Raw genomic sequence first — 65,850 nt, forward strand, 5'->3', positions numbered from 1 at the left:
TTTGGATGAGGCTTCCCTAGAAGTCCTCCAGATGAGCTGCCCCTTTCCCTTTCCTCAGGATACATTGCCCAGCACTACAACATGGCACTGTAAAGTAGGGGCCCATCACGTCGACCTCTGGTCCTGTTGCCTTAATATGGGGCACCATCATCTTAAGGTGGTTCAAATCACCTCAGCCTGGGGCACCCTCCAGTCCCTATGGGCTGCCAGCACACCAACCAGGAATGCCATCATCCCAACCTGAGGCACCACCCCCACAATCTGGGGCACCATCAACTTGATATAGGGCACTGTTACTCCAAAATGGAAAACTATCCCCTCAGCATGGAGCCTCGTTGCCTTAACCTTGGGCAGCATAACCTCAACCTGTGATTCTGTCCCCTCACCCTGAAACCCCATGATCAAAATCTAGGGGCAATCACCTCAACTAGGGGCACTATTTCTTCAGCTTGGGGTCCCTCTGCATCTCAGTCCATGGAGACCATGAATTAAATTAGGAACACTATCACCTTGGGGCCCCATTGCTCCCACCCAGCATACCATTGTCTCAACCCAGAGCCCCATTGCCTCAGCTTGAGGCAAAATCACTGGAGCACACACCTCCATCACCTCAGCCTGGACCAACATTGCTGTGACCTGGGGACCATCACCCCAACTTGGGACACAATCACCTCATCTTGGGGCCTCATGGCCTTAGTAAGAGTCCCAGCTCTCTGCTCCATTCCCACAGAGCGAGAAAGGGCAGGAGGGGACTGATGTCTGTATCAGAGATAGCTGGCCAGCAGGACTAAGAAAGTGATTCTTGCCCTGTTCTTGGCGCTGGTAAGGCCACTGCCTGAGATCTATGTCCAGTTCTGGGTGTCTCAATTCAGGTAGGACACTGAAGCACTGGAGCAAGTTCAGAGAAGGGAAATCTGGTGAAAGGTCTGAAGCACAGGTCTTAAGAGGAAGAGCTGAGGGAGCTGGGGGTGTTTAGCCAGATCAGGAGGCTCAGGGGAGACCTTATTGCTCTGAAAGGTAGCCCGGTGGGGATCGGCCTTTTATTCCAGGCAACCAGCGACAGGATTAAAGGGCACAGTCTGAAACTGCGCCAGGGGATGCTTAGGTTGGACATTAGCAGGAATTTCTTCTCGGAAAGGGTGATCAGTGGAACAGGTTGCCCGGGGAGGTGGTGGAGCCGCGGTCCCTAGAGGTGTTTGAGGAAAGACTGGACGTGGCACTTAGGTACCGTGGTCTGGTTGACAGTGTGGTGTTCGATCAGAGGTTGGAGGCGATTATTTCGGGGATCTCTTCCAACCTCCATGTTCCGGCGATTCCGGGGAGAGCCCGTGCCCGAGGGGCTCCTCCCACGGGAGGTCCCGGCGCCCGCCCTTCCCGCCCCGCTGAGGCGCCGCCTCTCCCCGCCCAGCGGCGCGCGGGGCTGACCGGGGCTGCGCAGGAGCGGGGCGGCAGCGAGGGAGCGGCCTCAGCGCTGCGCAGCTCCCGCCTCCCCGGCTCTCTCCTGGCTCTCTCCTCGCTCTCTCTCTCCCGTGCCTGTGAGTATCCGCCCGGCTGCCTGCGCGGTTACCACAACAAAGCCGGGAGAAGAGGGAGCCAAGGGGGATAAGGCAGTGGCCGCTGTTTCTTCCCGGGGATGCCGGCCGGGTAGTGGGGCCTGCGGTGCCTCCTTGCCACGGAAGGTGCCTGCAGGGCGGTTGGGGGCGGTTGGGGACGACGGGCACGTTCCTTCCCCCGTCTGCGGTAATTTTTTCCCGAAACAAGGTGGGAGACATGTTCTGTTCGTGTGTACGTACGCATTATTTTTAACCATTATATAATTTAAAAAAAAAATTGTTTTAATTAGCTCTTTTCCTGCTCGCGCCCCTGCCTGAGCGGCGCTCACGTAGGTGTCCCCCGAGCGCGTCGTGCGCGCTGCCTTTGGAGTGCCGGGGCTGGCGTTGAGCTGCCAGAGTTTGGTCATGCCCCTCTGAGACGTGTGTTCCGCCCCACATCAGTGCCGTGCCTGCCCGCTTTGCTCCTCGGGGAGATTGGAAAAGAGATGGGAGATTCCGTTCTGAGACACCGGCCTTTGTTGTCGCCGTAGCAGTCGGCTTTGGAAGAGAGTTGCAGAATCGTGTGTGCTGTCAAAGTTACCGGACTTTGAGAGACGCAGCTGGGCAGTGATGCCCAAATAGAGTTCAGAGCGGTGTTTTGGTTGGGCTTAATTAGTGGGAATTAAGTCAGATGTAATGATTATTGCAAACAGCTTCCCTCTAGCATGTTAATCATAGCATGGGTCACGTTTCCACACTTTCTTCAGGACACACGTGTAACTCCCTCTGCCCAGCACAGGGCTGTGTTCTGCAGTAATGGCTCCCAAAGTGGTGCTGTGGTTTTGAAAAATAACTAGCCAAATCTCTTGACCCCTCTGGATTAGGTTGGAAATCACAAATAAGGTAGTTCTGAAACCTGGGCTGCTGCAGCAGAGCAGAGTACTGAATTAATTTGAAAGACAATCGGTGAAATGCTATAACAAAATGCAATATGTGTTGTCTTTGTCAGTGTTTTTTTTTCTGGCATTTTCACAGTATTTTAAAATGTAGCATGGTTTATGGGACAACTTAAAGTCATATAATCTTTGTGCCTGACTGAAGTTTTTCCTTTGCAAACAGTTTTTTGAAAACTGGTTTAATTATAGTATGCAAATACTTGAACTTTTACATTTTACTATACAATAGAAATAAAAAAAAAATTTAGTGTTTGCATTTGGATGTGTACATGTTTTAAAATTGTGTGGTTAAAATTTCTACGTAGTATTCATAAAAACACCAGGACAGCAATGTGGGATGGCATGAATGTAATAAAAACAGCAGTGCTAAATTTCTTTTGTATCCCTGCTTGTCTGTATTGAGGTGCTCAATATAGTGCATAGAATGCATTGTACACATTTTTGCTTCTTTGAAAAGATAGTTAATCTCTCTTTTTTGGGTTGAAAGTTCTGGAATTGTCAGTGGAGCGAGAACAAAGTTTCACAAAGTTAAGTTCCTCTGGATTTATTTGAAGACTAAAATGAAGTTATCGTTGCTAAAAAATAAGTAAGCTTAAGAATGGGTTTGTGAAATAACTGGCATTTAAAAATATAGTTGTCAGAGCTTTGGACTCTGCTTCTGGAATGCTTCAAGCTCTTCCAACACTTCCTCCTGCTTTGTTTGTTTTTCTTGTAATGCATATGTTGTTCTTTTGGTTTTCTAAACCTAGATAATACTTCAATGGTTTGGAGTAGAAACCAGAGAAAAGGACAGGTAGTTTGGGCACATTCTATTCCTTTTCTTGTAACTTAAAGCTGTTATGACCTACTGGGATTTTTGTTCTGGTTTTGTGCTTGCCTGTGTTTAGAAGGGCATTCAGAGGGCCCTGTGTTTCTTCATAAGACTTACATGGGCTCAGTGGGCCATCAGGAGTGCTAAGCCCATTGAGAGTTTGAATGCAATTGACCAATTCCTTGAAAGGCTCAACCCAGGAACACATAAAAGTGCAAATTTTGTAGGATGGGTGGTATATTTTGTAGGTTGTCTGTGGTATAGGTTGCAGGATCATCTCCAAGCTTTCTAAAGTCTGCCCTTTCAGATGACATAATATTACACCTGAAGCTTAGATGTATGTTTTGAACTGCTGTGCCAGAGTCTCCCACTTCAGTTGTGGATGGCCTGGTTGAATACATGTTGCCTCCAAATTTAAATCTTCATATTGGACAGAAATAATCTTCATAGACATGTACCAGTATAGAAGGAGTGAGAAAACAAAGTTGGACTTCTACTTTGCTCTTCACCATCGATGCCGGGCAGTAGAGTCTGTTCTTTTCTGGGCTTTTCATACCTGTTCTATATTATCGGAAGATTGTGGCAATGGGTCACTTTTGGGAAAGATCAATACCAGTGACCAGTTTTCCCCTAGCAGCTTGCTGCCTTTTAGCCTTTCAGGTGGCTGGAGTTTGGACTCTTCTAGGTAGTGAGAAATTGTGTGGCAGCAGCCCCATGAGACTTCAGTGTGGATGGTGTCACTTATGCTTGTAGGAGTGGAAGGCCTTCCAGAAGCTGGTGCTACTTTTATCAACCAACATGTGATTCCTTGTCTTTATTTTTGATTGTAATTGTTAGCTTCTTTTCTTCCTGGGTTTAGAGGATTTGAGAGTAATTTTCTTGGGATTCTCAGCAATGAGTGAATAGCCATGGTCTGTTGGCTGACCTGATGGCTGTCATCACTCTCCTCATTTAACCTCAGTGTTCTCTGACCCAGCCTTTCTGCATAAGAGGTCACAAGGTGACCTTTGCTGAAGAGCCTGAAGAACAAATATTTAATGTGTTTCTGTGAGTCAAGTCCTGGAACTGCAGATACACACTTCTCAGCATAATGTACTAATGTACATTCACAGCAGCTTTTCACAGTAGAGGAATGGCTTATTTTTGGCTCAAGAGGAAATATATCTTCTTTTCTCCCCTCTTTTCTTCCCCCCACGATTTTTGCCTGTTCTCTCTCCTCTCTGCCTTGTACATTAACTTGAAAGCCTTTGCCCAGCAGCTGTCTGTGCCTCCTTGGTGGTCATGTGCTTTCATTTGCTCTAACCATGATGGCAGTTGACTGTGTTCCAGGATTTTCTAGTGCCCATTGGCTGAACTGAATTCTTACTTGAAATAGCTGCAAGACTCAGGACTTTCTGTTGCAACTCTTTTTAAAAGACTCAAGAGTGCTTTGAAGCATCTCCAGGGAGCCTACCTGTTTGAGAACTGCTGTTCTGAGGGCTAGTTAGAAGTTAATAGACTGTATCTTAGAGCATACAGGGGAAAATCCTTCCATTGTGTCCAGGGAGAACGAAGGATGCAGAACAGCTGTAGCAGCAGGTATTGTGCTCTGAGCTTGGAAAATCAGAATATCTGCTAAAGATATTTAGCATATATTTAGGTTGTTTTATTCATTGGGAGTTAAGAGAAGTAGTTTCCTAAGAGCTATATTTCTTCCTTTGCATACTTTTTTGTTCTTAGTAACAAATATGAAAGCTTTAAGAGGAAAATAGGGCTGAATATGTGTGGTTTGTCACACAGGTTTTAAGACTAGTGTTTTTTCATGTTTCCCCTCTTTTGAACAAACCACCAAAAATAAAACTTTTCTTATCCTGACATTTTTATCGCTCTCTTCTAGTTGTTTTCAAATTTGTCTTTTTTGTTTGTTGGCTGGGCATTTTTTAAGCTTCAGTGAAAAATGAGAAAGGAAGGAAGAAGGCGCCAGTTGCTGTTCCTTTAGCATTTTCAACCTCCCCCAAGTTCCATACAAAGGCAGTTTGGCAGTCAGCAGGTTTAGAGGGGCAGGATCCCCAGAGGGGAAATAATGAGAATGTAGAATCAGAAGATTTTGGAGTGCCATAAAGAACACATACCATTGGTAGTAGAAGTCTTTTATTTAAAACACTTTCAACCTAAAACACTTTCAACCCTAAAACAAAGGTGTCCTGTTGGAGCTGAATACAAGAGTCTGATGCTTTACGTGTTTTTTAATACATCCTCAGATGATGCCTATTTTTTTTTTTTTTTGTTGGAAACATAGTATTGACTCATCTTGAGTGTATTATAGCTGTGCTGTATTATGACGTTTGTGGTGTTGTACAGGATGCACACAGTAACATCAGATATTTCAGATATAGCCCCTAGGATGTGTAAAGATCTTGTTTTCCCCATCTATTAAATACCAGAATCTTATGATGTTGTGGGAACATTTAGGCCCTTCAGACGGTGCATAACATGCAAACTCAGTGTGGTGTTCTGCATGCTAGGATACCAGATGGGGACAAAACAGCTTTCCTTGGAGCATGGTAGTCTGCATGCTAGGAACTTTTATGTTACAAGATAAGGAAAAAGCCCCAGTTGTCCTTTCTATATAAATCACCCTCTTCCTTGATTATGAAATTAGAACGCTTAAAAGAGAAGAAAGTTGGTCACTGCTTGTACCTGAATGCTATTTTTCTTTTCTTCTATGAATTATTTCAGTACTCTTAGATGCACAATTTTCAGATGGTGTGCATTTTAAAAAGTGAAAGATTTAGTGGATAACTTCAAGTTTTAACCAAGTTTAAAACACCTCAAATCTTTCACTGGGTATTTTATGTACTTCATAAGTGTTAGTTTCTGACATTCAAAAATGTTTTCAAAAGGAAGGATATGCTGAAGCACAAACCCACATCTAAGTCTGTATCCTCATTACATGACTTTTTATGTACCATCCTACTTTTGTAGAAGTTACTTCAATTTGCTGTCATGCCTAATGGCCTGCTCGTAGCCGTTGCCTGCAAAAATATTTCAGGTGGTGCTGTAGTTGGCAGGTTTGCAGCTGGCAGGGGAAAAACACTCAATATGCTTAGTGTGATTAGGGTCTTGATCTGTTTTTTGACATGGAGGAGGATGTCGAAGTGCTGCTTGTTCTTTGGGTAGTGCAGCAGCAGGCAGTGGTTGATCTGTGCAGGAGTTGTGTGGTCTATGTTCTTGCAGTGTCCAGCTGGGGAGAGTGTGGATTTTGTCTCAGTAGGTAGTCAGACTCTTGGTGTGTCAACCCTCTGATGAGAAAGTATGGGTCTCTAAAGCCCTGACAGTCAGACTGCATGTTCACCTTGACTGCTTGACCACTGCTTTCTGATCTTAAATGGGTCAGGGATTGAAGGGATTAAAAAGTGGTATAAACTAGTTCTTCCTAAACTAGGAAGAGCTGCAGTAAGGAAGAGAAAGACAAAACGGGTGTGCTTGGCTGTGGTAATGAGTGATTGCTACAGTTGCAAGAAAAATGGGGTGAGAGGTAGAGAATTACTTGGGGAGAAAAAAATACTACAGTAAAAAGAGATCTCTAAAATAATTAATGGCCAGCCTGCTCTTTGGAGTTGATCATGCTTGTGTTAAAGGGTTTCATGGCAGAAAGCCACAAAAAAGTCATGTGTTTTTTGGTAAGTAAATACAGTGGTCACTAAAATTAGCAGTTAATGGTGAGTATTTGGCTGTAATGACAGGTTTTTTGGGATTTCAGAGTATTTATCATTTGTTGACTCTGTGTTTTAAAAACAGGTAACATAGCAGAACTCTGTATTTCTTGCAGAAGTAAAATTACACTCTGTGTTGTATATAAGTGGGTGTGAAATTGTAAAGAGACAATTTACTGATTTAGGCATGCTTTATCAGCAAAAATTACTTCTGTATTGCATCGTCTTGGCAAATTCCAGCTCTGTTGCAGATGCTCTCAATTCAGGAGTGGAATAGGATTCAAGAATACCATCTCTTTTTTTATTTCCTCTTGTTTGTTTTTAATGTGAATGACAGAATTCATTAATCTTTAGTTTGTGAATGATTGTGTGTCAGTGAGACATGGCATGTTGGTTTCCCATTAAGATGAAGGTTAAAGTTGTTAGGGACTTGTACCAGAAGACTGAAATATGCATTTGGCGGTGGAATGACTGCTGCTCCTTGGGCAGGGCCAGACTGCTAAATGATCTCTGCTGTACTGGTGGTCGCCATCTGAGAAGCAGTTATGTCCCAGTCTTCCTAGGAAATGGCCCAATGGCAGGTGAGCTATTCATGAATCCTGTAGAGTGGGAAGATATGTGCTCTCTGGCTGGCATTAAGAGTGGAAAGAAATGCACAAGCTTGTTGCGATCTTTTATCACCTTTTGTCAGCTCTACACTGCCCTTATGTCTTGAGTTAAATCCCATCCTCACTTCAGCGACTGTTCAGAAGAGTCATCTGAGAAGCCATGGTGTGACTACACATTATAGCCGACGAGCTGCAGTTAGTTCAGTCACCTTTGCAGGCGCAGCATTACATAAACTAAAAATACATGGATGTGATTACACTCAAAACGTTACATTTTAAGCTATACTAAAGATTCCAGCTATGTTAAGCTATCCTAGTTTGTCTGCATCCACCTGCAAACCTTTCTGCCTTAGCCCCTTATGCTCTTGTATACAACAGGGCTAGCAGTATTTCAAATCTGTGTTTGAGACAAGTGAAGCGCACCACATGCCTGCTTTTACAATTAGTCATAATATTTCCAGTTATGAGCTGGAGAGATGCTAGTTCCTTTAAGTAGTAAAAAGCCTCTCATCATGGAGATAAATGGTTTTATTTTTAAGCCCTACTTCCTATATTAATCTTCTTCATAGAATTGGGTTTGTTCAAGTTGTACTTGGTAAATAAATAATTAATGATCTATACTTTACAGGTTTTATTACCTTCTGGTTTAGATTACATGAGGTAAAAATTTAATTTAAATAATGTGTTACTCTTCTGATTGCTTTTTATTTTTGTATTGTGCATGTTTTTATATATCAAAATGTATTATCCTTTTAAGCAGCTGCTCTAGAAAAACTTACAGGAATTCACATGATAGTTGTGCATTGCAGGTTGTGCAAGCTGCCTGAAGCCAGGTATCACAAGAAGTGAGGCAAAGGGTGGAATCAATAGCCCAGATGAAGTGTGCCTGCACCAATGCACACAAGATGGGTAAAAACCAGGGGGGGCAAGAAGCCATGGTGCTGTGGAAAAACCGTGGTGTAGTTAGCATCACAGAAATGTGGTAGGGTGATTATCATGGCTGGAGTGGTGCAATGGATGGTTATAAGCTCCTCAGGAGGGATATGGAAGGAAAGAAAAGTGTCCCTCTGCATGAGGGACTGTTTCAGCTGTGTGGAGCTCAAGGATAGTGATGATAAGGCTGAGTGTGAGTGAGTGAGAACCAGGGACATGGCCAATAAGTCAGCCATCCTGAGGGGTGTCTCTTAGGGACCACCCTGCCAGGATGAAGAGGCAGATGAAGTATTCTGTAAGCAGCAGGGTGGTGGTTCATGATGGCTAGTGCCTGTTCTTGTGCAAGACTTTAACTTGCTGGATATCTGCATTCCCCAAAAGTGTTTTACTACTTTGTAGCCCTTTGAAGAGCTGAGTGCTTCGGAGAGTTATCTTTGTGGTCCTGAAAGTTGATCTCTGCTTCTGTTACTTAATAGTGTTTTCAGCTTTATACAATATCGAACCATAATAAGTCCCTCTGCAGTTCTTTGGCTTTTTGATTCTTAAAACCCTAGGCAGTTCCAGACTTCTTAGGTTTATATTGTGATTTGAGGAGCATATTTTCAATTCCTCTAAACCAGTATTATTTAAAAAGTGGCAAAGTATCTGAGTGACCTTTAAAAATTCTGTATCTTGAAGTCATTTTTAGCTAGAACCTTTCCTGGAAAGTCCTTTTTTCCACCTTTGTTTGCCATGGCAACAAACTATATGTGGTTTAAGGGAGACCATCCATCTTGTAAAATATTCTGGTTCTCCAGCCTTGTATAGTTGTTTCCACTGTCTTCATGTTTTGTTTCCTTTGGTCTAAAGGATGTTCCATATTTATTGATTGTAACTTACTAAATTTATTTATGAAATGATTAATGAAATCTGTTGTAAAGAGTAGGAGAAAAGTGATTCTGGCTAGGTGAGACTGGTAGTCTTTGTTACTGGCTAATTTTCTTTGGTTGTGGGGTGTTTGGATTTTTTAATTTTAACTCTCTCTCTATATATATATACACTACTAATGGACTGAATAGTGACTTCTGGTTTAAGTGCACTGGTTTCATGCCTGGATCACATTTTTTAAAGTCTAGGTTCATCTGGAAGAAATAAATTTCCTCACTGTACTGTGTAGTGTGAGTTGCAGAGGACTGTCATGAAAAGCAGGCTCCTTGTGCAAACTAAAACATGAGCACTGACACGCCCTACATCTGTGTAACCTTGGAGCCATAGATCTTTTGATGTAGATTCAAATTTCTCCTAATTTTAAGTGCTGAAAGCCTGCGGTGTGTATGGGTGTGTCAGCCAAGATGATGACTGCTATATACAAACAAGGCTTAAAACATAAAATTCCAACTAATGATAGCTCATAAGTGCCTCTAGCTTCAAATGGCTCTAGCTTAAAGGGAAAAATAAGACACTTTAATTGCTTGTTTGTAATAGTTAAGATTTTTTAGCCACTAACACTGACAAATTTTCTTGGAAGTAGTAGTTTTGAAATTGTGATGGGTTGGCTTAAATTAAAGCTTTCCTGTCTAAGATATAAGCTGTGTGCAGTAAGGTTGAACTAAGTTTTGCTGAGCTCACTAGGGAATTGTCCCTAGCAACTTCATGTAATTAATTGCAGAATTATAAATTACTAGAGCTAAAGGAGTGAAAAGCAAAGCTATTATACTAAAAGTGTACTTGGATCTGTTTTTACACAAATCTTTGGAAATGTTTTTGATGCTTGCAGGTGATACATGGTATTTCGTTATGGACCGTTTTGAAGACATATCAGATGGTGAAGTGGATCATGCCTTCTTTGACAGTGACTTTGAGGAAGAGAAAAAGAAAGCTGAAGAAAATGGTGAAGATATAGAGAAAGGAAGTACAAAGGTAGCTCTTGCAGACACTGATTTGGTTTCTAATTCAAAGGATGAAAAGTGTTGTGAGGAGGAAAGTGAAGAAAAGCAGATAGATTTGCACAAACAAATAGATTTGCAAAAGGATCAGTCCCTAGAAAATAGCAAAGATTCTGTTGAAGATGCTTCATTTTTGACGCTTTCTCCAGTTGCAGAGAAGGCAGGTACATCTGGAGCAATACCTGCAGCAAACACAGGAACAGAGGAGATTGTTCCTGCTGGAATTCCTAAAATAGTTAAAGAAGGTGAAGAAGATTACTATACAGATGAAGAAGATAGTAGTGATGATGGCAAAAAACAGAAGGTTAGACTGAAGTCAGCTAAGCAACCAAACAACATAAAAAAGGCTAGCAAAAAATACACTATCAGCTCCTCCTCCTCTTCTTCCTCTACCTCCTCCTCATCATCCTCAAGTTCAGATACAGATTGTTCTGACACAGATTCTGATAGCTGTTCTTCAGATTCATCTCATTCTTCCTCAAAAAGGAATGCTTGTAGAAATGCTCTTTTGTCTCCAAAACAAAAATTCAAGTCAGTGATGAAATTAGCAGAAGGAAAACCAAAGTTTGGTGAAGACCTGGAGGAATCTGAAGACACAGTGACCGATGTAACACCTCTGTCAACTCCAGACATCAGTCCTATCCAGTCTTTTGAATTTATAGCATCGAATGATAAGAAACTAAAAGTAAAGAGACAGGAAAATGTGAGCCAAGAATTATACGGTAATTTTGAGAATTTAAATACAACACTAAATGTGCAAAACCTATGGGCCTGGGAAATTCCATCTTATGTCTGTATCTTTTTTCATTAGATTCCGAGTTTGATTGCAGATATAGTCGAAAAGTCTTGCATGATGCCATGGACCTGAATCAACTTCTGAAAGGTGATTTTTAAATTTTCTTTTTACAAAATACATCTGCCAGTTGTTGAGAACAACTGTGTTCTATTAGAAGAGAGTGGAGTTTTCATATGCCATGTGTATTTTTAAAACTGGTTGCTGTTTAAGTGGTATTGATCTAATTCCTTGAATTCTTCTCTATGTAATAGTACTGATTCTGCAGTAGAGAAAAGAAGCATTTGTTGGTTTGCATATACCTAGAGGTAAGATACACAGATAGGGTGAATCTAAAAAAGATTTGATATATTAATGAATTGGGTAATAAAAATGCACATGTATTTTAAGGTATGCTGGACTATGGCAGAATTTGATATCTAAATTAAAACATCAACCTTTCTGTTGAAAGGCTGGATTATCAACCTCCAGAACTGAAAGACAATCCAAAATTTCATTTCATTGTAAATGGTATTTATATTCATAAACTTCTAGTACCTTTTTGATAATTAAACAGAAGTGGTTGAAATTCTTTTCTGAACTGGGTGTCTGCCTTCTAAAATACCATAGGTTGAGTAAAGGTATTTAAAAAAAAAAATAGTAGATAATCTTTACTAAAACTCAAGTGGTTGCTTCTGGCTAATAGACTTTAAAAATCTTAATAATGAAGCCTAAGAAAATGTGCAGTCTCTTTCGCTGCATACATTGCACATCTCCATTATGTAGGGTGAAAATGCCCTGGGTGATGTCATGTGTGTATTTTAAGGTCTACATGATACTTTTGCATTTGTTTTCATGGCCCAGAGTTTTCAGTACTAAAGTCTGTGGAATAAAAAAGGCTTGACTCAAGAAATCTGCTGATCTCAGGTGAGGAAAGCCTCTTGCAGTTTAAGTCTGGTACAGTCTAAGCCAAGTTTGCTGTGTTGAAGTAAGCCTGGCATGACTAAAACTGCATGTGTTGTGTTTCTTCACTTTGCACCTTGTCAGACTGAGCTTCTAGCAAATAAGGATTTAGAATATATTGTATACATGGTATAAACAGCTTTTAAGTAAAAAATGAGGATTTTACTTGTATGGAAATTCTTCCGATGTTAAGAAAAGAACTCTAGCCTTCAAGAAAGGTAGAGCTTTTTCTCATCTCTGACAGTCCTTGTGCTTCAGCCACTCTTTCATACTAGAAACAACCAGTTGTCAAAACATGATGTCAGAAGAGGTGTTGCTATGCAATTGAAATTATGATGTCCTACGTCATTATTTGTTCCCAGTTAGCAAGAAGCTATTTATTGGTGATTACCAGTAGATTCATCTAATCCCTAAAACAAATGGGTATTATTGCTCAGAGTGGGTATTCTTAGAGATGAATCTCTGTTGGGGAGAGGAACTTTTTTCTCAAAACTGAAAGCCGATTCTAAATAACAATAATAAAGATGGGGTAATGAGAAGTAGAATTCATATAGTCTAGCAGCTAATGTTCCTGATTAATGTGTATATTACTCCCAGGTGCCTCTCTAAATCAGCAAGCACAACATAGCTTAATTAGTTTGGGCATTTTGAAGTTCAAATGGGGCAGAATTATTAATGGTGGAAAGTAACTAGTCTGGGAAAATAGGAGCTAATCTTATTCTGAGTTACTGCTTACAGATTTTGTTTTTTGTACTCGTTAGGGCAAAAAAAAGTGCAAATAATTTTCCCCTACCCACCAGTCTCCAGTAAATGTTCATCAGAACTGCATAGGCATACACATTGCTTCAAGTGAGAACACTGCAAGCCCAGACCTGAGTGCATGAAAAGATGGTTAAATAAACATGATTTGTTTTAAAGTATAATACTCTTCCAGTACTTTAAACCGATGAAGCATTTTATTTAAATCTTTTGTCAAATATGCTTGTAATATAGCTGGACCTAATCATTTATAGCAGTCATACAAGTTTAATTTCCCGAGGTCCCCGGACACTTGCATAATTTCCATGTGATCTGTTATTGCGTTGTTTCTATGGAGCACACAGTAATTAAGTTTGTATGATTATTCACATTACCAGTGCATACATTTGGGAAAACTGGAATCTCTTGTATTAAAAAAAGAATTGCAAGAACAAAAAAAAGGAAAGAAAGTTGTTCAAAGAACAAGTTTGGACTATCACAAGAGTCTGGTTATTTATTAGAGTCAGCAAAGTGGTTTGTGTATCTTAAAGCAGAATTAATTTGAAGCATTTAGAAACTGTTGCAGTTAAAAGTAATTGAATGTCCTTTACCTATTTGTGTTCATATTGAAAACTATTCATTTATAAGCATTTTAAAAATTGTATTAGACAAAAATTTATCATGCCTTTACAACTCGTAAAGCTATGCTTGTTGTTGATAAAAGCCAAATTTACCATTATACATTTCTTAATAAGGTAAATCTCACAAATAACATAGTTCTAGTTGGAAATCTCATAGTCTCCCTGCTCTGTGTTGCACTTTGATTGTTTTTAGATGGGTAGTGCTGATAGCAGGTGTGATTATAACATTTCAGGTAGAAATACAATTTTTCAGTTGTTTCATGATGTTATATAGATCTTTGTATGTAATTGTTTTGTGATTTGATGATGTTTCCACTTTGCTATAAACCTTAAAGATATTTCAGAAAATGAATAACTGAAAGCACTTTCTTAACTCATACTAATAAAAAATGTCAGTTATTTCCTCTGCTCTACTCTTGAGTAATCTGAACACAAAAAGAGAATTAAGTATGGCAATGCAAAGAAATAGATTGTAAAAGATTGTTTTTGAAGGTAATTACATAAATCACCATGTTAAAAAGCTGAGAATAAAATAAATTGGAAAATTTTCTGATGTTCTTTTGATTGGCCCTGTAAGTCTGTGCAGATAAAGAGATAGGTTAAGTGTAGGAGTGTGTACTAAGTACTCTTCTATCTCAATCCATTATGCTACAGATTTGCTCTGTCTTTAGACAAATCTTACGATTTCTGTAGTTCAGAACAGAGTTGTCTACTAAAATTACTCTGTATCTCTTTATCTAAATTTGTTTGCTATCAATACAATGGGATAGCACAAGGTATATACAGTGCTAAAAAATTTATTACTTTGTGTTTTCTTCTCTCTAAAATGGGGTTGAAGTCTCACAGAAGTGTCTGTAAGAATTAGTCTGTAAATCCATGGTATTAGCTATTATTAACTTGAGGGGGTGGTGCAGTGGGGTAAGTAAGGGCAATTGGCCAGAGGCTGAAGTTCTATCCTTGAAGCTCTCACTGACCTCTGTGCTGATAAATCTTTTTGCCTCTTCTATGCCTTAGATTTTTAAAATAGTCAGAGCTTCCCCTGTGAAAAGCTCAGTAATACAAATACCATTATTATTAAAGTAAAAGCACTGTGTGTTTGAATAAAATCTATTGTAGAAAATTAAATAGCAGCTTCAACTGAACATGAAGCAATCACTTTAACCCCCTGCCCCCCATATAATTTGTCACTCAGGAAATAGAAAAGTTTTTGATAACTGAAACTTTGTTCTCTTTAGGGATGTGTTATCTATGTGCTCATTCATGCTGAACTAATGTATTTGTAGAAAAGCTGCTATCTAAATTTATCTAAATTTAGAGTAGACTCTACAATATACACGTACCCAAACTGTAGAGTTGAACTAAGCATATATAGCTTTTCTGGGGAATTCCATTTAGTGTGTATGTTCAGAGTTTGAGCTAATTCTCTATATGTATGTGTATTCATATGCTTGGTTTTCACAGGCCTAGAAACTCATGTTGAGGTGGAAGAGCAATTGCTATCTTATTCTTATATTTAGAGTTTGGAAATAGATTGAAGATCTGTGAGATTATGGAGAGATACAGGCTTCCCCAACATCCATGAGAAACTTTGTAATTATGGGGGAAAAAAGTGCAGTGCCTGTAAGAGTTCTTTGTCATGATATCAAGAGATAATTAGCAACCCTATTTAAGCATGTTTAAATAGGGACATTTTTCACCTGTAAAGGCCATTCTCCTTTACTTACAAAAACCACCAAATCTTGAATTTTCCAAAATCTCTTTTAAAGTGCTCTGTGGCCTACAATAATGGATGTTCTAGATAGTATTTGTTTAGAGATACCACAGGGAAATAGTTTCACTCTTAAACTACTATGTATTGATGAAGAACCGTGTTTTATTTAATCCTTTTGTACTTCTCAAATGTGATACACATGTGGTAGTGTAGCAGTATGAAATAAAATATCAGTCAAGTGTAAACATTGAAACAATTTATTTTGAGATTGCAAAAGATACACTAAAACATGCATAATTTTGATTTTAGCCTTAATGCCATTAGGACGACTGTATCATCCTGTCCTAATGCATTTGACTTGCAAATTATAAGTTGTATTTTATGTAAGGTTTGGCCTTTCTCACTCTGCAAGGTTATTTCGATGCTTAGAAATTGAAAGCAATAAACAGCTTGTTTATGGCTTAAAAAAAAAAGTCAGGTATCTCTCCATGGAAACCAGCTTTCATAGAAATCCTGTGAATCCATACACAGTATGCAAGTTGTTCTGCAAATGCTGCTGCTTATATATCATCTACTCCAAATTATATTTAAGGTCTGACTGACAGTGAAAATAACTAGTGGTTTAGTTAAATTATTTATTACCCACTGATAGAGTATGTATATGATAGGTAGATCATATTTCATTGCTCCAAGACTTACAAACTCTTTAGAAACTTAAAATCATAACCTTAAACTGTAGTTACCTCATGTTGTCAGTGGCTAATGCAAAAATAGGTAAACCATTCAAATGCTTAGGCTTTGTGATTAAAAAGTAGTGTGGGTGCATTGATGAATAAATCATTGAAATAAATATAAAACTCAAGCACCTGAATTATGTAACATGAACTGTGCTACCAGTATTTAATAGCATTCAGAATCTTACTTTTTTTTTTGCTTATCGATGGTGAATTGTCCCTGGTTTTGTGGGCATGTGCTGACCTCACTTAGACACCCACTGTCTTTGCCATGAAAACAATGTTGCCAGTGAGTAGTAGCATGAATTCAGTGCATATTGGACATACATTCCCGCTGTGGATTACCTAAATTTCTGTCATAGCAAGTGTATGGAGAATAGGAATATGATACTGTATAAATGATGCTTTGCAGAGGCATCATTTTCATTTTCAGGTGGCTGGAAGCAATTCAGGGGTCAGAAGTGTCTTTCTGAACCATGGAAGGAATGTCACCTCTGCTTCAGGAAGACCTAAAAAAGTTTTTCCCCTCTGTTTTCTAGATATTGTTTCTGTGATTTATTTGAACATAATTTAAGGAGTGGTGATTTCTTCTGCTTGTTTTGTTAGAAACACGCATGCTGTGGTATTAGTGATGCTCTTCTACTAAAATGATGCAGTATGCATTATGTTGTCTTTTTCTACTAAACTTTAAACTCTCATGTGACACAGTTCCTATGGAGATCAGCAGTGAATTTGTGTGGTTTAAAAAAAGACTATCTATGGGTAGGGTCCACTAAGTTATGGTTTGCTTTGCTGTGGTGTTTGCAGATTAAATTCTTCCTGAACATAGATCTTAAGCAAGTAAAACATAACTCAAATTAATTAACAGCTTGAAGAACAACAAACCAGGTACTTGTACTGTGTTACTTGATCCAATGCTTTGGTGTATTGCAGCAGTGTTGTAGCAAAAAGCTGGTTGTGAAGTTTCAAATGGGTTCTTGGGTCATATAGAAGGCTAATAATAATAATGTCGTTTGAGGAACTGGAGAGTTTTAGATTGATATTTTCATTCCATCCCCTTGAAAAAAACACTTGGTGCTGCATGTGTTGTATTGGGTCTGAACTTCTGATGCAAAATTAATGAGTCCTCTGTAATTCAGCCATTTATCAATAGATTACTTATTCAGTTTTGGCAGTTGTCCTCTAAGGCTTCACTGAATAACTTCACAGCAGAACCTTTGTGGTGTTCTTAATTCTTTCACTGTATTAATATATTTCTCTTGAGTTGTGATAAATTCAATATTATGACTGTTAGCAAGCTCTCAACCTCAAAAGTTGCCAGAAAGCTGTTGGCAGTAGTAAAGTCAGTTTCTACATTAAGAATAAATAAAAAATAATGAGGCTAAGAATGAACAACATACTGAAGAAAGTGGGATAGAGTCTCTTTCTGCATGACACAAGTGGGAGAGGCTATTTTGTGGTGAGGTGATAAAAGGTGTGGATGAGGCGCTGTAGAAGTGATACATATTCAAAGGAAAAAAGCTAAGGAAAGGAAGAAGAAACAAGAGATGAATGAAAAAAGTCTGTGATGAGGGGGGATGTGTCAGAAGAAGCTGAAAGATGAGAATAAAGTTAGTAAAATTTTGTCCTTGCATATATAAGTAGTGTCCAGTAGAGCAGTGCATGGATATGGACATAGTTACGTATTCACTTCAATTGCTGGGAGCTTCTGGTAAAATAAGGGGTGTTCAATGACACAGGAGTTGCATACCACTACCCCCAGGAGATCTGAGTGATAAAGTAACACAATGCTTGTTAAGCCCTGTGTGTAGCAATAGCTTCAGGGTTCCTTGAGTCATTGCTTCTAGTAGCATTTGCTGACCAATATTGGGATGAAAGGGAAAGGTCTTTGTTCCATATCATTGCTTGGGTTTTATTTTTCATCACACCCAACAGCAGTTTACCAGAGAAGTGAACAAGTCCGAAAATAGGTGGTAAGTAATTATCTTGAAAGATTTTAAATATTTTTACTGATTATAATTAAAAGTATATACAGTCTCTGCCAAAGTATAGACTGCTGTCTTACGGTGAATTAAAAGTCATTGACCACTGAAGGCATAAAACCTGTATTTCTAATTGAAAAAGTCTTTATTGGGAATGTCATTGCTTTAAGTTGATTTTGACTAGTTGTCACCTTCCACAGAAGCAAAAGCATTGTTGGAAATTTGTGCTGACAGTCATTCAGAAATTTAAATGTCTCTTGTAATAGACTTCATCATCAATAGCATTGATACCACAAAGCTAGGTCAAGACTTGAGTTTAACAGCTGTTCTTTGTCACAACCGGATTTCCACTTTTGCATATGATGTGCAGTCCTCTTTAACCCATGAGATGCTATGGATATAAGACAAAAGGTAAAATTACCTTTCATAGCTCCATAATAATGCAAATATCAATTATGTAACACGATATCTTCTTCAGATAGTTGATCAATTTACTTCTAGCTGTGTTCTGCAGTGCTAGTTTTGCTTGTTCTTTGCAGTAAAGACATTCTAAAATGTTTTCTACTGTGATGTACGCTGCATTTTCTGCTGCAGATGTATGCTGATGTGAATTGTGTGGCTCTAGTTATTTTCTTTGCAATTCTCTTTGTCCCTTGTAGGTTTATCCAGATGAATCTCATTCCTGGTTTGTCTCCTCCAATGGTGTTGATGGCTCTACTAGTTTTACCTTGAGAATAACTTACTAAACTGTAGAGATGTTTTTCAAGATATTTATGTTGCATTAACCTGTTGGTTGGCACAGTTGATCTGTGCTAGTTTGCACTGTGTCTTGGTTTTGAGGTGATTTGCATCTTCTCTTGACGAATGAAAGCAGAATTTGTTAATGTGTGCAACCTCACAGAGCTGCCTAGGGACAGTTCTTGCCTATATTGGCTAGCATGCTGATAGTGCAAGTTTATTAATTCCCAGATGAATGTTGAAATTCATGAAGTGTTTGGATTTTGCATTTTGAATACGGTTCTTGAATTTCTCAAAGACGTAGCAATATTTAGTTGCATCAATTCCGAAATAAAATCAGTTGAGATACTGTAAAAATATTTAATTTCATTTTGAAGTAAGAAAATGCTCTTCATTCTTTGAGTTTTTTTCACTGTTAGGCTGCCAGGCTGCCTCAGCCATCTCTTCCAAACAGATTGCTAATGCAGAAGTGTTTGCTAAGGAAATATTACTGCCTGCCTGAGTTTTTTGGTTTTTTTTTTTTTTTTTATTTTCTTTCTGCTTTGGATGCTTGTTTTGCCTGTGTGGGACTTTTAGGGGTAAGAGTGAGGGATGTCTTCTGAAGGCACTGTGATATTGGAGGAATGTGAGGAATTGCACAAGTGAAGCTTTTTTGTCTGTGTCTCAGCTCAAAAAATCTGTCTAACCTAACCTGGTGCTGTCATTCCTGTACCATAGATAATGCAATGGTTTGATGGGGTAACACCATGAGAGCAAAACTCTTATACAGCAGTTGCCAGAAGACCTGCTGCAGAGCTTTAGAAAGTGAAGGCTTAGAAATAGGTCAACAGCAAAGCTGCAGTGGAACTGGCTCTGGCTAGGAGTGAACTTTTCCAGTTATCTTGCAATTGTGCACGTCGAGTTGCTGTGTATTTTTGACCGTGCATTCTTTGTCTTGAAACCTTATTATCATGGCTTGATTGTTGTATGCTTACTGTTTGAAATTTCCAAGTCCCAGTAATTTTTCTTTTGTTATGTGTGATCACTCATTTGTCTCCATCCATTAAATTTACTTTTCATCATTCCCTTTTCATTTCCTCCACCAATATGATGTAGACTTGCTTTAGGAGTTAAGTATCAACAAAATCACTTCAAGAAGTGCACTTTGTGTCTCTGACTCAGGCTTCCCCAGTGTAAATACTAATTTATGTTTTAATTCTTGGTTCTAATTTATGTTTAGTACTTGGTTCCTGAAGCTGTCTTTTCTAATCTTTTTTGCTTGTTTATTTCATTTTTTGCTATTTTAAAGCTTTCTTACAGTTGGATAAAAAAGAACAAAATCTAACCATCGATCAGTCATCTAAAGGAATAAGGAAAAATTACTCGTTCACGAATGAAGAAGTAAGACAGATTGATCGGGAAAACCAGAGGTTGCTAAAAGAACTGTCCAGACAGTCTGCAAGGCCAAAGAGAAGCAGCACATTGAAGACATCTGTACCACCACATAGATTGTACCACAGTGCCCTCAACAGGCAAAAAGAGCAGCAAAGAATTGAAAGAGAAAACCTGGTAAGTTTTGAGTGTGGATGTGGATCAGTAAATTGAGAGGGACTATCTCTTGTCAGATGAGCTGCTGCTAAATACTTAGAAATTTAATGAGGTAGCACATGTACCTCTCTCTTTAGTAAAGACTGCAGTAAGTCAACAATAAATTTCCATTACTATGGTGTTGGCATAATTGTTCATATGAATGAGTTTCTTGAATTTTTGGGAGAGAGGTAGGAGTAATGATGGGGTTTTTTTTCAGATGGAAGTAGATTTTAGTTTATATGCACTCGCTCTACTTTGATATCATTTAAGAGGAACAACTGTTAAACACTCAAAACACTGGATAGCAGTCTAACTGTTCATTCTGCTGCATGCAACATGACTACTAGTCTCTCAAAAACAGGCTTGAATAAAATAGAACGATCATTATGATAGCATCAAACCCATTATATTTGAAATACAAAGTCAATGTCAGTTTTGGTTTTTGACTCATAGCTATCTCTGTCTTTGAATATTTGTAGCACTCTGCCACAGTGTAATGGCAATTACAACAGCTTACTTTACTGGAAAACAAAAATTCAGACTCACTTGTAGGGATATTGCTAGAGTTCTCAAATAATAGAAGTAAAACTGGTTTGAGTAAGATACTGTGAGTAATTGAATTGTAATACATACATGTAATGACATTTTCTTATCTCCTATGTATTTGTCAATGTGTTTGGAAAAGACATACAGTTATAGTTAAAATAGTTGGAAAATGTATACTGGAAGTAATTTATTAATTTTTACCTTCTCTGTAAGTATAGGTTGCAATTTCCTTTTCTGTACACACAGAAATACAGATTCAACATGGAGAAAGTCTGATTGCCTTATTTGGGAAAACGTATTACATTTTCATTCTTCCAGCTTGATTGTTAAAACTTGGCAAATTAGGAAAGTTTCTGCCCAGCTCCACTAGACTGCAGTTCACATTATACTTTAAAGTCTGAAAGAAATTAGCACAAGATTTTGTTATACATGTGTGATATTTGTCATTGGCTGGGGAGGAAATGTTTTTAGGCTTTGGTGTGTTTAAGTTGGTAGGAGGGTGTTGATAGTGTTTATTTCAAATGTCGAAAACAGGTCTTGCTCTACCACATTCTTGTTAATAAGAATATATTCTTAGGTGATGGGGGAGGAAGTGCTGCGCCACAGTGCCTCAGGATGTAACAGTTATATGCTGTAGTGCATAACGATTGATGATTACAGTAAATGAACGTATAGTATATTTTAAAATACACTTCTGTTTACTCAAAGCCATAAGCCTTTTCTCTTATATATTATTGTAGTGTTTGTTCAAGACTGCCTTGCTTTTGCAACTTTTGGATCAAAAATATAGCAGACCTAGACTCATTTCACATATCACTGCTTAAGTACACGTTAGAGATGAATGGTGGTTGCATGAAGTCCAAGAAATAGTATTGTTCATTTACTTACTCATTTATAGTTTAGTTGTTGTCTCAGCAATGTGGGTGAACATGTTTGATATGAAATTAACATTTAAGATGTTTAATTAGTTAAGATGTTATGCTTGTTTAGATTATAAAAGCATTTGGTTTATTTTTTTTCCCCAAACTCAGGATGATATATTCTGTTCTTTTTGGATCAGTGATTCATCAGTGCAGCTCTTCCATTTTGTTTAACTTTGCTATAATTTTTTAGTTATTTTGTTTATGCTTCTATTCTGTTTGAAGTGTTATGTACACCTAGAGCTTCACAGTTTTAACATGTTGATTTTTGTAGCACTATGTTTTGCAACTATAGGTGTGACATACTGTTCTCTGAGACTGTAAGTGGAAGAGCAGCCCTACCCTGTTCATTGATGACATTTTTTTTTTTCTTTCTATTGATAAAATATGTGCTTTACAAACCTTTTTTCTTTTGGTCAGCAGCTTACCTCACCTTCATAAATTTAGAGAGGTGGAATTGGTGGAATTCTGTGGAACTTTCGTATCAATCTTTTTTCTCTTACTTCTTGGGAATCTTTATACAAGGCCTGAGGGTACTGCATGCAGGATATGGTGTTTGATACACCTTTGTGAAGAGTATTGCCAGTACTTACTGTTATCAGAAAGTTTGATTGCTCTTGCAGGCATTTAGTATCAGAGATGATGCAGGAAAGTAAGTACACTTTTAGGAAATTAGAGAGGAATCTGAGTGGTTTTGTGCTCCCTAGCTTTGTGAAAGGGTGCCAAGAGGTACAGGGAAAATGTGTTATTCTCACAGACTTTGTTAGAAAGAGCAGTGATGGAATAAAAATATTGCTCTAGTGAACAGTAGTTTCAAAGTACTGGTTAGCAATTTATGGGAAAAACACAATTAGCAAAACAGATGACTGATAAAATTAATGCCAGAATTTTGTACTTGCTGCTTTTGACTGTGCTTTCATAAATGAAACCTACTTTTGGTTGCTTTTCAGAGCTAGCAAGTAGTGCTAGAGTGTGTCTCTTGCCAACAGAGGATGCTGTTGATTAAGAAAACATTTTACTCTTGTGTTTGAAAATAATTTCAATCCCTCTTCTTCAGTGGAAAGGAATTTAAGTGTGACCAATGTGTTACTGTGTTCCCATGTCTGCATATAAGTGTCTATCTCTATTGATAGAGTAATCATTTTCACCAATGTAAATAAGAGACTGAACTTCATAGACTGTGCCATTGAAACTTTTAATGGTTTATTGTGTAATGCCTGGCATAAACAGGTAAGTGTTTGGGATCCTTGAAATACTGATTTGCAGTCATCACATCAATCAATTCAATTACTTCATCAGAACTCAGAAGAAATTTATATCTCTGTGTTGTTTTCTAGTGGTTTTTTTCATTTTTATTAATTCATTTTATTAATTCTGACTAGGATTTAGGTGTTAGATGACCTCAGTGAGCTAAGCTGCTATGTTCAGTCAAGTTCCTAGGGAACAGTGACCTTTTGAGTTCACATTGGAATTTCACTGGAAGATCTTAGCAGCTCTGGTAAGGGCAGTTCTCAAACCTTAGCTCAAGATAAGGGTGTTCTTTTTTTGTGGATATTTGGTCTTTCTATGCATTCCTGCACATTCTTCCTATACCTCATGCTGTTATGCTCACTGCACATAAGACTCCATGTTCTTCACTCCCTCACCTCTTATTCCCACAAGTGTACCCTAAGCCTTAACAGATCTAACTCTGATCCCAGTTCCAGTATAGTGACCCTTCCGCACAAGTTTTTTTTAAAAATCACTTACTGTGTTTCTCTTTTCATTTACGTGGTTTCCTGAGTCCTCTGTGCTGCAGGTTCATTATTGCTTCTGGACACTACTTGCTGCAGTCAGTGGCCTCTACCAGCACAAGGATTCTTCAGGGAGACTTTTCATTCTCTTGCAGCCGGAGCTGCCTTTGTCCTGCTGGAAATCCTGAATCTCCTTTAGAAATGCATTTATTGTACTGCCATAAATAAATGTGTATTTATTTGTCTCCACTAGATTTAATGGTGCAGATGTGCTGTCATAATTGGGTAGGGAGTACAGGACAAGGGAGGGACAGTGCTTTTGGCTGACACCATGTATGAAGAATATTCCTTTGATCCTGTGCTGTGCCTGCCCTGCCAAATGTGTTGTGCTGCAACAAGGAAAATAACTTCTTGGCATGGAAAGAAATAGGAGGAGGGCTCCTGGTTCATCAGAGTTGCACCTGAGCACATTGTACTTTCCTCCCTAGAAGTATTCCATACTGCTTTGCCTTCCCTTTGTCCTGTCCCCAAGGACTAGCCCCAGAGTTAGAGAGCATCATCAGGCTTTGGATACTGCACACTTAGGTGGTTGTGGAAAGAATGCCAGATATGTTTAGTCTCACTGATCTCACACTGAAGGAGAAAGCTGTACAGAATGCATTTGTGAAAAACAGTGTAATCTCTCATGTGTGGTCATAGGAACTCAGAAATACTCATTTTGCATTGATCAATGCAGAAACTCAAACACACAGGATTTTATATGGTATTTTCACTTACTGAGTTCAAAGGTGGTGTATGCCAAGCCAAAAGACAAAATGTTTAGTCTCAGTTCCTGAGACTAAAAAATGCAATGGCAAAAGGTTTCCATGGCCTTGTCATAGTGGGAAGCTGTCAGGATGTGGGATTGGCGCACAGATGTGCATGGCTAAAATATTTTAGAGTTTAGTACAAATAGAGTATAATTCTGTAATTATAGTATTTAGGTTATAGGCTCTTTGTTGTCAGATCTTTATGGTCTTCAGATTCCTGACCTGAACTTGAGATTACCATAGCACTGCTATGGTGTGTTAAAGGAAAGTTTTGAACACTTTGCAAACTGCTTTATTTTGTGGCATTTTCTTTTCTGTATTCTTAGCCTACTTTCCTTGTGGTATTGCCAGCCACACATAAACTTGATAGCTGTTTAGTTAAAAAGACTTCGCTGTAAATTGAGGACCTTTAAGAGTTTTCTGACTGTTAGAGTTTGTCAGGTTAGAGCTAGTTAATGCAAATGGCAATTAAAGAAAATGACAAATACTTGTATTGATAAGAGCAGAAAGCTGTCCTTGAATGCAGTTATCTGTTTCCCTTAGACTCTGCAAAGGGACAGTGTGATCACTAACATCAGTGACATTAGAGGTGTAATATAAATAAGTTTGAACAGCTGTCAAGGCACACTAGTCAGCTGATTAGGATTCACAGGAGGTGAAACTGAAGCCTTCATACTTTTAAAAAGCAAAGTAAACCAAGGAAAAATAAAATTTTTAACCTTCTCTCTGAATTTAGTTTAAGAGTGCTACATTTTCAGTGTTTTTTTCCTTCCTTTTTCAACATAGCTGTAGAAGACTGTACTAATTGTGCTTGGGGTTTTTCTTCCTTTTCTGACAGAGAGCTTTAGAATTACCTTCAGTGCTCTCCTGATGTGTCCAAAATTGAACTAGCAGGTTTTCTTTTGGCCCACTGTATAGCAGAAGTTTTTTGTATTGAGTTTCTTTGTTCTCAAATTGTTGGCATTTCTGACAGTTCAGTCATTGACAAATATGTATTTTAGTATCTTTATAGATATTAATCTATGTCCATATGCCTAGATTTATAAAAGATGATTCTATTCCTAGAAGGTAATCATGCCGGAACACCTTCTGTGACTTTTCTTTTTTAAATATTCTACTTCAACTGCAGACTCAGTATTAAAGTAAGAAGATGGGGGAAATATAATCCAGGGAACTCTGTTGCCAAAATGAGAAGTCATCAATGATATGACACTATATATGTTTTGAGCTTGAATCAAGAGCTCTGAGCACCTACCATGTAATTTAGAGCAACTAATAGCATTCCTGCCATTAGCGTCTGTTCCTCATTTTTTTTATTCCTTAAAATTTTATTTGGAACATATATTTGATTCTGAACACCTGAGTTATGTTCTGTAATCTGATTCCTTTGATTGTTGAGATCAATGATGAAATTGCTCTTTACTTCAGTGATGCAGGATTAAAGCTCCAGAGACTTGGTACTTCTGAAGAACAAGGAAAATGCCAGGTTTCTTCAATTCATTTCTCAAAAGGAGAACATAAAGAATTAGTAGATTTATATGTATGACTAAAAAGCATTTTAGGGACCTCAAGACTGTATAGGATTGGTAATAAAACCATAAGAATCAGATTAGTTCCGGGTTACAGATTTAGTAGGTCAGGACTGCCATTTCATTGTGTTGATGCATTTGTTTCTGTATGCAGCAGGCTGTTTTCCAGACAGCAAAATTCACAATTGAAAATAGAATGGAAGTTAACATGCCCTTGGTATAATCCACAGAAGAAGGCAAGGGAACCACAGGAGCTCTTATTCTCTAGAAAAGCTTTCCTTTGGACACTGCTGCACTACAGAATCTGTATCTGTTTTTTCTGTAGCTCTTTTTTTTTTTTTTTTTTTCCCTTCATTAATGGTGATGATACTTTACAAAATCTAGGCGTAAAAGCAAAACCAGACAATTTTATTTAAACTAGAATGAAGTGGGTGTGTATATATATATATATATATGTATGGGGGTGTGTGTATGTATGTATAAAAAAGACGGTATGTTCAGAATCAAGCTTGAAATTATTGCAGTGTTAAGGTATGCAAATTCTATGAAGCTGTTACAATGGAGTGCTCATCTCTCACAGGAAATTCACTTCTACAATTTATCTGATATTTGTGATGGAACTGAATGTATTGAGAGCTTCCATTTTTAATACTGAAGGTAAAATAAGTGATCTCTGCAAGTCTAAACATACACTGTTGTATGAAGAGATGTGGATGAAGTTGTGAGAAAAATGTTGGCTATAACATTTAGAGACAAGTCTACCATTTCATGTTCTGTAACTGGCTTTAGTGAAGAGCTATTTCTAGCTGAAGTCCTTCCTTTGACTTTTGCTTACTTAGGTATTCCTGCTTGACGATGAACTGGCTGGCACTTGATGCAAGCACTTGTGACATGTTGCATCTGAGCCAAAGTCACTTGTCCTTTCTCTCTTGTGCACCCTGTGCAAATTTCCAGTGCCCATACATAAACTACCAAGAGTTTGTAGATTCCTGTTATAGTTAGACAATGACAACTGACATCCTGTGAAAACCATACTATTTCCTAAGTCACTTCTTGTAAATTTTTTTTATTATTGTTAAAAAAAAAAAAATCAGTACATGATTAGGTATGCAGTTTAATGGTGATACAGTTTATTGACCATGCAAGTATACATCTAGACAATGCATCTTCTAAAGAGAGTTACCTTTAGTACTTTGGAGACTTATTGTAAGCACAGTTTGCATTCTCTTGTTGATGGAACATATGTCAGAAGCTGGACCAGCAAAGGCTGTGTCATTGCCTAATGTTTGCAAGCCATCAAATTAATTGAAATTAGAAGAGAAAATAAATAGATCTATGTGAGGCCACCACTAAAGCTGAAATATATTAAAAATGTGAAGTTGTTAATTGGAAGTTGCATGTAGCTGGTTATTCCCAATTTCTCCTCCTATCAGATCCATTTTTTAGGTTATTGAAATGTCTTAAACTAATAAAAATCTGTTTCAAGTAGAAAAATTATGCAGAATAGGGAATTGTATATTTAAAATACTGTGTACGTAGTTATTCCAGTATATCACATGCCTCATGATTTCCAGGGCTAATTTCAACAAGACAAAATGATGTCTGTATCAATAATTTCAAATAGAATCTCTTAAAATTAGATTGTGGATAAAATGAAATCTCATAGATGTTTGTGTTTTCCTTTTCAAATTAGTTTCACAGAATTGGGGTCAGTAATCCTCTCTGGGCCCCGTAAAGGACAATATAAAATGATCTGTTTGCAAACCAAAGATATAAAGAAAACCCCCAAACTTCTCATTCTTCTGGAAATTTAGAAGGGAGGACTAACCAAAGGTAGGATTAGAATAGTGGAATCCATTTCTTCACTACCTTTGATGGTAGTCACCAAATAGATGTATTGTTGCCATAAAGCACAGAGAACTATGAGGTACTAAAGATGTACTCAATGTAGAAGTGATGATGTGCAAGGGATAGTTACAATTTGTGTCGTAACACTGAGAAAAGAACTGAATAGCAGAGTAGCCTATGCTGGTCACCAGTGGAGGATCCTTTTGTGCACTGCTAAAAGCTTTGAGGCTTTTTGGAGCTCAAATAAAAATCAATTTGTGACTGTTTGTTTTACAGCATCCTGTTCATTCTATGTCTTTTTTGATGACATTTTTCTTCAATATTAAGGCTTTCCTGAAAAGACTGGAAGCAGTGAAACCAACAGCTGGTATGAGACGTTCTGAACAACTGAGGGACTATCACCGCCACATGAGCTACCTGAGTTCTTTACCTTCTGTAAGAAGGGGTAAATCTCCTTTGAGCCAGCTTAGTCCTCCAAGTAAGTACTTTGAAGTTGCAGATCATTGCATTTCTTTGCATGTGTTTATATTTCTGTAATTCAGAATTGTGAAGCACTTACTGTTAAGAATACCAAATATATTCTTTGTCATCTTTAGATTGATCATTTATCAAATGGAAGTCATCAAAATTATTTTTCTAGTCACAAAAAGTTATTACTATATGCATTGTTTTGTTGCCATCCTAAATTTCTGATAAATGATCTTGTCAATCATCTTTTCCAAGAAGAAAAAATGCCTGTAGTAAAGTGTTTCTCATTTTGCCATTACCCTTTATTGAAAGAAGGGGGGAAGAACAAACCCAGCTAAAAACCCCAAAATAACATCAATGAATGTTCAAATTCTCTTTTAGAAAATGCAGCTCTACTGATAGTACCCTTGTTTTTCTCAGAAACTCTATGTAAGATTTGGAAGTAGACAATGTGTCTCTATAGAACCATGTGTCAAGGTTAAAGACCCAAAGGCTTGAATTTTTTTCCTTATGATTTGTAAACAATTCATAATCAACTCTTTAGGGGCTGTATTCAATTTACTGTGATATGGTTTGGTTTATTTGGTTTATTCTGAGAGCTAGGGTAATGAGTGTTGCAGTTCTAACATAGTGTGAAGTTTTCTGTTGTGCTGAACATAAGCATTCTCACTCTGTGTGTTTGTGTGTTAACAGGAGGAGCTTCAAGATCATCCACTGTACAAAGTACATTGAGCCAGAGGAATGAAAAGCCTGTGTCTGATTCACCCACTGGGGCACTACAGAGACCTAAATCCACTAATGTTTGTGCTGCTTGGTTATAAGTGTGTTCTTTGCCTCGCATATTGAGATGGTACTCAAACTTCTATTTTTAGTGCTTTTGTAAATTCTATGTGCAAAAATATTTTCTGCATTGTTCAGTAATTAAAATGCATTTAGAGTAATTGCTTACAAAATGGTCTTAAAATGGTATAAAACACTTCTGTCAGTGTTTTCCATGACAGGAAGAACTTATGAAAGAGAAGGAGGTATTTAAATGGACAAGTTAAATAGAAATTTAACTATTATTTTAGTATCAGATCGTAAGTGGAATTTGTATCCATAACATGGAAGGACAGAATTGCTGCACTACAGGTGCAAAATGTAAATACAATTTTTAAAATATTAATAATACTTTAAAATAATGCATTAAACTTATAAGCATATGCTTAATTCCTTAATTGTCCTTGCTTTACATCCTGGCTGTAACAGCCTTCTGAATTTTGTGGGTCATGTTCTTGTGACTGAAAGAATCTTTAACAGCAGTGTGAAGAGGTGAAAAGCAGATGGTGTATTCATCCATGGTGAGCTAGAATACTGAGGTGTAGATGATGTTTTGCCACTGTTAAACGTTCAGCACCTGGAGTGTGTTTTGTATGCAAGGTTGCCTCTCTTCCGGATCAAAAGGATTTTGGAAGTTGTACTGGATTTTGAAAGATATAGTGGGATCTTTGCGTAGGAAAGAAGCATCTGATACTATCTGAACAACAATAAAGACTGAAGTAAACAGCAGTTTCAGATTTAATGTAAACAAGAGTAAGGTCTGGTTACTTCTCAAAGTAGACAATACTGTTAAGAAAGAGAAATAGTTCATGGCCCTGCTTTGCAGATGTGTGCTCTTCTCAGTGGGGAGATGTAAACTTGAGCTGCAGGAAACATCTTGAACATTGATTTTGAGTGACTACTAACCAGCATTTAGGGGGAAAAAAAGACAGTAGAAAACAAAGTCTTGTTACTTTTTTTGACCTGTTTTTAAATGTCATATTCATATCTAATATTTGTAGTAATGTCAGATAAGCTCCAGTAGCAACATCCATTTACAAGAGGAGTAAAATTTAATGGTATTGGTAATCACAAGAGTAGGTGGTGTGGTTTATTTCTGTACATAAAGGCAAACTTTCAGTGAGCTTGTTTTGTAGGTCTGTAGCCTTAAAAACAGTACAAATTGTGATGACACTATCTGTGGATATTGCTGAAACTTTGCTTGCTTCCCCAGCTTCTTCCCAGGAAGGACATTGCTGTATTATGGATAAAGAAAAAAAAGCTGTATTTGGTAATGCTGGGTCTTTGACATGAAAAGTGTACTGTTCTTTGTTAGTGCTTGCATGAGGGCTTAGGCTTTCAGGTATTCTGCATTGTAACACACTTTTTACTCGGTCCTTGTGATAGTTTGGCAGAGCTTCTTCACTTGGTGACCCGCAGATCAAATTTAGCTGTTTGACAATACTTGGAACTTTTAATTTTAAGCAGCATTGTGGCAAACAGATTTGTATTGCAGTTATTATTCATGGTTAGGAACTGTTAACAATTTCTTTGTATAGTGCTGCTGTATTTATTTCTATTATTGTACTAACTAAAATTATTCTCTATTTAAAGATTTTTGTCCTTGAATGTGAATATCAGAGTAACAGTTTAAATACTTCCGAATGTTCATATTACAATTTTTTTCTGTGAAGAAACTCACGCAGTGGATTACTTTTAATTGCTTCATCTTATTTAACTTTGGTATGAAAGAGTGTCAATTTTCTATGTCATTTGTAAATCATAAGAAATAAAATATTTAACATGAATTGTCATTGCAGTGGCTTCTTTCAGATTTTTGATTGGTTGGTATTAAGATGCAAAGAAGGTTGAATTGCTTGGCACATAGAAAAACGGAAAAAATGCAAGTTTTCCATTGTTCAAGTGTTAGATGTAAGGGAATAATGGTTTTGTCACTTGCTTTAGTTTGCCTGTGACCAGCTCTTGCAAAGGTACAAAAGTAGTATTAATTGATTGTAATAGTGGGAGTTCAAGTAGCAATTGCAGACTATCTGCAAAGTCTTCCACTTTCCAGCCTGTCAGAGCTGATGGCTGCATTTTGGGTTGCACTTTCAGCAAGTGTGCTGAGTGTCACAGACTCAGGGCAGAGCTGCTTTCAGAAGCATGGTTGATTCATTCACAGTTTTGAACTCTGACCACAGATATCTTTATACTGCCTGCAATCTCCCACATTGTGTGCAGTGGCTTTTAAGTAGAAACGAGCCATTTACCTGTTTTCCATATGCTTTATTTCACGTACTTTCTCTTAGCCCAGTGGCATTTTCCTGCATTGATACTCTTTACTCTCCTTTTTAATAGTCCTTAGTCGCTCCATTTCACCTTCTCTGGAATGTAACTTCTTTCATTTACACTTATTTATATTTTCTTTGCTTCCTCTTAATTACGTTATTCAGATATACATTTCCTCCAAGGTTTTGTACCTCTGCCTATTACAGTGTCTTGCTGTAGCCAACTTAGATCTTCCCTCACACATCCAAATGCCACTTGCTGCCTTACCAGTGAGCTAAATGAGAACTGGATAGCTGGATTGTGTTAGCAAGCATCTTGTACAGAGTCATTAGGGGAGTGCAGAGGAAGGAGAAAAAGGAGCAGAAACTGGCAGTTCTTAAGGAAAACTAATGCAGTTTGAAAACCAGTAGACATGTTTTCTTCATAAACTTATGGTTTGATAGATTGCAACCCTGGTTACTTGCTATGGGAAAGGAAACAGACTAGGTATTTATAAAAGCAAATATTTAAGAGAGCAACCATGAAGAAAGGAGATTAAACAATCAGGCCAGGTTTTGTCCTGGGACAAAAAAAAAATCTGTATTTGGTTAATTTTAAAAGAGTCTGTCATTTTTTGGACCTGTATTTCCCAAATGCTTCTTTTTTTCAAGTGATGTTGCATCCAGACACTGCTTAGTGGCTGGTACCTGCCTTCAGGAAGAACAGAGCTGCTAGTCTGAATCTGTGCCAGACAACCAGAGCCTCTCATGCCAAGTGACAGTGAGCTAGGACTTACCTGCACCTGACAAATGTTTCAAATATAGGAAAAGGATAACTTGAAGCCATACATAATGAAGTAGTAAAAGATGAAGGTGAGATAAGTTTAATTGATTATTACTTGCTTAGTCTTACCCCTTTGCCCAGGTTGCCCAGAAAAGTTGTGGACAAACCATGGAAGTGTCCAAGGCCAAGAACTGAGTCTAGTAGACAATGTCCCTATTCATGGCACAGGAGTTGGAATCTAAGGTCTCTTCCAACACAAACTATGCTCTGATTCTATGGTTTTTGTCCTAAGTGGATACATAGCAAATGCTTGCCTATATGTAATCTAACTGAACAACTGCAATGGCCACACCTCACTTTCCCTCCTTTGCCTAATCAGCCTGTTTTTCCATGCATTCACAACCCTGCAGCATCTAAAGTTTAAAAAGTGTATTATTATATATTTAAAAAGTAAGCATGTCCTGATCTCACAGGTGCAATGTGTTCATAATGGTTCAATGTGTAGTTATTTTAATAACTCTTGAGTAGTCAATTCTAGAATAATTTTTCAAGTAAAATAAGCAGTAATGACTTCACTCTTCAAATGAGGAGATGCTTCAAAGGGTAATATAAACAAATTATACAAGCAGCTAAGATTGGTGGAAACTTATCTCCAAAATCTCTGGCTGCAGTACCCTTAAACTGAATCCACTTGGTTTTGCAGTTGTAGAATTATCAATAATCTCAATAACTTCACCTACCGAAAGCTCTGTTGAAAAAATTTTCAAGAGACAGCCACTAACTGTGTCCTGATTAGCACATCACCTTGGAGGATGTGCTTGTAAGGTGTTCAGTGTACTGAAAACAACAGGGAAAAGTTCATTAATATATTAATTTATTTCAGTTTTAGTTCAATTGAACATCAGAGCAGACAACTTTTTCCTTTGTGACAATACAGGGAATTTTTGAAACACTGTATTTCCATATTTTACAAAGTATGTTGGAAAAATCAGATTATGGTTTCAAGCACATTACTGTATAGTTTGTCAGGGAAGAGCCTGCAATTAGGAACTCAGCCTGGTGCTCTAGTATAGTTTATTATTTCAGACATACTTTTCACTTAATATTATATTAAAAAATAGAGCTGTAGAAGAAAACATGATTTTAATTCATGTTATGTCATCACAGTGTTGGGTAGCTAGAGACATTACTTAGTATAATAAATATTTATGACAGTCTATTAAGAATTCACAATATTAGATTTTAGACAAGGTATAGACCACTTATATTTTGTCTTTAGACAAAATCTATTACCTGCAATTTGAAGTATAATATATACACAGGTTCCAATACAAATGGTGGAGGAATTCTCATAGAAAATGTAACTGTGATGTTGTGGACAGTTTTTAAATTAATGCATCTTTATCTCTGCCACATATGCTACTCAAGTTTTATTCTGTTTCCCTAGGAAATATTTTGTTGTCCATTACATCACAAGTTTGTATTTTTAAAAAAGTTGATTGAGAACAATTGAACTACTGCATTATGATGTTAAGTTTTAGACATACTTCTTGATTTCATCATAAAGTACTAATACAAAAGCTCCGCCCATGCCTCTCAACACATTCGACCAGGCACCTTTGAAGAACGCTTTGGATCCTTCATCTTTAGCTATCTTCCTCCAGCAATCAATTGTGCCCTTATACATAATATCAGCTGTGGAAACAAACATAAACGTTAGAAGGCTTGAAGTTATAAAGCAAGCATGTTTCAACTGTTGTATCTTTAAAACAACAAGGAATTAGCAAAGTACAGCTGAGGATTTAAAATCTAGTAATCAATTAAGGAAAATTAATTTTCTATAGGAAATGAAATAATTTCTCAGTCCTTTAGATCAACATGATAGAAATAAGCAGCATGTTCCCCATAGGTTTTTTAAGGACTCCAATGAGAAGATTATTAATTTTCCATAAAACAAAAAAAATACCCAGTATCTCCTATCTTATGTTGATGAAGAGAAACTTTCTGCAGCCAGAACACCACAGGAGCACTTATTCTTACCTCCCTTTCGGCCAGACTGCATCATCATCCTACGTCGCACAGTATCAAAAGGATAAGAAACCAGCCCTGCCACTGCAGTGACACTCTGGGCAATCATCCAACTCACTACGATGTGCACATTCTTTGGATCAGGCAACATACCTGTCATCAAGAACAAATGAATGGAATCAGTACAGAAGGGAAGGGCTGTGGAAGGAATAATCACCCACCAACCCCGGAGTCAATCCAAACCCAAGGTGTCTCAGAGCAGCAAGTAGGGGAGGCAAGAATGCATGTCAGAAACACCTGTGCACATTTCTAGCACTGCACTCAACTGGTGCTGAGCCAAGCCGTGCTTGTGCTTGTATTGCCAAGTGCCCTGGAGTGCCTTTACTGAATGGATCTTCCCTTGCAGTCACTCTTCCATGCACTTCTTACCCTTGGCCGTGTCATATACCCCAAAATAGGCTGCTCTGTAGATGATGATGCCCTGGACAGACACACTAAATCCTTGGTACAGGCCCTTCAAGCCATCAGACTTAAAGATCTTGACAATGCAGTCGCCCAGGCCAGAGAACTCCCTCTCGGTGGCTCCTTTGCCCACATCAGCCGCCAGCCGGGTCCTGGCGAAATCCAGCGGGTAGACGAAGCAGAGGGAGGTGGCTCCGGCGGCACCCCCGGACGCAAGGTTCCCTGCGAAGTAGCGCCAGAACTGCTTGTGCCTGTCCACTCCGCCCAGGAAGATCTGCTTGTACTTGTCCTTGAAGGCGAAGTTAAGGGCCTGGGTGGGGAAGTACCGGATGACATTGGCCAAGTTGCCTCTCCAGAAGGAGGCGATGCCCTGCTCCTTGGGGATGCGGACTATGCAGTCCACGATGCCCTTGTACTGCTTATCGGCGGTGATCTGTTTGCTGGCATGCTGGACCTGCACGGAGGAGAAAGAGGAGGGCGGCACGGTGAGAGAGGGGCACTGCAGGGGTGACCCCACACGCTGAAGGGCACGGACGGGGCCGGCCCTGCTCCCGCTACTACGAGGCGGTGCTGAACGTCCCGGGCAGCTCCCGCGTAACCGGAGCCGGCCGAGCTCCTTCCCATATTTAGTCACGCCGAGCAGCGCCCGCCGCGCCGGCACCACCTGTGGCGCGGCACCGCCGACCCCCGTCGCCCCCTCACCTGCAGCAGCAACTTCACTCTCTCGATGGGGGCGACAGCCGTCTTGGAGACGGCGGCGGCGATCCCGCCGGCCAGAAAGTCCTTGACGAAGCTGAGCGCTTGGTCACCCATGCCGCAAGCTGGTCCGACAGCCCCGCCCGGAGAGAGGCAACGAGCGGACACTTCCCCACCCCGCCGGACAAATGTCCCCGCGGCCCGCGCCGCCCCGCTTATAGCCCGCGGCCTCTCGCGATAGGAGGAGGCGCCCCTCCGGGCCGCGGGCATTGGCTGCGGCCCGCCGGGCCCGCCCCGCCATGTTCGCCCGAGCGGCGGCAGCGAGGGACGCGGGCCCGGGACATTTAAAGGGCAAATTAAAGTTATCTGGTGCCTGCTGGGAACCGCGGTGTCAGAGCATGTGCCCGCTGTATTTATAGCTCCCGGGAGGCACCGAAGGGAGCGTGGGGAGCTGGCAGGAGCGGTTCAGGCCGTACTAAGCGTTCCGTGCGGGCGAGAGGCAGCGGCTGAGGGCTGAAAGCCTCCCCGGAGCGGTCTGACAGTGCCACCGGCCAGCTGAGAGTGCATTAAGCTTTGCCCTCATGTGCGTGGGCTCACGCAGAGAGGGGCGACGTGTATGTCGTGCCCAACAACAAAGCTCCCCAGGGATGCACTGCCAGCCTGGAAGGTGGTGCTCTGTTCATAGGCATCAGTGACCAGGACTGGACCTCTCTTGAGTCAAGGCCAGAGAGCTGCTTCATGCTGTACGCACCGTGTGGAACTTGCAGGCATTGAGGTCTTTAAATACCCCAGCATGCTCTGGGACTCGGCTTTCCCGAGGAGGAGACAACATGCCTTTCTGCATTGTACCCTCATTTCACCCCTGCAAGGTCAGACCCTCGCAAGACCCACAGGCAATCTCCTCTTCAGAAAGAGAGAGAGGGAGGGAAGGGAGGAGACCGTGGGAAGCACATGCCCAGGCGTGCTGAAGTTGCTTGACTCGCACTAAGTGAGAAAGAAGAGTAAAGGCTGTAGTGAAGCTCTGCCTTTATACAGCATCTGACTCTTAGAAGAATGTTTGAGTCTCAAGTGAAGATTAAATTGCTTCCCCCATTAGTTTCTCATCCCCATCTGCTTCTCATCTGTTCTGTCTGGCAGACCCCCTATAAGAAAGCAGGAGCTTATGATTCATTGTTGGGTGACTTGTGTGGAATAGTTACGCAAAAGGCAATGCAGCAAGGTATAGATGCATACTAAGGAGTTTGCCCTAAAGAGCTATTAGGAAAAATGCTATACCAAAGAACTTGTAAGGGTCTCTTTTGATTTGGTAATATGGTATCAGTAATGAAAATGGAATTCATCTTAATGTAGATGCTAAATCTTGGCTGTCTCACTAAGAGACATTCTTGACATGGCAGCACATCTCTTCTCACCAGTGTGTTTGTTAGCATGAATCAATGGGATAGTACATTTGATCCCCTGTCTCTCTTGCCCTCTGCTGCTCTTAGGTCTGTTGAGGTCTCTTCTCATGAGCCTCCAGTGTGAGAAGTGGATGTCGGCTGTGATTTCCAGAAGCACCCTTTGTTCCTTGGCCTCCTGAGAAGATGGAGCCTTTCCCCAGCTTGTAAGAAAGGGGAGGAGAGCCAGCCCCCACAAGGAGATATTTTCCCACACAAGGAGCAAAAGCAGGTGCTTGTGCATATGGGACCCCTAGAATTAGACTGAGTTGAAGGGAGTTTTGTTTAACACATGTGGCTGCCTGCTACCTTTGACCTTTCCTTTATTTTCCTTATACTTTGCTCATCAGGTCTGGTGTCTCCTCTTTTCATGGGAAAGCAAACACCCTTTTAACACCCCCAGGCTTCTGCTGCTGGTTTCACACAGACCCCCGGCTAGTGATGCTCACAGCTGCTGCCTGACTACCCAGATTGACAAGGTGTGCACTCAGGTGTCAGCTCTTCTGACTGGTGTATGGTGAGTGGGAGATGGGAGAGTGGTGGTGAGATGCTGCTGGGGAGGAAAGGCAGTGGGGGGTCTGAAGTAAGAGTGGACTGGGGGTCTAGCCTGAAATGATTGTTTGCCAGCCCCTTCCCTACCATCTTTGATTTAAATTCGTGGGGGGCTTAATTATTTTTTAGGTCATTTAAATTGTTGGGGAGTTTAATGATATTTTAATAAAGTCTTTACCACAAGAATTCCAGTTAGTTTTTGAAGTTATTGTTGGGTATCATCATCACATCCACAGATACTGTTTGATCTGATATTTCTGTAGCACTAGTGTTGTTTACCCGTAACTGCCAGTACTTAAAAAATGGACTGCTTAGCAAGTGAGTTGCCACTTCTTCTGCTTCAGCTCTCCCTCTCTGTGCCCAGATATCTATTTCCAAGAGAGACTTTGTTTCCAAACAGTTTTAATAAAAGCAGGGTGGACTAGGATATATGTTGGCTACTTTGAGAGTTATTCTTAATTTGTTTGATTTTTGCTCCAAATACCTGACTTGGAATTTTCATATGTCTGATGATAAGTGGCAGTTTGCCACTTAGTGTAGAAGTTCAAACATATCCTGTAAGGAATTTACTGCTAACTCCACCAGTACTTTGAGCATAAGCATTTCCAGTACTAACTAAAAATGTCATTAAAAAAAGCTGAAGAACCTTTGGCTTTTTGTACAGTTAGTCACTATCAATATTCTGATACTTTCCTAGAGAAATGGTTAAAATTTGGTTAAAATGGTTAAAAAGGTTTTTTTTTTGGTTAAAAAATGGTTTAAAAGTTCTGCAAATGCAGTCTCTGAATTACTGAAAGCAGTCTTTCAAGCTTCATCTTCCTTAGATCTTTGCAGCTTTGGATGGATTATTTTTCTTTCTAGGCTGAGTTTGTGGATGCTCGCACTGCTGACATAAAGACACTGAATTTTGTTCTTAAAAATTCTGAGCTAAAAATAACCTAGATCTACATTTTTTTGAGAGATATTAGTGACTGACTGCATTGTGCTTTGGTGTGTGAGTAGCCCACTTGAAACACTACAGGAAATCAGCTTTTTCAAAGTAGTGCATAGCCTTGTTTGCTTATATAACCAAGACACAAACCCTAGCACTGAGGCTAGGCCAGACACAAAATAAAAAAGCTTTTCATGGAAAGTCAGCAGTCCGAGCCTGATGGCAGACACAAGGGGGAGCACAAGGAGTCAGTCACAACATCCTGACTCCCAGCCTAGACAATGGTGAGTAGACAGTGTATTGGAAAGATGCCAAGAAGAAATATGTTGGTTTTTTTCAGGAACGATTTCTGGGGCTGTAGTAAGTTCTCATTTTTAAGATTGATGTATATTTGAAGGACGAGAAGAGTAAGAGAGCCAGAAGAGAGCTAATTGAGTATAAGAGTTGAAGAGGAGTAATGAGGTTGGTGATGACAAAGATGATCAAGAAGGACAAAGTACTGTGAGCTTTGAGTCTGTTTTGGGCAGGTATTAATAAGGGTTATTTTAGCTGGGTGTTGGTGTTACCTGTCATAGGATCCTACATTGAGCTGGAGAGAGGGAAAATTGGACAGTAAGTGCAAGCAGCACATTGAGAAGAGAGGTTTTAGTGCTGGAAATAGCAGTAAGAGTCAACATAAGGTGTGCTTGTTTAATTATTACAGCATGTCTGTAATTTGAGGATGAGGAGTTGGAGGACAGTCAACATTTCAGAAAAAAACCTGAGGAAGTGGATAAAAATTAATATGAAACAGATCAGGAGCTCTGTTTTAACAGGGCAAGCATGGGACATACAAGCAGGAGGGAAAAAATACCCAACCTGTGACACAAGGAATAAACTTGTAGGAAGTGAGCATATTAATATTTCCTTTGGCGAGGATTTGGAAGAGAGCACTGGAAAAGTGCTTCGTTTAACTTCATTTAACTTGGAAAAGTAGGAAGAAAATTTATAAGGATGGCATAACTGGAAGGGGAGACAATTAAATGGTTGTGGATGAAGTAAACCTGATCACAGATCAGCCAGGAATTTGAAGCTGAAGGCAGACTGAGCTATGTGTTTGGCTATCATACTTCATAATTCATGAGACAGGAGTGGAGAGTAAGAAACAGAACAAGTCTACAGTCAGTTTGTGCTAGAAAAAGAAGATAAAGAAGGAGGAAGTGGGCTGAGATTAGATGGGATATTCTCAGTCTGATGATATGAAAATAAGAGATGAGATGGAAAGAGCAAGTGAAAGCATATGAGGAAGGATGTGGCAGGCAAGGGAAAAGATCAGAGAGGAGGATGGGATAACAGAGGTCAGGGGAAAGCAGTTCTTGCTTTGACCATATCAAAAGAATGGTTCTTTCAGAGAACAGAACACTTAGTGAGAGAACACTTATCAGGTGAAATGAATGGGCCAAGGCAAGGAGACATACAGGTGACTGCTACAGAGTGCCACCAAGGATGTCAGCAGGAAGCCTGGAAGCTTCCTGAGGATGAGTGTGAGAAATTGTGAGGAAGCGAAGAAAGTTGAAATCACAGAAAGCTGATCGGGAGGAGCTGGCTGGCTGGCTGGCAGTTCTTCAGAGGATAAAAGAGCTGAAATATTGCTCAAAAGCAGACCAAATGTGATGGGGATGGTGAGGGTAGTCTCAGTGTGAGGGTAAGGGGTGGGATGGAGAGAATGGAGGTCTCTCTAAGAGACTGAATCTGCAGAGAGTCAGGCAAGGGCATCCAGAATGTGTGGATGCTGCGATTTAATAGGTCTGTGGGAAGTATTTAAAGTGTATCTCTCAGCTGCAGTGTATGTTCCCTTCTGATGTGAAGAGAAGAAAGGGCGGTGGACCAGGCAGAAGGATAGAACAGGAATATAAGAAGGGTCAATTGAGCAATGGTAAATTTTTGAAAATGGAGGTAGAGAAGTGTAGGTGTGGAAACTAGCAGCAAGGAGGCAGAGTAAGGGGTAGGACTTATTGTCTCAGGTAGATTGTTTAAGAAACAAGAAGCAGCAGCTAAAGGAATAAAAAGGGAGAGAGGAAACCAGGGAGGGAAAACTAGAGGAGCAGAATTAAGTTGCAGCGAGAGAGCATGAGAGATGTGGAGAAATAGCCGACAAGCAAGGTTAACCAAGGCAGACAGTCTCCCTAGTCTGCACTGACTGGTTTCCTCTTCTACATGTGTGTGGCCAGGCATGTTATAATTTTGACATTCCCTGTTGACTGAACTAATAATGAAAGTGTATGTGTTAACTGAATGTCTTCTAACACATTAAAAATTGCCCTGGTGAAGGCAACTAACCTAAGGTTAATATGTTTTTTCCAATTTTCAATGCTTCATTGACTTCACTAGTGGCCACTCTGAAGTACTGGAGAAGGCAAAGATCACTGGGAAATAGTGGAGTATGAGGAATCAGGGAGAAGGGAAACAAATCAAGCACCAATACTGCAGGATTTGGTTCCTCATCAGAGATTTGTTTATTTCACACAAGTTTCAGATCCTTAGAGCAACAGAACAAAACCAGAAACTATCTGGTAATCAAATCAGACAAGCACTAATTTCTGCTATTCTAGTTGTTTGAAGAATTGCAATCACAGTCTTTGCTCTGAAATTATTTTTGCTTCTCTACTGGACTCTATAGTAAATATTTGGTATGCTGTAGACAGAATAATAGTATTGCTAAGATTCAGAACTCCAGTGGTTTTTCCTCGTAGGTTTCAACATGCCTTGAGAACAAAAATCATCTTTTGTGTCACAGGTGTGTGTTACAGTGGATAATGAATTAATTCTACAGGCTGTCCTAAGCATTTACAGTACACTAGAATATCTATTAATTGTTTGATTATTAATGCTGTCATGACACAAATGTAACAGTACACATTATAGTTTTGGTAAACTCATACAGAAAAGGTATTTTGGACAGTTTGCAAACTAATGACTTGTTAGACTCCATAATAGTTAATTCACTATTTACTAGCACTTCTTTAGTAAATATATTTTGATATGACGTATAACTCATTATCAGACTCATTTGGAAGACTCATCTTTGGAAGATCCTCAGACTGCATTTTGGGAGAAAAAACAAAGAAAAGTGAAGTGACTTTCTCAAGGTCATTTTGTCAGTGTGTGGTTGAGCAAGGCATGAATAGAGCTTTCCAAGTTTTGCCAGATCTCTTTTGCACATGCCGTTTTATATATATGCAATAATATTAAAAGTCAAGATTATATTTGTTCCAATACTGCCATTAAAGCTTACTCAGAACAAACATAAAGCAAAATTTGAAAGCCTATTTTGCAGCTGAAAGGAATGTTGTACTTTTACTTTTGGTGTAGATCTCTGCAGAAAATAATTTCTTTAGTCATTTCCAAACATGTTTCATTACATGGTGGAATGTATATCCCTTCTTGGATTCAGTGATTTTCAGGTTTTGAGCTTCCAAGAAAAAAATACATGCTGAGAGGATCTCTGATATTTATGTATTCATTATTTATTTTTTAAATTCTATTTTTAACTAATTTTGCATGGAAGAAATGAGATCTGAAGAGTGTTGTGTTCTGTGCAAAAACTGTGACCTTCAGGGCAAAGTTTGCCTCTCAAGAAAAGTCTGTAATTCCAGGGTCCTAACTGTTATGTGTAATAGATACTTGAAGCTTCATTTTCCTACTTATTAGCTTGAAATATTCTATTTTCTGTCATTTTTGGTGTTATTTTCCTGAGATAGAAGTTGTGCTAAGAGATAATTAGCATTGTGCTTTGCTTTTCTACACATTCCAGTTCATTGCCAGAGATATGCTTCTCATGGTGTTCACCAGATCTCTTGGAAGGTGTGACAGCTGTGAGCAGTATCAGCAATGCCTGGGCAGGTGTGTGATCAGAACAAAGCCAAGCTATGGCTGAAGCCTTCTTTATGTTCTGTAAGACACAATTTTCTTTTGCTGCTAGTGAGTAACACATCTTAGCAGTAACATTTCAAATGTGTTTTATGTCCTGATCAGGAAATAAAGTTCTTTCACTGAGTTCTCTGCTTACCTAGTGGGGTTTTTAAAAATGTTTGTTTCGTAAACTGGAGAAATGCTGGGTTGTGTGAATGCAGAATTCAGATGCACCTGCTGAAGTTCCAAGACCTACAAAATAGGTCTGATTTCTTTTCAGAGCTTGGCAAAACAAAGTTATTAAAAAGTGAAAGTATTAGTATAGACTTATCTGACCTGAAATTTACAATATGCTCTTCTTCAGAAAATCTGGGTTGGGAGAATGTCTAGTATGACATTCTTCCCAGCTCTCTTTGTGTAGTGCAACATTCTTTACATCATTCATGCAATATCCTGTGTGATGACTCTTATGTTCAGCTTTCCATAGCTCTGGTGACTCTTGCATAATTTTTAATTGCCTGCCTCTTCTTAGAGTTGTAGGGACTTATTCTTTCTTATTAGGTCCACATAAACCAGTAATTACCATTTTAAATCATTGATACAACATTTGTACAAGTCAGAGTATATGAGGAAATCTCATGTAGCGTTTTAAGTAGGGTTTTATTTTCTATTTTGCTCAAGCTTACTTTTCTAATTATTGTGTTAGTATAAATCTTAATGGGATAATGCAAATCTTTGCTCTATTCAATTCAAATTGGTCTGTGCTCTTTTCGATACATCTTTTTATCATCATTCATGTTGCAGTAATTTTGGAGTATCAAAAATTATTGAAGTTGATCTTTTTATGTTATGTTTGTTTTGTTTATCTTTTGGTTTCTATTTTTCTAAGTTGTTTCTGTGTGTGATTTTACTGTTCTAGGTATTTTTAAAATTCATTGTTTCAGGCAAACAGATTAGAATTGTTAAATTATTTAAGTGATTTGTTTTCCATCTGCTGGAAATACATTTCTAACAATACATCTGGTTATAATATAATAGCTTTCTTTTATTTAAAAAGTGTCAATATTGTTAGCCCTTGCTACCTTGTTACCTCTTTATTTTCAGATATTTTGTAGAGTTTCTCATGCTGTGATTTTACTCGACTAGTCTTTCTTCTGTGAAATAGTTCATAATAGTCCATAATTTTCTTGCTGACTAATTTTTTTTCATATGTTGTAGGACATTCTTTTTGACAGTAGTATATATTTAATGGAATCACAGCTTTGTGCACAGTCAGATAACTGCATTGCAATAGCAAAACAAGGTAATAATATTTTTATAATACAGAAACAATTTCATGCATTAAATGTAGATGTAATTTTTATGCATAGTTTTACTAGCTATTAGCACAACAGTTTTAATAGAATTTCAAGCTTTTTTTTGAGTAAGAAATGAATAAATTGTATTACTTAGTGAAGAGACATCAATTTTTTGTCACCCTACATGCTGGTTGAATAGGCCACAATTACATTGATGTTATAATTTACATTGTATTGATTACAATGCCAGAATTGTGGGATTTTTTTAAATTGAAATATTAATGTGTCTATATTTTGCAAGAAAATGGCAAATTAAGGTCAGTTCCATGCCACACATTATTAAAATGCATGAAGAAAAAAAAGGTCTGCTGGAAAGCCAAAATCCCAAAAAGTGGAATGCTGATATTGAAGATGACAACTGCCCAGCTAAAGAGTGAGGAAACTGGGTGAGAAAGTCTTTAGATGCCAGAGTTTATGGTTTTTATGGTATCAAAACTCATGTCCCTTCATAGAGTATTTCAGTGCTTCAGAACTCACTGTGGAAAAAATCCTGTTTGAGTCCCAGGTCCAAAAATGACTTTGAATTTGATTTTTCCCTGCTGAGCTGATATACTGGATATGAAAGGGAACAAATTATGGGGACAGAAGCAGCAGTCAGGAAGCAATTAGGTTACATGGTATATTACCTCAGCTTGATGAAAAAAACCAATCTGTATTTAATTCATTCCTGGAGAATGACTGCCAGTTTCTGATTCACTGGGAATTCAGTTTAATACTTTCTTATAAATCTTAAGAAATAAATGAGATAGTGTATTAACATACATTCTTAAATGTTGCTGTATTATTTGAAATTGACATGTAAGTATGTTCAGTTATACTACGGGTAAGTATGAATGAATAAATGCTGTGAAAGTGGCTTGCAGGTCAACACTGTAAAAGGAATTGCCCTATTGCTTCATTTATTTTTTTTTCCTTTATAGTAATGTACAGTAATGGAAGAAGTTGAGATTGAGCTATTTTCTATTTTCCAGACAGCTATAAAGGGATAAAAGGCAGGAGGAATTCTGAGTATAGATAGTGAGAAAAATTGAGATGTTAGGAACAATGGTGCAGACATGAAACCATCTTGAAATAGTCAGCCAGGAATAAATTATCTGGACTTCATAAGTTACTTCCAGGATAATAGTGATGGGGTGGGGTGGGTCACCCAGAAGCTGTGTGAGTACTGCTTCTTTGTGATTTGCCATTCAGATGTTACAATGTTGTAGGCTGGCACCCTGTTTTTCTACATAGAACTAGACCAGCGACTCAGGTCAGAAGAAACAGTTCAAATAAAATAGATCTTTATGCAATTTAAAAGATCTCTCTGGCTTCCATACATTTCCATCAATGCCATGCTATATTTTTTTGAGGTGTTTTTGAAGTTGCAGGCTTTCTTGTTCACTGGTAATAACACACAGATAGAAAGTGCTAAACGAGTGCAAAATTGTGAGACAGCAGTGTTGCAGGAACCCAGCAGCTTATTCTATACTTCTGTCTCCTGTTCTGTCCCTCACCTCTGCAAAATAAGATTAAAAAAAAAGCAAACCACCATAAACAGAGCACCTCTCTTCCCCTTATTCCTTCACTTCTGTAACATCCTCAGTTCAAAAGAAGAAGAGACTCCATTGATGTAGTTTTGGGAAAGCTATCCTAAAGCCATGCACTTTCTCCTACTGGGCACAGCTCAGCAGGGGAGGTTGTTCTCAGTTTCGAGCAGCAGTGATGTGGATGGGAGGAGATTGATTATAGTCAGGGATGAGAAGCATGCATTTACATAGTCTCCTTTTCCCTGCCACCTCTCCACTCTCCAGCAAGCGTGGGTTTATTTTAGCATTGGCCTTCTGAAGCAGGATTAATTTTCCCCTGAATAGGTCAGGCTGGAGCAGAGCCAGGAAACATGGCCTTTCATAGCTGGGGTGACTCAGGAAGGCAGAGATACCTACTAAGTAGACAGGGCCTATAACTTCTGGGCCAATGCCCAGTGCAAGAGAAGTATCCTGGAATAACCTTTCTGATAAACAGCAGAAAAGTCCGTATGGAGTCTTTTTCCAGAAGCCGATTCCAGGCTGAACCAGGCTGTGGTGCTGCCCTCTGCTGTTTGGATTCGGGGAAAAAGTAAGTCAGTGATGAAATCCCACAAATCCGTAAGAAAGTATAACTAGGAAAGCTGTAGCAGGTTAACACTTGCTTTCAGCCTCGCATTTCAGGCAGTGCTTCAGCCAGTTGAAATGGGCTCTTGTATCTTCACTGGCAGTTCTGTTCATAGCAACAAAACACAGTTGATAGTTTTCATGGGGTTTAGCACTGGTAGGGCCCTTGTGGCTCTGCAAAGCAGCTTGTGACAGAAATCATGCTTTTTGACATGCTTGTTTATGTTTCAGTGTGCACAGGAGATGTAGAGTAAGGAATTCAGATGTAGAGTCAGTAATTCAGATGTTAAAAACTTTGCTATACTAAGTATTATCATTATGTAGAATTATTAAATTCCCTACTTACACATATTTGATACAAAGTTGCATAGAAAGCTACAGCCATCTTATCTAAGTACATGACACCTGGAGGTGTCTAGGACCTTTTTACCATAGCTAATCCATCAGGCAGCATGGAAGCAAAATGGAAGTAATCTGATATTTCATCAGAACTAGAGAGAATTGCCATTAAGGGATATTTCCTGGCCCTGATGCAGTATGCTACTGATAGACTTGGAGTTTCTGTAGCCCTGAATGCTTGCACATCTGCAGATATCCCAGCAGCTGTAAGAGCTGTATTTAGGGTTCTGCTCTGGAACATAACAGCTGGGCCGATTTCATGGCCCTAATGAAGTAAATGAGCTTGTGGTGTATGATTCCGGAAACTCACTACTTTGCTTCACAAAACAGATGTTAATGTTAAGCTTTGATTCCATCTTAATGCATGTATCTTTACATGTGATATGCATGTTTCACTTTTTGATACTGATTTTAAAACACTTGCCTTCAATTTCTTTGTCCCAAACATCCTGTCCCAACTGCATGGGATTTTGATGTAGCTATCACTATGCCTGTGTCTCCCTTTCAAAGGAAAGAAACTTCTCATTTTCTGACTAATAAAAAAGAATAAATCTATAATATCTAAATAAATGCAGAACTTGTGACTCAGTTAATGTTGTACAGTGATAAATAAAAGCGAATGTAGTCATTAATCTTGTCAGCAACTCAACAAATTGTTGCACAGTGTGTGGTGGCTTGTGGTGACTTGTTTATGCAGGCAGCTCACGAATAATAAAATAAATAAAAGCTGCTTTCAAAATATGTGAGTTAATTAATGATTTTTAGAGGTGTGATTTCACTTTGGGAAGTGGCTGTAACAGTGGAGCTGTGAGGCTGTTTATTGGCTTCCCATGCCTTCAGGAGTGAATACTTCTAATTCTGTTAGAACAACCATTTTCTAACATTCAAGCCTGCAACCTCAAACTGAACTTTAAAGGTGACAACTTTTCTGCTTGTATTATAAACCATAATCAGACCATAACTCTGGGCCTGTTTGGGGCAAGACAGAGAACCAGTATAAGCAGGATCTTTAACCTTCCTTTCCACTTGGTTTACTCTTCATTTTTGCAAGCATTTGGCTTCATTGCCCAGACTCCCAATAGCAGAAGAGCAAGACTATACCATTGTCTGACTGGGATGCTGATTTTTGCAAGCAATATTCACAGCTCAGCCAAGTTGGCAGGAGGACCTTGTTGTGTAGAAGTGATCATATTCCTTTCTACAGTGTTTGGCTGGTTAATATTTGATTCCATCACATTAGCATTTACAGCAGAATATAATTCTAATGGAAGATAAAAAACATCCGTTTTATTTGTAGTCTCAGAACTTGGAGGGTATGGGTTGAAAAAGTGGGGACAGGTAAGATCTGATGGTGTTTTTTCTTTCATAGATTTCACAGAGAGATGGGAGATGGGAGAATCAGTCCAGCATCTGTTGTGATTGCAATTGAAGCTAAGTTGGCAAATTTGGTTCAGTCTGATTTTATTTCACTCTTGGCCACATTCTGATGAACATCTGTCTAGTCACATTTATTTAATTTGATTTCTGACCCCTTTGTGAGTGTAAACCGCTGAAGTTGCAGGAGTCAAAGAAGTCTGTGAAATTTGAAACACAGAAAAATCACCTGTGATAGAAGAGGGGGATCCATAATTTGATGCTACCATATGAGCACCCTCTGAGATGTGTCAAGAAATCATGCATTAAACATGTATGTATCCTTCATTTTATAGTTAGTGACTTGACATGTAGATAAAGGCGCTGTGAATATCTGCAGTGGGACAGGTGAATTCCAGCCTGCACCAATCCTGCAGTGAAAGATTTGCTGAGAATTTGTGGGCTCCATTGCTTGGAAAGTGGCAACATCACTAAGTTCATTTCAGGAAGGGACATTTTCACAGACTTGGAAAGACCATCATCCTTTCATTAGGTGGCTTTTATAGTTCCTAGGTATTTGGATACTAGGGTGGATCTTTGTTTTGGTTTTTCTGTGTGTTTTTTTTTTGTTTTTGGGTTTTTTTGTTTGTTTGTTTTTTGGGGTTTTTTTTTGGTTTTTTTCAGCAGCTGTGCAGAGCCTCTTCAATCAGTGTGTTCCCAGGCCCTTACGGAGGCAGACAAACCAAAAGCAGTGACCAATGGAGAAATCCTCAGTCTTTAGCACCTTTGCACTCCTCTTGAAACTGCTGCATAAATGGTTTAAGGAACCAGTTTAGGTAACCAAGTGGAATATTCCTGCACTTGCTTAGCATTAGCAAAAACTGGCTCTCAGGCTTTTTTTTTTTTTTTAATGCTTCTCAAATGGACTTGTCTCAAATGTTTCTCAGTGTAGTAGGCTTTGTTCTATAGGAGTACTGATCACAGTTCAGAAGTGATTGTTTTAAATATGCCAGTAAAGTGTCCTAAATAATTCATTACTGTGCTCAGTTGGTTGCTTGAGATCTCTGTTGTTTATATAAGGCAGTATTTTTGTAAACTCCAGTAAGTCTTATGCCATTCCTGAACAGTGTAGGCTGAACCTGTACGCCAGGAGGGGGAAGGGAGACAATATTTCAATTACCATATAGGGTGGGCAACTTTCTTGAAATGGAATTGGACCCTTTCTCCAAGTGGAAGATGGACTCTCTGGTTAATGTAGTTAAATCTTTTCAGTAACCTAGGCCTCGTTTGTTTTCAATGTGTATGAAAGTATGTTTTCTTAGTATTGTTTTGTCTTTCTCACATTTTTCTCAGGAATATTTGATAAATTAAAAAGAAAAGTGAGTAATGAGCATGAATTTCATAAAGCAGTTTAATACTGGTGAGAATTATTTTCTTTATACAAAACAATCTCTGGGGACATAGAATTTTAGTTTCCTAAGAGTGTTTCCTTCAGCACCTTTTTTCATAGTGTCTACAGCTGAATGCATTCAGAGCATTTGTGTTTATGTATAAGGGGAAACTATGCTAAGTAACTGGATTATTTAAGGGCCAGGGAAATAATGAATTTTTTCGGTTGATTTTTCATTTTGAAGCCACAAATGGACAATCCTCTGCCACCTTGCCATCCCCAGAGTGCCCAACATACCGATGATGTGAAGACTGAAAATCTGAAAATCATAATTCTTATTTCAGTCATGTTGAAGATTTTTGTCCTTTTTTCAGGATGGTGTCATAGCTGTAGCTTCATATATCCTGTATCTTTAAGGGGAATATTGCATTACCATGTTTTATTTGTACTTCATTCTGAGTACAGAGAGCAGTTTCTTCCATCTGTCTCTAAGAGGGAGATCTCAACACTGCAGGAATGAGTTTGACAGCTCCTGATATGCTTTGATTGCAGTCTGCCTGAACGTGTGGAGGCAGCTTCACAGTGGTTATTAGTCACCAGCTGATCCTGCTTCAGCACTAATTTTCTTCTTTTTCAGCACTTTCCTGTGAGTTGCATTTGTTTCAGATATGGAGGGTTTTATTGCTGTCAGTGTTTTCACAGCAACAGATAGCTTCACATCAGGATAGTCATAATTCTTTCAGCTGGAGGTTCAGCTGCACCCATCTTTTGGTTTTTGTAGCTGAGGTATGCCTGTGGATGGCTCACACTAAGTGTCTGAGATCCTTTAGTCATTTCACCCATTTCACTAGTGGACATTTCTGGGTGTTGTCCTGAACAAGGCAGGGGGCAGGTCACTCTGAGTTGGAAAGTAACAGATGATGATTGGAAGAGGTACACTTCCTGCTACCACAGATCCAGCTGAGATTGTGGGTGATGTGAAGCTGTCCTGTTAAACAGCTTAGAAACGGGTGTTCACAGAGAGTTTTCTTCTGTGTTCACCTCTGCAAATAGATTCATTTTTTTTGCATTGCTTATTCCAGGCTGGGTATACGAGGCTCTGCTGCACCTCCTACAATCCACTTTCAACAAGGAAATTACAGCTGTCTTGGTTGTCACCAGTAGCTATAATTCTTCATTGCTTCCTTCTACCTCACTTTTCCTTTGGGTATATTTAAAGACCTGCTTGTCTTGGAGGTGCCTTTTCAGTACATTGTTGCATTATCAGTGGACCAAAAGAGTGGCATTGGACTGTCTGTTCTGAAATGTCTGTCTGTTATCTGCTCTGATAAGCTACTTGGATGGATGTGACGGGTTGGCCCTGGCCAGCATCTAAATATCCACACAACCACTCAGTCATTCCCAGGCAGGATAGGGGAGAGAACGGGAAGAGCAAAAGTTATAAAACCTTTGGGTTCAAGTAAAGATTTTAATAAGCAAAAGAAAAAATGCAAAGCAATACAAAGCAAATAATTTACCACTTTCCACAAGCTGTCTCTGAGCAACAGCTACAATGGCTACCTTGGGAGACAACCCCACATCCAATTTTTAATGCTGAGCATGATATTATATGGTACGGAATAATCCTTTGGCCAATTTGAGTCAGCTGTTCTGGCACTGTTTTCTCCCATGTTTTTGAAAGGACAAGATGTAATGGCTTTAAATTGGAAGAGAGCAAGTTTACATTAGACATTGAGAAGAAATTATTTACTGTGAGGGTGGTGAGGAACTGGTAGATGTTGCCCAGAGAAGCTGTGGATTCTCCATCCCTGGCAATGTTCAAGCCAAGTTAGATGGGGCTTTAAGCAACCTAATCTTGTGGCAGGTGTCCCTGCCCATGCCAGGAGGGTTGGAATTGGACGATCTTTAAGCCTCTTCCAACCAACTATTCTATGATTCTCATGCCTGCCCTCCCAAGACTATTCACTGGAGTGGGTAGGCATAAGAAAAAGATAAAGCCTTGATGCTGTGCTGTGCAAGCACTCTTTAGCAATAGCCAAAGGACTGGTGTATTATCAACAACATTGTTTTAGTCACAAATCACAAAACAACACATATGGGCTTTCATGAAGCTAACTCAATTTCAGCCAGACCTGGCTTCTGAACACAGCTTCTTTACACTAATTCATAGTAGATCAGGATAGTTTCATGGATGGCATAAGGATACTGATGACTCAGTGACAGCTCAACTTTCTCCCTTCCCGTCATATGTTCCCCATCTCCTCTCATGTCAGCACTAGCAGTCATGTAGTCTTACAAAAATTGAGTTTTCAGCACGTCCTCAATATTGAGTCAAAGCTGTTATGTAGGCAGGGAGCTGGGAAAAGTGACAGAAGTGACCTTTCTGGAACAGACATGTACGTTTATGACATAGCTTGGTGATTGTTATGCAGTGGTTGTACTTCTTCATTCTTATATACTCCTAATTAATCTCCCCCACCTCCACTTTGCTCATTCTAAATGTCTGCTATCACCATGTAATCTGTAGCTCCTGCTTCAGTTTTTGAGCATTTAAATAGAGAAAACTATACATGCAAAAAAGGATCCAATGTCTTGGTTCTCTGAAGCCATGATGCATGGACCTCTCATTAGCAGTTAACTAGAAAAAGAAAGGTAATATTTAATGTATGGTATAGAACTAGATATAAAAGTCACTCATATACATTGTGTATGCCAGTGCAGGATAGACAGGGGAGCTAATGTTTAACGTTATGTGGTTTTTATTAGGAGGTCCCTACACAGGTCATTAGACTAAATATGGAGAATTATCATGTTTTTCAACTTTTTTGTTTGTTTTTTGGAGGGGGGGTTGGCGCTTGTTTGTTGTTGTTTTTGTGGTTTTTCTTAAATTAGAAACATGTGCAAATTATATGGGAGGGTTTCCTTATGAAGTTCCTCTGTTGAAAAAGCAGTGGTATTTTTGGAATGTCTTGGCCACTAGATGGCAGGATGCCCTTTGGATAAAGGAAACACTAGGCTGTTTGGACACTAATTTGCTCTGTGTCCAAACCTCTTACTGAGATTATCGAGTTTTGCTGGAGTGACGAGTGCCTGCAGCGCTGGAGAGAATTCTAGTTATGTTATGGCCCTTTGACAGCACTAACATGTATTTTTAAATTTTCCCCAGTAAAACAGAGACCTTAATTGAATTCTGCCAAGCTTGACACAATAAAATAATAAAGTTGTGATTTAACCACAATTAAACCATATGTTAGTGAATGTGTTGGAGAAATCTCTGCCTCTTGTGCACGTGCTGTTTTTACAGTGCCAAGTTCTGAAGTACTCAGTCCTTGAAGTAAACTCAAAAGAGACTAGCCCAAGTTGTGACCTTGGAATCTGGCTTTAAATAGTTTAGACTGATAGTTTGCTGCAGGTAGAGGATCCAATTAGCATTTAGAAAAGTTAAGGGCTTTAATTTTAGCTCTTTAACACCAATTTCATCTTGCATTAGATCTTCATCTAATAAACTCAGCTGAATGAAACTTGTGTAATGGTGCTAAGAAACCATAGGGATACTTATGTTTAGAGCAGAATTATTATGGTATTCAGAATATTAAGATTAGGAACTTGTGCACATTTACTATCCTAAATATAAATCTGTATCTGGGGAAGTTGTGTGTAACCCCCCTCTAATCTGATCCCTAAACACTGCTAGATTGAAATGACCACACTAAGATCAGGTCCTTGTCAGTATGTCTGTGAACTAATGAGAGGTGAAGGTAAAAGATGCCAAAATGGGTGCTTTGTCATGGTTTTTGTAGCATTACACTTCTTCACTAACAGATCTAGAAAACTTGTAGGGAAATCCTCAAAATTTTGAACCTTTATCTTTTTAGTTGATAAATACCTAATTTTTAAATGAGTTGACTCATTTAATAACTATAATGACAAGTTAACATTGACTTCATCAGGGTATATGATCCTATTAACAAAGTTCCTGAAAACTATGTAAACTATTTAACAAAAATGACAGCGTTTTCAAGTTTATATTTTGCCGTGTTTGAAATTTAGTAACTTTTCTAATAATAATAAGTTCAGGGAAACAAATATTTTGTGAAAAGCTGTTTCAGACAGGACTTCAACTTGTGCAAAAGATATTTTCAAGTGGCGTATGGTCTGACATATTGTTCAATTTTTTAATCATGTTTTTAGAAGTTGTAGTACTTGCCACTGGCTAAGCTTTGTTACAAATGACACTTCTTAAGCCTGTTGAATTATGACTTGGATCCTTTGGCTGTAATGAACTACAGGATTTTTTTTTTTGCCAAGTTTTGCCCACATTCAGTTTAGGAACGACCTACATCTGTTTTCACAGGAAAAAAGGTATTCCTAGTCTGTTACACAAGAGTATCTCTCTAATAGTGCACATACACTATTCATACACTACTAGGCTTGCACTTAACCTTCTTATCTGTCTTATCTGCATGCAAGGGCAGATTCAGAGCAGGGTGACCTAACTGGTGGGTTTCCAATCACATCTGAACTGGAGTTGAATGTTTTTCCAGGATATCAGACATGAGTGTTTTTCCAGGGTATCAGACATGAGGTATCTCTTGTGCTCTAGTGAGAGATGCTATATTTTTAGCATCCTTGTGACCATGAGGGAGCAGCTGCAGTGTGCAGATCCCAGCTGTGCGGAGAACAGGCAGTGCTGGCAAAGCTGCAGCTGGTACACTGCTTTTGCAGAGAGGTGCTTGGTGGAATTGCCCAGGCAGCCTCAGTTAAAATGAATGGAGTAGCAAATGCTTTATTCCATATAATGAAAGATTTCTGTCTTGCTGTAGTAAAAATTCCTCCAAATTATCTGGGAGATTTTTAAAGTCCTTTTTGAGAGAAAACATCCTGTGTGGGCAAAAAGCTCTTCTTCTTTTAAATATCCCTCTTTTTTGTTTATTTTGGATTTTTAATAATAAAAATTCTCTTTTTCCACCTGCAGTGACTGAATGGCTTCCTTTTGCTGTGTCTACATTTCACTTCAGAAATCTGCTGTAACTTCTCCATCTGTTCGAACTTCAGAGCTGGGAAACGGCAACTTTTGTACACCCCAGATACCAAACACTGCAGTTCTTGGATCAGGAATCTGCCTCTGAAAGAAGTCCATTTCAGTGAGAAATAATCCTTTATTTTGTCTGGTAGCCTGTTACCCAGCCTGGATTTTTTCACCCGTGCTTTATTGTCCTGTATGGTGTCCTTGCTTATGACCCCATCTCTGAGCTTAGCATCCATAAAAGATAACTCTGATAATGCTTGAGCAGATGTTCTGGTGGAATCTCCATGAGGCCTCTCAACATATTTTTCCACTTTTTACCTGTTGTTGAAGGAATGGTAAGGAGATGCAAAGGTCTTGTACTTCCCATAACTGATAAGAAATGCTTGTAGCAGCAGTAGATCCTTACAATGCTGTTGTGGATGTCTGTTTTACTATAAAAAGCTATTTAGTAGTTTAGCACAATTACATTTCCCATTTTGATTTTCTCCCACATCCTTTAGTGTCTACTGATGCCCTTGAGAGGCTACCTTGAACGGAGGCAGTGTTAAAGGAATAAAAGGCATTTATTAAATAGGCCTTCAAAGGATACACCTTGGGCAGTACAAGAGCCTGACTGTGGCTACATCCAAGATGGACAATGGGTCATGAATTTTCACACTTTTATAAGTTTTGGTCCATCTACATATTGGGGTTGTCCAGTTGCAGCTTCAGGTTATGAAGTTCCATCCTCCCAGATTGCTCTCCTCAATTCACTGTTGTTTATACTTTTTGGGCCTGAAGATGCAATGGTGTCCTTGGTTCTTGGACTAGAAAAGGATTGTTTTGTTTAACTAAACTGTGAAGAGGACTTGCTAACGCTTTATATGAAAGTTCAGAATTATATATCAGTGCAGTACAGAATCTGGAAAATACGAAAGCTAAAACTTAAGGCATCACTACTACTAATTCAGCAGCAAGGGAGATGCTGCTGTGGCACATTTAGTATCAACAGGTGGTGACAGCTTGCAGCCTTTTAACCACTGCTTTGCTTAAGCCTCCTCTAAGTGTGAGTTTTACAGTAACACAAAATACATATGATATCATTGAAATGACTTTGCCTGAGGGGAAGACACATGGAGCTGGGATAGGGGGGATTCCTTTGGTAAGGGTAAAAGGGTGTTGTATTAAAGGGTGATTTAGGAGGCATAGTATGAGAATTCATGACACCTGGTTTTATTTCCTGCTATTGTGTGACACTGGACAATGCATCCCTTGTCCCTCCTATGGAAGGCAGAAGTCAGTAACTATAAAATCCATCAGTTTGTGAAGGGCACAGTTGTTGGGGATGACAGAAAATCATCTAGACATGCTGAACAACCTGGTTAATGCATGTAAGGAGTAGAAGAATCCAAGAGACAGGAGGGAAAGACACAGAACACACTGGACAATTCAACAAAATACTGTACTCATGCCACATGCTGCATTGCTAGCTCTTAATAATAGCAAATTTGGCATGGTATGGACTTGCTTAGTTTCTCACAACATATATGGGAATTATAACAGGGGGAGTATTTTCTCTTTGCTTCTTGTATTTTCACATTAGCAACATGAGAGCCTTTTCCTTGAGGTGTTACTGACAGGGTGGATAACAGAGTTGCAATGATAGTGAGATGCTAGGGATCTTGGCTTACCAGTGATCCAGAGCCTAAAATATTGTGGTCTGTGTTAACCCCTTGCCAAACTCTGTCCCCTCCCATCAGCACCCTGGTGCTGTTGTGTGCTTATGAAGTGTTTGACCTCTTTAGTTTCTATAGGAAAACAAAAGGGAGACAGGCACTCCTGGTGCTACCTTTCCTTTTCACACTGCTCCCATAGAACAAATTTTTGTTGCTTTGTTTACATTTAAATAACAAGAGACTTTTGGGTCAAATTTTGGAAGGCATTTAAGTAACTCACTCCAGTTAGGAGATCAGGCTCTGAATAGCCTGTGGTGTGATCCAATAACCCTGGCAGATTGTTGCCTACTAGCTGGCTGGGTCTGAATGGCAGGATAAAATGTGGCTGTAGGAGCACCATGTTGTCTGGAGCACTAGGTTAAGCCCTACTTCGCTGCTGAAGTGTGCATCATCCTGGCTGATGCTTTGATGGAGAAATTGCAATTAAATGGGAAAACATTTGTGTTGTACTGCTGCTTGCTTAAGTGGCTGAAGGATCTGGCTTTTGAATTAAGCATGCTCTGAAATAATGTTCCAGTATATAAATATAAATGCCAAGACTGGAGGAGCCTGCTTAATGTTAGATGTTGGGGATTAGTTGAAAAATGTCCTGCAAGAAAGATTTGTTGCAATATCATGAGCTAGTGATGACTTGGAGTTGAATTGCAGTAGCTGGGTTAATTGAAGCATTACAAACCAGAGGGGCAACAGCATATAAACAAAGAATTAATAACAAGCTGGTTGATTTTCCTTTCCCTGCCTCTAAATTTTGCATGTCAGTTTTCTCATCCAGTGTTTTACACAGAGATTGCAGTGGTTCAGCTTTCCAAGCCAAGTTTTTATTTATTAGGCGTTTTCCTTTCAAGAAAGTTGCCTGACAGGTGAAGACTAGTAAGTTACATTTGGTGTTTTCCTTGAGATCTATGGGAGAATTGAAGTGCCAAATAGATATCCAACACCACAGATAAGAAAGTGCCAGTACTTTCAGTGTTTGTGTCATGAGAGGTGGGAAAAAGCAGGTTTTCTGGAGGGAAGTGGAACTGGTGATTTATGCCAATACAATATAATTTCAGATTTTTCTAAGCACATTGTTAAAATCAATTTTCATAAATGCTTAAGTACTTGCCCAAATCGTTGTTGCTGATTCCTTAAAAATTGCCAGATGAGATTGCTTCTGGTTCCTTTGTGACACTGATTTGTTAATGTTTTCACAGGCAAAATAGTGATCCCTTAGAAAATGCACAGGAGGTGCTGACAGAGGCCATGTTTTTTGTAAGCAAATGCAGCATGTAGTTAATTCATGCTCTGCAGAAACCATGGTTTCTATGCACATGTTTGCACATGAGAACTGTAGGCTTGTGCACCCCACAACTGCCTGCAGTTTCTCAACAACTGCAAGTATCTCTGCCTTGCCCTTGTTCCTGGGACAGATCTGAGGTCACACTGCTGGAATAATCCCCTTAGCTTATCTTTCTGGGTATATCATGCCCTGTTTGAAAATTCCTCCCACTTACTTCTTCTTACAATCAGATCAGTATAAATGCCTCATTCTTGCTTCAAATGCCCATCAGAATTTTAGACTGCTTATCCCTCTGACATGATCTGTAGTCTTATTTGCCTTGCCATCTCTGCTCCTGTAGCATGCTAGTCTTGACACCTACTAAGTTCTTTGCCTCTGCTTTCTGTGCTTCTTCCCAATTGCTTTCTTGCAGAGGATGTGTTTTTGCATCTTCTCTTTTCCAGTAATGACCTTTTAAAAACATGCTGTTGTGTAGGTACCCAGTAGTAGTGTCTTTATAGATGATTAAAAGACACTTCAGTAACTGACTGAAACAGCTGCTGAATTTCTCTTAACTTACTCTGTCTCTTGGATGTAAGATATGAGAGGTAAGAACTTCTGTTTGGGGATATTGCTGATATTAAAAATAGGATAAAATGGAAATAACAATTTCTTAGTTTGCATGTGCAAATGGAGGTACTGGTACGATAAACCACATGTGACTTTTTGCAGGTGTTCCCTTTGCCAGGGTTCTGGGCTTCTTGCCAAAGCATTTTCTCTCAACCTCACTGTTAACCAGTCCCTTGTGTTTTGCATCAGCTTCTAAATAGGCTTAGCCCTCCAGTTAATAGATATCTTTTTCTCAAGCCCTGCCCATTGCACCTGCTTTTGAAAATGTGGCCCGGAGAACCCAGTGATTCATCTGTTGTATGCTGTTGTTGTTTGATTAAATCATTGCTTAGTTTCAGGTGGCTGCATTTGTGTGCTGGAACACTTGATTCTCCTGTTTACTGCTTTTGTACATCGTGGAAGTGTTTGTAAAGCTTGAGGGGAAGTTCAGAATGAGAGGTATAATATCAGTGTTTGGGATAACAAATGGTATAGGCCATACACTCTCTTCATTCAATGCTTTTTCTGTTTCCACACCAGTGAGCACGATGGATGTAATGTAGTCACAGCATGTTTCCAGAAATCCTGAGATCAGTAATGTAAAATAGGTCTTTGGAATTTTAATAATGGAGAAAATGTCAGTATGCAAAGTTGGTGCAGCCTTGTTTCTCCCTTCCCCCATCTTCATTCCTGTAGGCCAGCCTATGTATTTTCTGACCTTGCAGATACAATATTTGGCATGGAGAGGAAACACTCAAGGACTCACATTGATTCCTCTCCTATATCAGTAGGATTGACCACCCTAAAAAGTAAATATATAAGACATGCTTTCAGATCACACCTTCAGGATCAGCTTCTGTCTCCTGGATGCATTTGGGAAGTTTGGGGACCTTCAACAATGAAATTACTTCTGACATCTCTTAAATGGGACTGTAGCACCCAGAAATCACTGGGTTCTTTCCAGGCTGCTGTTTTCCCCAGACACATTCAGGGATGGGTTGTGTGTCAGTAGCAATTCCTCAGTTATTACTTTTTGAAGGATGATGAACAGTGAAATGTTGAAGAGAGCATGAATCTGACCCACCCTCCTTATAGAAATGGCATTAATTATTTAGCTTTTTAAATGATTGTGGTATTTTTATCATAAAATATATTGTACACTGTCAAGTGTATGTCTGGGGTTTCAGAGACCTGCTGTCCTGATTGGGTATTACAGATCACAGTAACACAAAATTACAGTTATAGGCTAATGCGGAGAATGGGAAATTATTTACAGGAAAGAGATAGTTAACTTCTCTGTATGAGTAAAAATATATCCATATTGGCAGTTTAAAGTTCATTAACTTTCTTGAGCATTAAACATAGACAAACCTTTTATTTTGTGGTCTTCTAATCTGACAAGATATGGAGAGCAGTTTGAGACATTCTTCTTATGAAAGCAGTGTGATCAGAAGCCCTTGTTGCGATTGCTTCAGTGGCCTGGTTCACTCTAGGTTAGAGACCTGCCTCTCTAGTTCAGGCTACCACCTAATAATGAATTATTATTTCCTTCAGTGAAATTAAATGAGTAGCTATTCAGAGCAATACTGAACCAGTAGAATAAGAAATATTCTCAATAATATATTGTCAGATTATGTCCAACACCAAGAAAATCCTTACTCATTTGCCTGTTAAAGCACTTTGTTGTTTGGATTTATTTTCTTTCATTTAGTTACCAGAAGTGAAGATTTTTGCATCAAAAATCTCTTTTGCCATTAATTTATTTTTTTTTTTAAATCACAGTTTCTGTGGTTTCTTTCATAGACTTATATTGGAACTTATATAAGAGGACCTATCTTTTACTATAGAGAGGAAAAAAATAATATGAGCCTGGAGACAACTGCACCTAATTAATGGCTGAAAGATTGTTTCTTTGCAACTAGAGGTGCTAAATCATCTGTGTGTGAATTTCTGTCTACTCCTATGCTTTACAAAGACTGTTGCTCTGAGGCAAATGACATTGTGGGAGAAGTAGGGCCTCCCTTCAGTAATAATTTAGTCTTACTCTAAGGACAAATTGGGTAGTAAACATTAAGACAAACTTCGAATCTTATGAGCCTGTGTTCCTCTCCTTATTCCCATTTTTTAGATCACAGCAATTCTTTGTCTTTAAATCCAGAACGCTGCTCAAAGAGCTTAATTTTGCTTTTTGAACAGTTTATGGCTTTGTTGCTCCCCTTCCATTTTGAAGACACTAATGATGAATATGAAAAGGCATTCTCTTTAAATGTCGCAGTAAGTGCTATCCTCTTCCTTCTGTGGATCTCAAGCATTATTTTATGTTGAACCTTTTTAACATTCTTTGTAACTATGGTTATACGCAGAGAAGTAATATAATGACTAAACAATCTATCTGTTCCAGTTTCAGAACTAGAAGTTGGCCAATTTACCTAACTTTTTGGTTTTCAACATAGATTCCCACTGCTTATGCCTTATATACAACCTAAAATCCTTTATGGTGTGACACCCCTTGATACAAGTGATGGAGGGAAGGATTAGGAGATAACACCGATCTGGAGATTTTGTTTAAGTGATTATGTAAGCAAATAGATTTTGCCCATTGATCACATGTGCAAATAGCTAGTCTTCAAATGACCTGTGCAAGAGTGTGTAACCCCAAAATAGTTACGGATTGCCGGAAAATTGTTCTCACTGACACTGCCTGACCAAGTTAGGTTTTACGGTTTTCAACAGGTAAAAAATGCTGCAGGTGTGCATTATTTCTGTGTGGGTTTATATGTGTTGACTGAACTAAAGCTTCTCCAAATCCAAGTTTCTAAATGAAAAGTGAATATAGATAAGTGAAGTTGAAAGCTAGTAAAATAAGATACTGTCAGCTGAGGGCAAATGCAAAAGCAGTTGTATCGGCTCTCCTCAGCAGACTTCCTCAGAAATAAAGCAGAGTAAAGGATTCTATATAATGAGCTGTTCTCCATGCCTCAAACCTCTGAATCAGAAATCCCCAAAAGGAGTTAAGGACAAATTACACTCTCACAGGAAGATTTCTTGAGTTATGTAAAATGGGAAGCATGACGATGAAATTAAAACAACAAATAAATATTTTATTTTGTATACATTTCAATTGCTTTGTCAAAAAGAAAATATATCCCTCCAAAAGTCAGCTGAGTTTATCAGCTTTGCAAAATGATGAATGAATGCCTTGTTCTTTATTATTGCTTAAGTCATTCCTGTTTATACCAGTATTTCAAGGATTATGTTTTGATTGTTCTGAAGAGGTGAAAACACTTTCTTGCTGATGAATAAACACTGCCACTTTTAAATATTTGTATGCAAAATGTCTTTAAAGCCATTATGAAATGCTTTCCAAAAGCACTAAGAAGCTGCTTCCCAAAAAGACAGTTTTTCTCTACATTTTCTTTCATGCTAAACAGTCCAAATGAAAAGCCTTTCAGAGTTAACTAGTTAAAGCAATACCAGTGTTTTAGTGTAATGAATAACTTTTTATAGAAGACAATTGCACACAGTTCAATATGCTAGTATTTCTATTTCTGTGCCCCACCAATGCCGGGATTCTAGGGTAGAATTTCTTTCTTTGAGAAAGCTGAAGCGATCAAAACCCTGATTAACCTCTGATATTCACGTGGTGCTCTTGATCTTGAGGGCCGAAGCAGTAACAAAGAGTTAATGGCAGCCATATGCTCAGGATATTGTGGGTACTGTTGACCCAAATGTGAACTCCGCAAGCAAGTGCTGCTAACTCCTGTTTGTTTCAGGTTTGGTGTGGAGATTACTGATGAAGAGTTTGAGCTGCTACTTGACAGAATCCCCCTTGATGAAGATGGAAATGTCAAATACCCCCAGTTCATGCTCAGGTTTGATTCCTGGTATACAGCATATGCATTTTATTCCTCATTTGTGAGCAGGATTATTTTTAATCTAAAAGGCTCACATAGCATTTCCAGACTGAATCTCATTTCTTAACTGTGCTCCTTTACGACATTTCTTGCAAAGAGTGTGCTGATTATATTTAAAATTAGCTGGTGTTGTGGGTGTATGCTGTTTGTAATTTAGTTTCTCTTTACATGCTATTTACATTATTTAGAAGAAAGTCTTCAGAGTTATATAACAAACCTTTGTGTTTTCTGAAGGCTGGGAAATATGTCAGACTTCTAAATAAAATCTTATTATTTCCAGAAAATGGTAAAAAATGTACTCAGTATATTTTTGAGAACTTGAAGCATTTACAGGCCCTATATATAGTCTGAAGTACTTCTTAGATGCTGATATTGGTCAATAGAAGTGCTATGCACCCTCCAAGGCCTAGATGTGGATTAGTTTAATAAAAAAATAAAAAAAAACCAACAAAAAACCACAAAAAGCCCAACAACAAAACCAAAAACAAACAAACAAAAAACCCCACTGGACCAGATAAAGATATTCTACTATTTCCCAAAAATTAAAACTCTGTCCCCAAAATTGTCATGCCAGTAGCAGGGCAGAAGCCATTATAATTTCTGTGGTGAATGAAAGACTTGTGGAATCTGGGACTGGAAAAAGCCATTCCACCCATGAAATCCAGAGAAGTAAATTCCAGCACTTTCCCACACATTTGTATGTGCACATAAGAGTTAGACTTCTCAGTTATTTATTTTGAGTTATTTAACAGGTAAGGGTATATCCAGTCTGCATACACACAAGGGTAGGTAGAAGTCTGAGTTCACTGCACAGAAACCACATGGGGTACCTCCCTGAACTTCAGGGAGCAAACCATCTAAATACTGCAGACCTGATGAGATTGCGTCTTCCTTCCCATTCCATTCAATCCTCTTTCACTCTTTCTTTTCCTCTGTCCTTATCTTCCTGCTTCAGGAAACTTTGGGGTTGAATTCATCTGTCCACACATTTACACATGAGGTGCTTGGATATGACACTGGATTAATGAGATATATGTGACATTCTGAATGGTATCTCCAAGACAATCTCCAAATGTGTTCCAAATAACCCTTGAATGCATTTGGGTGGGCTCTTGTTCCTCACCTGCTTTTACGCCAATGCCTTCACTCCATTTCTTTACTTTATAGCCTTCTGACTGGGTTGCAGTTTACATGGGTTCAGCAGTGCATGAATTCCTGTGGCATGTCTTAGCTCTAGGAGTATTCTCTGATTGTCCCATGGTAAGGGTGTAAAGAGGAGAGACAGAGGATAAAGGCCATCTGGCAAAGCTCAGGAACCTTTGAGAAACTGAAAGAATAAAATATAAAACACACAGAGATGCACAACACTGGTCCCTACCTCCTTCGTCTCATTGTGCACTCAGCTGTGCTCTGTCTTAATTGCAGAAAAAGAGATTAATCTATCAGATCAGAAACTCAGAATAAGGGAGGAGGGGGTTTTAGGAACTAAAGTTACGGCCTGGCTTTTGTCACAATAGAAAGAATAGAACCTGATCATTCAGTGGTGAAATGCTTTCTTTATTGCACTTCTTTTTTTACTGAAGTCAGCCTTCAGAATTCACTAAATCTTGCAATTTCAAAGACTATTATCAAGTTTACACCTGTTGTATAGAAGTGTCCTAGTTTTGGGTAAATTTTGGAGAAAACCTCCAAATGGGGTTCCCCAGAAAAGAAAAATTCAAACGGCCCATTGTGGTTCCTTTCTGGTCTTCCTGCTGACAGCACAATGTGCAGGAAGGAGATGCATTGATAGGCCTATTGACATATGATGTAACCTCGGTACACAGCCAGGCCAGAAGTCTGGACCTGCACCTATGTGTCTCAGTTTACACATGATTTCAGAGTGTTTTTAACTATCCTGGGCCTTTCTCACCCACCCATTTTCTCTCAGGAAAGGAAAAAACTTGCTTATTCTTTTTTCCATACCAGTTCATCTTTAAATAATGTCTACAGAAACTGAAGTTAAAAGAAGCATTTCAAAAAAATCTATAACCTGTCATTAGAATGGAAATGAGGAAGTTTCATTTACTGAATTAACATTTTAATTATATATATGATATAATTACTATATATTATACATATTCTAATTAATATGAACTAAATGTATTCTATATCTTCAAATATGATATTACTTTGGTTGGAAAGGAGTATTCTTGATGGTCTAAACCTGGCTGAAAATGGCTCGGCATTGGCTTGTGATGGTTTTCTCTTTTCCACAGTAATCTGTCTACCTCATCCCTCATGCATTATCCAGCCAGGTAGGACTGAGACAGATCATGAAAATACAGGAGACTCAGCATCACATGTTCATTCCTGGTCCCATAAATACTAATCAGAGGATAACATAATGTCCTGGTTTCAGCTGGGATGAAGGTAATTTGTTTTTCTGGTAGCTGGTGTGGTGCTGTATTTTGGATTCAGTATGAGAATGATGTTGATAACACACTGATGTTTGGTTGTTGCCAAGCAGTGCTTACCCCAAATCAAGGACTTTCAGTTACCCTAATGCCTTTTTTAGGCTTACCTAAAAGCAGAGGCCAGACAAAATTAAGGGAATGAAAGGTCCTCTAGGTGTATTTCGGGCAGATGAAGCCCCCCCACCCCCAGGGACTACACCCAAAATGGACAACAAGTCATGAGTTTTCACACTTTTATAAGTTGGGTTCATTTGCATATTGGGGATTAATCTTCCAAGACAGCTTTAGGCAATTAAGTCATTTTACCCCAAGTTTGCTCCCCCTCACAACTCGCTTTTGTTTGTACCTCTTGGGGCCTGAGACAGTAAGGTGTCCTTGATTCCCAGACCCAGAGAGGAATTGTTTTGTCTGACCAAGATGTGAAGACAGTAGCTAACACTGTGTATGAAGTTTAGAGCTATACTAAAGAATTATAAATCTATGAAAAATATACAAGCTAAAATCTTAAAGCATCACCCAGGCTCTGCCAGTGAGGAAGTACACAAGAAGCTGTGATGGAGAATGGCCAGGACAGCTGACATGAACTGGCCAAAGGGATATTCCATACCATGGAATGTCATGCTCAGGACATAAACTGGGAGAAGTTGGCCAGAAGCTTCTGGTGGCTGGTCAGGGGCAGACTGGGCATTGTCAGCAAGTTGTGTTTGTTCCTCTCCCTTTCTTTTTGTGCTCTCCCTTTTCACTGCAATTCTATTTTATTGTTATTGTTATTAGATTAATTTTATTTTATTTCAGTTATTAAATTGTTCTTAACTCACAGGTTTTACTTTTTTTACTCCTCCCTCACCTTATGTGGTGTGGGTGGGTGTGCTACTTACTTGCTGGCTGGGCATAAACTGGGATACTTAAAGAATTGCATTGACTAGAAGCAGAAGATCATTTGTGAGCCTGGGGGGAATATAACTAGTAAGGATAATATGGGAACTTTTGTTCACCATCAAAGATAAACCATACAGAGGTTTAGTGTAGCGGGAATGGTAAAATCTAATTTGTTATTATATAATGGCATTTCATATTAGGAAGGATGGTAAGTGGATTAATAAAAAAAAAAATGTCATTAAGAATCTGCCACAGGAATATTAGCCATAAGTGAGACAATGTTTCTAGGAAAAGGTAGTATTCTGTGCATTATTTTTGAAACAATATAATAGATGTACAGGCTCAAAGCTGTTCTGTTACCTCCAGTTATATCAGCTGGCCTAATCCACAGGCGTGGTTCATGCTGTATCTTATATTTATCATGGATACTTTAGACTTTAATTAGCTATGTTATAGTGGCATTTATTGCTCATAGACTCCATAAGGCAGAAACTACCCAGAAAGGGTAGTATATCACTAGATCAGTTCTTCAGTATCTTGGGTCCTACTGCATAGTATACAAATTTCTGACTGTTGTGATAGTAGGCTGTTTGCATACACTAAATAGAAAGGAAATGTTATGGCAGAATTAAAGCACGGGTTACAATGTTTCTGCCTGCAACCTCTTTCCCCTCACAGGAGAAGTTTAGACCAGTTCAATTTTCTTGATTTATTTTTAATGATGGTACTTTTCATCCCTTGCCTCTTACAGTGGAACTTTGTTGTTGCCTTGAGTGGCACAACTGGAACTGACTCCTTTAGTACTCGAAAAAATATTATACTGTGCTCCTTCCTTGTACAGTACATGTAGGAAAAAATTATATGTGCCAATTGTGTAGGATAGGATTTGAGAAGTGTCCAATATATACCCTAATGTCAGTGAAATCTGTATTTAAACCCTCTCCCTAACTTCATCTTTTCAGATTGAGCACTACATAAGAAATGTTTTTGAAAATCCTAAGTAATTTGCCTTGGAAAATTTATTTATTGCTGTTCTGTAAGAAGAGGAAATTAAGATGCTAAAATACTGTGTGAGCTATTGTCCCAGCTGACAGCTTCATTAGGGATCATTGACACCAAGTCACTTGTGTGAAAAGTGACAGCCATATGACTGCAGAACAGTTATTTTGCCTTGCACACAATACCTTTTTACAAGCTGTATGTTTTTGATGACGCTGATTGGGAAGTATAGTGTCACCTACAGAAAAGAGAGATGGGCATGTTTCAAACCTACAAAGGCATAATAGTCTGTACAATTGGGAGAGCAGTACAGCCCATTTAGTTTGCTGTATCACTTAAAGAGTTATACTGGT

General features: G+C 38.9%; 2 protein-coding genes and 1 long non-coding RNA gene across 4 annotated transcripts; 2 read left to right on the forward strand and 1 right to left on the reverse strand.

Annotated features, from left to right (window-relative positions):
• The first annotated feature begins 1,430 nt into the window (after positions 1–1,430).
• CFAP97 (cilia and flagella associated protein 97) lies at positions 1,431–30,726 on the forward strand. 2 transcript variants are annotated; one of them, XM_005517663.3, is made up of 6 exons: positions 1,431–1,535; positions 10,292–11,182; positions 11,272–11,343; positions 20,028–20,287; positions 28,021–28,171; positions 28,855–30,726. In XM_005517663.3, the coding sequence occupies exons 2-6, from the start codon at positions 10,312–10,314 to the stop codon at positions 28,980–28,982; spliced, it is 1,482 nt and encodes a 493-aa protein (XP_005517720.2). In that variant the 5' UTR covers positions 1,431–1,535; positions 10,292–10,311; the 3' UTR covers positions 28,983–30,726. The 2 variants fall into 2 exon arrangements, with proteins under 2 accessions (XP_005517720.2, XP_014118731.2); XM_014263256.2 differs by lacking the exon at positions 1,431–1,535 and adding an exon at positions 1,652–1,761.
• A 2,141-nt stretch (positions 30,727–32,867) lies between these two features.
• SLC25A4 (solute carrier family 25 member 4) lies at positions 32,868–35,392 on the reverse strand. The gene is made up of 4 exons (XM_005517662.2): positions 35,203–35,392; positions 34,468–34,954; positions 34,051–34,191; positions 32,868–33,705 (listed from the first exon to the last, which is right to left on the reverse strand). The coding sequence occupies exons 1-4, from the start codon at positions 35,311–35,313 to the stop codon at positions 33,548–33,550; spliced, it is 897 nt and encodes a 298-aa protein (XP_005517719.1). The 5' UTR covers positions 35,314–35,392; the 3' UTR covers positions 32,868–33,547.
• Positions 35,393–35,592: 200 nt separating this feature from the next.
• LOC148184140 (uncharacterized) lies at positions 35,593–37,067 on the forward strand. The gene is made up of 3 exons (XR_015772852.1): positions 35,593–36,065; positions 36,684–36,864; positions 36,983–37,067. It is a non-coding gene; the product is annotated as an uncharacterized LOC148184140 (long non-coding RNA).
• The last annotated feature ends 28,783 nt before the right edge of the window (positions 37,068–65,850 follow it).

Source organism: Pseudopodoces humilis, chromosome 6 (assembly GCF_049639895.1).
Source record: "Pseudopodoces humilis isolate 2021_Gansu_Grassland_sample_001 chromosome 6, ASM4963989v1, whole genome shotgun sequence".
Lineage (NCBI taxonomy): Eukaryota > Metazoa > Chordata > Aves > Passeriformes > Paridae > Pseudopodoces > Pseudopodoces humilis.

Coding starts and splice junctions, on each gene's coding strand:
- CFAP97 (XM_005517663.3), top strand. CDS start 10,312: ATGGACCGTTTTGAAGACATATCAGATGGTGAAGTGGATCATGCCTTC. Junction 11,183..11,271: donor TGTGAGCCAAGAATTATACG/GTAATTTTGAGA, acceptor TTTTTTCATTAG/ATTCCGAGTTTGATTGCAGA. Junction 28,172..28,854: donor GAGCCAGCTTAGTCCTCCAA/GTAAGTACTTTG, acceptor GTGTGTTAACAG/GAGGAGCTTCAAGATCATCC.
- SLC25A4 (XM_005517662.2), bottom strand. CDS start 35,313: ATGGGTGACCAAGCGCTCAGCTTCGTCAAGGACTTTCTGGCCGGCGGG. Junction 34,955..35,202: donor GAGTGAAGTTGCTGCTGCAG/GTGAGGGGGCGA, acceptor TCCTCCGTGCAG/GTCCAGCATGCCAGCAAACA. Junction 34,192..34,467: donor GGTATATGACACGGCCAAGG/GTAAGAAGTGCA, acceptor TCTTGATGACAG/GTATGTTGCCTGATCCAAAG.